The sequence below is a fragment of the Osmerus eperlanus genome, chromosome 15, assembly GCF_963692335.1.
Source record: "Osmerus eperlanus chromosome 15, fOsmEpe2.1, whole genome shotgun sequence".
In the NCBI taxonomy this organism is placed as follows: Eukaryota; Metazoa; Chordata; class Actinopteri; order Osmeriformes; family Osmeridae; genus Osmerus; species Osmerus eperlanus.
The window spans coordinates 11,945,433-12,007,448 of NC_085032.1; the positions used below are offsets into that span (position 1 = coordinate 11,945,433).

At 47.4% G+C, this 62,016-nt stretch overlaps 4 protein-coding genes across 6 annotated transcripts; 3 read left to right on the plus strand and 1 right to left on the minus strand.

Moving 5' to 3' along the window:
* Positions 1–1,184: 1,184 nt before the first annotated feature.
* gli3 (GLI family zinc finger 3) lies at positions 1,185–6,422 on the plus strand. Its single transcript, XM_062479812.1, has 3 exons — positions 1,185–1,615; positions 2,332–2,694; positions 2,761–6,422. The coding sequence occupies exons 1-3, from the start codon at positions 1,411–1,413 to the stop codon at positions 4,836–4,838; spliced, it is 2,646 nt and encodes an 881-aa protein (XP_062335796.1). The 5' UTR covers positions 1,185–1,410; the 3' UTR covers positions 4,839–6,422.
* A 1,989-nt stretch (positions 6,423–8,411) lies between these two features.
* Positions 8,412–17,568, minus strand: prpf4bb (pre-mRNA processing factor 4Bb). Its single transcript, XM_062479285.1, has 15 exons — positions 17,414–17,568; positions 15,376–16,650; positions 14,832–15,008; positions 14,457–14,615; positions 14,142–14,223; positions 13,756–13,957; positions 12,850–12,923; positions 12,505–12,595; positions 12,215–12,362; positions 11,838–11,975; positions 11,438–11,591; positions 11,237–11,351; positions 10,852–11,003; positions 10,573–10,659; positions 8,412–10,092 (listed from the first exon to the last, which is right to left on the minus strand). The coding sequence occupies exons 1-15, from the start codon at positions 17,470–17,472 to the stop codon at positions 9,889–9,891; spliced, it is 3,117 nt and encodes a 1,038-aa protein (XP_062335269.1). The 5' UTR covers positions 17,473–17,568; the 3' UTR covers positions 8,412–9,888.
* Positions 17,569–22,556: 4,988 nt separating this feature from the next.
* On the plus strand, positions 22,557–30,788 carry pxdc1b (PX domain containing 1b). 3 transcript variants are annotated; one of them, XM_062479737.1, is made up of 6 exons: positions 22,557–22,767; positions 23,142–23,433; positions 27,082–27,173; positions 27,361–27,478; positions 27,655–27,766; positions 28,337–30,788. In XM_062479737.1, exons 2-6 carry the CDS (start codon positions 23,178–23,180, stop codon positions 28,461–28,463), a joined length of 705 nt encoding a protein of 234 aa, XP_062335721.1. In that variant the 5' UTR covers positions 22,557–22,767; positions 23,142–23,177; the 3' UTR covers positions 28,464–30,788. The 3 variants fall into 3 exon arrangements, with proteins under 3 accessions (XP_062335721.1, XP_062335722.1, XP_062335719.1); XM_062479738.1 differs by having other exon boundaries at positions 22,557–22,757; XM_062479735.1 differs by lacking the exon at positions 22,557–22,767 and having other exon boundaries at positions 22,921–23,433.
* Positions 30,789–33,666: 2,878 nt separating this feature from the next.
* Positions 33,667–54,725, plus strand: LOC134034726 (protein disulfide-isomerase TMX3-like). Its single transcript, XM_062479289.1, has 16 exons — positions 33,667–33,796; positions 34,048–34,108; positions 34,359–34,398; positions 34,959–35,082; positions 35,920–35,965; positions 37,726–37,806; positions 38,600–38,699; positions 38,977–39,054; positions 39,432–39,498; positions 44,461–44,559; positions 45,127–45,184; positions 45,436–45,489; positions 47,332–47,388; positions 50,357–50,486; positions 51,074–51,142; positions 52,167–54,725. The coding sequence occupies exons 1-16, from the start codon at positions 33,763–33,765 to the stop codon at positions 52,443–52,445; spliced, it is 1,377 nt and encodes a 458-aa protein (XP_062335273.1). The 5' UTR covers positions 33,667–33,762; the 3' UTR covers positions 52,446–54,725.
* Positions 54,726–62,016: the final 7,291 nt, after the last annotated feature.

The window sequence follows — 62,016 nt, forward strand, 5'->3', positions numbered from 1 at the left end:
TCTCTCTCTGTCTCTGTCTCTCTGTCTCTCTCTGTCTGTCCAGCCCGCCGTGTCTCACCCATCCACAGCCTGTCCATGCAGGAGCCTGTCCACATCTCATCTGCTCCACTCACACGAGACGACCGTTTTGCTCATCGGCCATTCGTTCGCCAATGCTTCACTTTGTTTTCCCGCCCTCTCTTTAGTTTCTTAACTGTTATTGCGGAGGCGCCAAAAGAGGGTTCCATGCCTGTGGGCAGAGAGCCGTGCCTCTTACCGCAGCAGGGCATCAGTGTGTTTTGATAACGCGCCCAGCCCTGCCCAGGGCTCCAGAGCCCAGCCCTGCCCAGGGCTCCATGAGACAGAGGAGCCAAGCTCATTCTTGTGGAGCTGAGAGACAGTGGGCCCTTTCACAACACGATGAACTCCCCTCGCATTTCACCTCCATGCCAAGAAACAGATTCCTTCACTGATCTTCCCTTCATTAGAACTGAATAAACAACCCAATTAGGCCCTAAACAGTCTGAAGAGAAGCCCTTGTCAACCCTCATTCCTCCTTTTTTAAATGACTTTTAGTGTCGATTCCTCCTCTGTGGTGTTTGTGATGACGTCTGGACTGGACCATTGTGATGGCGTCTGGACTGAACCATTTGAGAGAAAGGGGGAGATGTTACTCAAAATTATGTAAAACCTTCAACAGTTTACACTCATTTCATGTTTTTGCTATGCATTTGTTTCACAACTTTCCTAAGAGAACAGTTGAGTCCCCTGCCCTTGGTTCTAGAGGTTCAATGTTCCTGTTGTCTCCTTTATGGAAGCATGCCTCACCTGGAGTCCTTGTGTCGTTACCCTGAAAACCATGCACACCTTAAGACTGATGTCACCTGGTAACGCGTTACATTTACATTTAGTCATTTAGCAGACGCTCTTATCCAGAGCGACTTACAGTAAGTACAGGGACATTCCCCCGAGGCAAGTAGGGTGAAGTGCCTTGCCCAAGGACACAACGTCAGTTTGCATGACCGGGAATCGAACTGGCAACCTTCGGATTACTAGCCCGCTTCCCTCACCGCTCAGCCACAGAGTCAGGTGGCTCCCTAAGAATCATATTCATGACTTCTCCTTTTTCCCCATCCTCTTCCTACCATTACTCATCTCTTTTCCTCTCATATTCTCCTCTCCCCCCCTTGCCACCCCTCCACTCTTCTCTCCCTCTCCCCCCTCTTCCACCACCCTCCCTCCATCCTCCAGACGTCTCAGCCAAGCCCTGGCGGTCAGTCTTCATGCAGCAGTGACCAGTCCCCCCTCAGCGCCTATCTCAGCCGTGGAGTCCAGCTTGCGGTGAGCGCGGGACGCTCACCGGGGGAGGGGCTGGACGAGGACGAGGAGGCGGAAGAGGAGGGGGAGGAGGAGGAGTGCGACGGAGGGGGCATGAGCGCCCCCATAATGGACTCCACGGTGTCCACGGCGACGGCAGCCCTGCAGGCTCGGCGTGGCGTGGGGCGACCTCTGAGATGGATGGAGCACCTGAAGATGGAGAGGTTGAAGCAGGTTAATGGAGCTCTGCCCAGGCTAGGGACCCTGTCCCCCACACTGCCCCCTAGAGGCTCCACGCTGCCTGCCATCCTCACCAAGGGTAACTACAGCTTCCTTTAAACCCTCAGAGCAAACACAACAGACACAAATGTTCAAGACCAAACGATAACAACCTATCACAGCGATACACACATTAGAGTCCAAGCTTCTTAAGCAGCTGGTCTAATGTCTGCGATGTAACGAGGGGTTGATAGGCATTCTCTGCAACAGTATAGGGAGGATCAGGTTGTGTGAAAGTGACTGTAAATATCTCCGCACGGACTGATCACTGGGAATGTGTGCTTGTTGGCCGCCCTGAATCGTTAGAGCGTAACTAATGCTCCAGATTGTCTGTTCCGCAGGGATATGTGTATCAACTCCGTATCGTATCACTGCGTACATCACATCAGTGATTAGAGCATGTAATGACGTTACATGGCCCGACTGAGCCAGTTGTGTTTGCGAGGAGGTAGCATCTGTCGGAGGCCTCTCTCCTCACATCCACTGGTCTCATAATCTGGCTCTTCCTCTCCTCTTTCTCTCTCCCTCCCCTCTCTTCGTTCTCCCACCCTCCCCTCTCTATTTCGCCCCGCGACTCTGCCCTCCTTTATTTCCTTCCCTCTCACTCTTTATCTCTCTCCATCTCTTTCTCTCTCTCCCTCCCTCTCTTCTCTCCATCCCTCCCTCAATCTCTCTCTCTCCCTCCCTTCCTCTCTTCTCTCCATCCATCCCTCCCTCAATCTCTCTCCCTCTGTCTGTCTCTTTCTCTGTCTCCAGGCTCTTGTCTAGGCCGACCAGGTGTTGGGGGACTACCCGCTCCTCCTCCTCCTCCTCCTCTCCTTCGCCCGGAGCTGAGCAACACAGAGCTGACGGTGCTGAGCATGCTGGGAAGGGACCGGCGCGACAGCAGCGGCAGCGCCACCAGCTCCGCCTACCTGAGCAGCAGCCGGCGCTCGTCGGGCATCTCGCCGTGCTTCTCTAGCCGGCGCTCCAGCCAGGCATCCCAGAGCGAGACAGCCGCCGGCCACCACCGCCGCCTCCACAACCTCAGCTCCACCGACTCCTACGACCCCATCTCCACCGACGCCTCGCGGCGCTCCAGCGAGGCCAGCCAGTGTGGCGGGGGAGGAGGAGGAAGCGGCGGGGGAGGGGGAGGCGGCGTCTACCTGGGCGCGGGGTGGGCAGGGTTCGGCGGGGTCGGAGGAGGCGGGTCCAGGGGGTGTCTCAACCTCACCCCTGCCCAGCACTACCACCTGAAGGCCAGGTACGCAGCCGCCACGGGGGGGCCCCCGCCCACGCCGCTGCCCAACATGGAGAGGATGAACCCCAAGGCCCGCATGGCCACGATGGGGGAGGGGCCGGATGGGGGCAGCCAGACGCTGCCCCCGCTGGTCAGACCGCGCCGCTGCAGCGACAACAGCACCAACGGGTACGGGGGTGGACACGCCGCTTATCGGCGAAGGGCGGTCTTCTACCCGGGCGAGGGCCCGGGAAACGGCGAGCGCAGGGCCAGCGACCCGGTGAGGACGCACGCCCCGGACATGTCAGGCGTGCCCCAGGTGCAGCGCTTCAACAGCCTCAACAGCATCCACCCTCTGCCCCCCCCGCCGGCGTCTCTGGCCCCCGCCGAGCTCCGCAGCTTCAGCCTCCAGAACTACACGCGCTCCGAGGGGAACCTGCAGAGGGGCCTGCAGCACTCTCCCTGCCCCCCCAGCATCATGGAGCACTCCGCCCTGGAAGCCCTGGCCATGGAGGGGGACGGGCTGCTGGGGGATGAGGACATGCTGCCTGACGACCTGGTGCAGTACCTCCACTCCCAGGGCCAGGGGGGCCCCTACGGCCAGCCCGAGGACCTCTCCTCTGGGCACTTCTATGGGGACGTGGTCCTCCTGCCTGGGGGGGAGATGGAGCAGCTCCAGGGGATGAACCTGAGCTTCCCCAGCCTCCAGCAGCACCAGCAGGTCGGGGAGAGAGAGAGAGCCAACAAGGAGGGCATGCCCATCCAGTGGAATGAGGTGAGCTCTGGGAGTGCAGAGAGGTCCCCTCACAAGCAGGTCCAGACCCAGGCTCAGACCCAGGCCCAGAGCCAGAGGTGTGCTAGGTGGGTCAGCTCAGAGCAGCAAGGCCCGGCAAGCTCTCCATTCGGGAGGTTTGGGAACATGATGGTTCAGCAGACGAATCAGTTCCCCAGGGACTTCCAGAACCACTGCACCCAGGGAAGCCAGCTCCAGCTCCAGCCTCAACTCCAGCCCCAGGCCCAAACCCAGGCCCAAACCCAAACCCAGGCTTCATGTCGAGTCAATGGAGGAGTTAAGATTGAGTCCTCACTCAGCTCCTGCATGGAGCTGAGAGGAAGCGTCTCCAACTCCACTCACACCTTCGGCCGGCCCGACTTCTCCCACATCATGGAGGGGCCCCTCCCCCAGGGCTACGGACAGCAGGCCGTCTCCGCCCCCGCCCAGAACCACTCGCACTTCCAGCAGAACCACAGCACCTCCAGGCAGATCGGAGACAACCTTCTCCTGAGCAGGGCCTCCATGGAGAGCTTGCCCCAGGCCCCCGTCCTCCACCACCTCCCCCAGGCTCCAGCACCCCCACGCCAGCCAGCCAGCAGCAGCTACAGGCACCCTACCAGGCCCCAGCACTACCTGGCTCCCCACAGCCAGGTCCACAACCAGGCCAGCCCAGGCCTCGGCCAGCCAGGGCAGAGGAATGGGGGGCCTTCCTGCTCCCTGGCCCACCAGGTGTCTGGCTTGAAGCTGGAGGCCCCAGACCAGGGGTACCTGGACCAGCCGGGCTATAGTGACCCAGCTCTCTGCTTTGACCCTGTGGAGAATAAGAACTCCTCTTCCTCCTCGTCCTTAAACTCCTCCTCCTCCTCCTCCTCCGCTCTGGAGGAGCAGTGTCTGCTGGAGACCATGGCGGAATCTGTGGGGTGTCTGGGTTCTGAGGGCCCTGCTGCCCTCCTGTCCCCTGGGGCAGACCAGGTGACCAGTACAGTGGACAGCTCCGTTCCCGAGGCCCTGGAGGAGGTGGTGGGCCTGGACTTTGGCTCCATGCTGGAGGAGGCCTACGACCAGGGCAGTCTGGTGTCTGGGCCGATGAGCCCCTCCATATTCCAGGGCTTGTCCAGGACCTCATCCCGACTCACCACCCCCAGAGCCTCCACCTCCTACCACAGCAACATGCCCACACCCAGCCTCAGCAACATGGCCCTTGGAGACATGAGCTCCCTCCTCACCTCCCTTGCAGAAGAAAGCAAGTTTCTGGCTATTATGCAGTAACTGGTCTCTCTCCCTCTCTATCTCTCCCTCTGTCTCTCTTTCGCTTTCTCTCTCTCAGAAGATAAAACCTTACAGAAAAAGAAAGGATAAAAAAAGAGGAATGAGATGGTCAAACTTTTGAGAAAGCAACAAATTATGAAGAAGTTTATGATGTTTGTTCCCAATACAGATTTGTTGCCAAACAGATTTATTTTGTAAAAGTGTAATCCCTTTCCACGGACCTGGGATGTGTCAAAAATATGTATAGATAAATATATATATATTCCTTTTCTGGAATGAAGGCTATTTTTGGAAGCCCTTCAGTTTGTACGACTAGAAGTACATGGGGCCAGAGATCCCCACTCACCTGTCCCAAAAAGTATTCTGAGTATCGTAGCTGTTTTCTCACTGTACACTGTCGGTATAAATGCATGTTGTATTCAAGGTGGAGCATACACACTGTCTTTATAAACACTAGCAAGGGGCTAAGTACCTAGCCTATCAGGCAATAAGGTTAGCCCCTAACTCCTCCATCACTCCACTGTTACTAGGTCAGAATGGGCTCCTCTATTGACTTTAAAAGACCCTGATGGTATCTTTATATAAACATTGTTTTTTAAAAACGAAATTTACACCTTTACTATTGTTGTTTTGTTCGTATGTTACTTTTGCGAATACGTAAATCTTAATGTTTCAGTGCTTCTACCAAGTCTTACAAAGTGGTGTGTTTTCTGTCAGAGTATTCCAATATGGTATTGAGTCCAACATTACGAGGACCACGCTTCAGTCTTCACAAACGCCATGATATGTAGTAATTTAGTCGATATGACTTACAGTGCATCATCTGTTAAGGTACTGTACTCACAAATGTATATAACAATGTGTTTTTTTAATATTTCCTTTGTGAAAATCGGATTGTTGGTGTTGGGTTGCAAAGTGTTGTCTCTGTGAAAATTGACTTTTGTGAAAGTGTTGGGAAGTGATTATCATACAGTTAATGTGTTTTTTGTGTTTTTATGATATAGCAGATAATCCAGCACATGATTCATCAAGAGAAAAAGGGTCCTACTTTGGTGCTTTACGTTATGCTAAAGATTTCCAATTCATGTTTTTTTGTCTTATGAAGCCCTTTAAAATGACTAGGATGAAATATTCACCTCATCAAGGTGTTCGTGTTAATTTTTGTTTGTTTGTATCGGGACTTTATAGGAAATAATCCATATCTTATTCTCTACATGAGTTTAATACAGTTTGTGTGTCCTGCCACCAAGTATTGCAGTGAAGTCCACAGTGTTAGTATTGCCTTGCAATCCCAAATGAGAGCGCACAGTATACAATATTCAGTATGTATTGAATAGTTTACCTAGTCTGCAGTGGCTAAGCAATGAGGTACAGATTGTATTTTGTTTTGGTACTTTTGTCATTTTGTAGCTGTGCATCCATGTTTTCTTTGAGAGAGGTGAGACTCATTCCCTCGTGAAAGACCCGAGGGGATAGCCATGAGGTATGTGCCTTATATTTGCCTGTCAAAAAAAAAAAAAAAAAAAAGATCACTGCCAATCTTCCATTCTTAATTATGAACAAAATAAACATGTTAAAATGTATTGTGAGAACTGTATAATTCACATTTATATAAGAAATGTCTGAATATCTCAAAAGTTGATGTGTGAAATGCATAAGCTTTTATCTTTTTTTTTTCTTTTTTTTTACCTTCCTCGTCATTTTTCTTTTTTAAACATGTAAATACTGTACTCAGTCTGTAGGTTTAGCTGAGATATGAGGGGAGACCTCGGGCCAATTAAGAAGACTTTGAGTGCAGGGATTGCCAGGGCCTGGTTGAGGGTCCAGACAAACCACACTCTCTGTGTGTGGGGGAGCAGTGCCCAGCACTGCTACTCTGGCAGAACAATCTCTCTGCTCTTTTATAACTGACCACAAATGTTTGTATGGTTTTAATAAAAAAAAAAGGAAATTATATATTTTCGTCTCCTGTCTTTCTGCTATTTTTGATAAGAAATAATGCGAAAATGGCATTGGTCTGGATTTTTGTTATAGAAGTCACACAAAATCTCACATCTAAGGATAAAGAGAAAGAATAGAGTCATTGACTGGTAACGTGATTACTGTTTCTGCATGAGACTTAAATGTCAGCATAGTTTGCAACCATTCACTTTGAGTTGATCTGACCCAGGGAAGTCCTGGCCAGGTTCTCTTAAATCAAGTTTGTTTCTGAATAGTAAAGAAGTTTACCAGACATTTGATTAATGTGGTATGAACCGTGGGGTTATTTCTTCCTACACGCAGTTATCGTGCACCACACCACCGGGCAAACTCCAAGTAACCTGGCTTGATGATAATGGAATTATAGAGAATCAAATAATGGGCTTGTGCTGCCCCCTACAGGCAATTAATAAAAACTGCATGTCAATTTGCCTCAGGAGCTGGATAATGGCAATAGGATACATATGTATAGACACTGCCCAAATCCTCAAGGATGCATCCTCCATTTCCCTTTATTTAGGCTATCTGTAATATCTCTCTGCATAGCTGAAAATGCTGATCCTGGCATTTGAAATCTTTAGCATTCTCTAAAGACGGGAGGATGTGGACAGACGTATTTGTGGAATAAATAAGAGCCCATCTTCCTCTCATATGTTTGCCTTTTAATGGCTTACATCTGTACATGTCTGTGCCTGCTGGCAGGATAGCTTCATTCTGGTTCTGAAGAGTCTATGGCATACATACAAGATCAAAGCTGAGAGACCATCATTAGTTTTTCTCAGGGGCCCTCTCAGTGACTTCACCATCCCCATGTCACGATGGCCCAAGTATTCACACATTCTTTAAACTGACAACCAATACACTCTTCATTTAACTCCTCAGACGGCCTTTTACATCCTTAGGCCTTTTCCCCTCCGGACATTGTAGAAGGCAAGACATTTTCTAAGCGCTGACATTTTCTAAGTGCCAACAGCGAACATAACTGCAATCATACACAGGGAATGGAGCTCTGGAGGATTTCACAGAGGAGTTTTAAATCGCTACGAGTGGATGCAGTAGATGAGCCTTTTACCTTTGAAGCTCTGAGGCAGTGGTAGATAGTCTCACATGGTTTCTTTTCAAAGAAGCTCTCTCCTTCACCCTGAAGAACACTCCTCACCTCACCCCCACCTCTCCCTACCTTCTACCATCAGGCTTGGGGTGGAGCGGGCTTGTCTGGGTCTCTCCAGGCTGAGGTTCAGAGGTGGAGGAGGCCTGTTAGGCTGTCACTCAGCTGCCTCACATGTCTTCCTCTGACTACTGGCAGGGCCAGGGAGCCTCTAACACCAACTTCTCTAAGAGGGGAAAGCACCTTAAAGATGTCTGGAATCAAGATGAATAAATATGAAATTTTCCTCTGTACATAAATATAAAACCTATTTTGGATATATCACTGGATTTTAATCCAACTAGAAAGGCCCTCAGTTGACAGGCCCTCTTTGACCTTAGGACATGGAAAGCTATTGTCTCTTAAGGTGAATGCAAATATGGTCAGGACACATCTGTTAAAACAAATCTAAAGTGACAAAAGAGAACAACATTCACAGCCTGGTATAGAATATGAAATATTTTATTACTAAAAGTGGTGATACACGGTAGGTGCTTATTCATAAGCTTTGTTTCACAATTCTATTCTTTAATGAAATCACAAGATTTTTTTTTCTGTCACTGAATGAAAAAAAAACTAACAATCAAACACAAGAACCGATGATAACAATGAGATATATACAACATGAGCGGAGAGGAGGAGGACAGAGAGGGCTCAACTGGGGGCGTGGCTTCAAGAGGCTAACGTCATTCTGTGTTTAACAGACAGGGCTCATGCAGGAGGCACTTATATCTGAGAGCCTATTGAGCCAGGGGCCAAGCCAGGGGGCCAAGCCAGGGGGCCAAGCCAGGGGGCCAGGCCAGGGAAGGAAGGAGGGAGGGAGAGAAGCTGTGTGAAACCACGGAGCTGTTTAGTCAAAGAAAACAAACCACCTTTGTCATGACAGTCCTGTGGTTTGGGGAGAGTCCAGTACAAGAGGTGATGCTATTCCTTCAGTACTAGCCAGGAGAGGAAGAGGATGAGGGGGGGGGGTCCTGTGAGATGGTAGTGGCACCATCACATGTGGGACGACATCTAATCACACAGAGTTTTTACACTGGGCTGCACCGGAGAGCACTAAGGTCCAGCACATTCAGAAGCATGCATCGCCCCACAGCGAGCTAGGTGATCTTTAAAAAGTCAAAATAAAGAAGATTAACATGTGCCATCATCATTGGATTTTTATCATCTATTTGAAAGCAAGTACAACACAAAACTAAACTGACTGACAAGAGATTCTTTAACAATTCAATAGACATATTTACAGGAATTATATGCTTTTTTTTTTTTCAGTCAGTCACTTCAATGCCAGTTAAATATAAAAAAAAGTTGATAACTGCATCGCCGGGCGAAGAAGGGAAGTTTACAATGATGATCCACAAGATGTATTTTTTGTTTGTTATTTTATCACTCATGAATGCCTAGTTATTCAATGACCTATTTACAATAAAAACAATATATTGTATCCATCAAAATCAGGGTGGAGGAAACAAAAATAAATCCTAAACATTCTCACAGGGAATCTGGGCCTGTCTCAATGCAGTGTTCCTGGCTGGTGTAGTCTAGTACAGTGCTGTACAGCCTGGGCCCTGTCAGGATTGTCCACATATGCAACCTTCACTCCTCCACATCTTCCTTTCCTTCCTTCCTCCTTTACTTTCTCAAAATCCTTCAAATATCTAAATCAGACATGACAGGATGGATTACAGCTGTAAGGACCAATCATGTTCTCACTGATATCTTCAAGGAGCGGAGGAAGGAGGGAAGGAAGGCCTGTAGGAAGGATGCACGTTAGATAATCGAAACTCGGCCTCGGGTCTGAGTGATGTTGGTCAGGCGTTCTCCTTGGTAAAGGGTGGGGGGGGGGGTGGAGTCTGGTCTGGCGAGACCCAGCCGGGGGCTGCCTGCCCCAGGCTGGTGTGACCCTCAGCCAAGCATGGGCCCTCAGATCTTCTCCTGGATGAAGGGGTGCTGCAGGGCCTGGTTGATGCTGATGCGCTTGGCTGGGTCCAGCATCAGGGTGCTGTCCAGCAGGTCCTTCAGCTGCATCACCTTCTTCCTCTGCTCCTCCGGCAGGCGCTGACCCCCCACCATGTCTGACAGCAGGTCCTTGGTGGGGTTGATGGTGCTCATCACGGTCACCTTCTCCTGGAGGGGGGGACACCAGAGAGGACAGGTGGAGAGAGTAGGGAGGGAGACCGATGGCAATAGAAAGGATAGAAGAGGTGAAAGAGGTGGCTCAGGGAGTCAGGTGGCTGAGCGGTGAGGGAATCGGGCTGGTAATCCGAAGGTTGCCAGTTCGATTCCCGGTCATGCCAACTGACGTTGTGTCCTTGGGCAAGGCACTTCACCCTACTTGCCTCGGGGGGAATGTCCCTGTACTTACTGTAAGTCGCTCTGGATAAGAGCGTCTGCTAAATGACTAAATGTAAATGTGAAGAGAGTTTCAGTGTGACTTCTTGCTTCTTCACAAGCAAGATATTAATTCAGTAATGTTACCCATCAGACCTAACAATTAAAAACACAAACACTGTTCACTCAGTTCTAAATAATAGAAGACTGGGGTCAAAGCGAGAGTGACTCAGAGAGGGATTCAGAGAGTGAGTGAGTGAAGAAGGAGCTACTGACCCTTTCAGTCACTTTGTCGACTTCGATGTACAGGAAGTTGAGGTTCTGATCAAAGTGCTGGTCTTTGAACAGACCTTTCCGGATCATCTGAGGACACACAGAGAAACGGTTGCATCATCTACATGAGTCCGGACAGCCCTCCTCCAGCCACGAGACAGGACACACACACACCCCCCCACAGGATCACATGGCCAGACAGACTGCCTGTTCAGCCTCAGGCTGAAGAGCCCCAGCCTGAGGCTGGACGGGGGGGCAGAGGAGTTGGGAGGCTGTCTGTACCTTGTTGGGCATCTTGCCCTTGAGGTCCATGGCCAGCTTGATCATGTGGTTGTTGGAGGAGCCGGGGAAGAGGATCTTGCCGGTGTAGAGCTCGTACAGTGTGCAGCCCACGGACCACATGTCGATGCCGTAGTCGTACGGCTTCCCTATGACTGAGACACACACACACAAAGTGTCAGACCATGATACCAGTGGACAAGGTCATTTCTTAGCTCCCCCTCACCACCTGGTGGCAGGAGTCAGAACTGTCTTCAAACCGTTAAGCAATCCTAGCACAGTTTTCAACAGTGCATGGAAAGAGAGAGAGAGAGGAACTTGTCCCAATGACAGACATGGTCACATGTTCCATCAACACAGGAAGTGGACGTTGTCCAGGGCTGCTTACTGATTTCCGGCGCCCTGTAGAACCTGCTGACCAGGTAGGGCGTGATGTCGTTGTCCGCCACGTGGGAGGCGGAGCCAAAGTCACACAGCTTCAGGATGGTCTTGGACTCGTTCACCTGGGAGGAACAGAGGAGGAGCAGTTAGAACACAGTGGGGTGGCCCCTGAGAGGGGGGTGGGGGGTGGTGCGTGGGTGCTGCGTACCAGGATGTTGTCAGGCTTGATGTCGGCGTGGAGGATATTGCAGCGTTTGAGCAGCTTCAGAGCCAGGAAGAGCTGTTGGATGTAGGAACGCACCGCCTTGATGTGGATACCCACATCTTTACCATACTTCTTCAAGACCTCCCTCAGGTTCATACTGGGGAAGGACAGAAGGAAGGAAGGTATATTATAGCATTGTGTTATTAAGAGTGTTAGCATTGTGTTATTGAGAGTTAGTTGTAGAAACGGAAACTGTATCTATGTCTGTATAAAAGTTTCAGGTTCAGACTGTAAGGAGCACCCTGATAGGCCAGTACCTGAGGGGTTCAGACAGTAAGGAGCACCCTGATAGGCCAGTACCTGAGGGGTTCAGACAGTAAGGAGCAGCCTGATAGGACAATACCTGAGGGGTTCAAACACCAAGCAGAGATGCTGCTTGTGGTAGAAGTGTCTGAAGAGACGCAGGCAGTGGAACTTGTCATCTGGATCTGCATCATTCAGCTTCTTGAGGAACTCCAGCTCCTTCAGTCCGGTCTTTTGCCTGGAGGAGTCAAACACAACCACCACCACCTGTCAAACCAGCCCTGAACATTATAGAATAACACACACAGAGATGCCCCTATGGCCTATTTAAGTCAATTCCACACTCCTAGAGTCCAGAGAATGGTGAACGAGAATGGTGAACGAGAGGGAATTGTTGAAGGACAAAAAGACTCAACAGGTGTTTCTCTAGTTTAAATAGCTAAAAATAAAATAAAAAGATGGCATTTCCAAACTGACATGAGCTCGTTGTTGCGGATGATCTTGACCGCCACCTCCTGGCCAGCGCGGGCGGTGTCTCGGGCCCGGATCACGTTGCTGAACACTCCCTGGCCCGTGTAGCCGTACACGTCGTAGCGCTTGTCCAGGGTCTCCCCGATGTTCACCCCTGGGGGAGGAATGCCAGGCTCAAGGTCAGTCTGCTGCGTGTGTGCTCGTGATGGGAGCTCGGCTGACAGAACAGTTGCTTCTTTACTTTGGTGTGTGCGTGTGCGTGTGCGTGTGTGTGCATGAGCGTCAGGGTGACATACGGTAGTAGCCCTCCGCGTCGGTCCAGTTGTCCCTGAGGTTGGGGTTCTCCTTGAAGTCCTTCCCAACGCCTGCAGCCCTCATTCTGGCACTCTGGAGGTACACAGCAACAAGGTCAGATAGATACTAGGCCGGTACAGAAAGGTTTTAAACAGGTTTACGCATGCAGCTTTCTAATAAATGTTTTTATTTTATCTTGTTACTTATTTTTGTTTAAGTACGCTAAATTTTCGAAAAACAATTGTTAAGCTTCTTTTTTTCTTTTTTTTTTACTATTATCCAACTATGATGGATTTGGCATTTGAATATGGAATAGTTATTAACATGTAGGTTCCTCCATGACTTACATCAAAGTCTGCAGCGAACATGTCGTCTGACTCGGTGAACATGTCCGGGGCCGAGGGCTTCTTTGGGTTAGCTCCTGGTGAACACACGAGGGACAGGAAGGTTAGCAAGAGCAGGAACCATTTTGTTGTCTCTTGCAGAAACAGGAAATTTGGAGCGTTTTGTTGAGTCACATACTGTGCAGAGATCAAAACATGCTTCAGCTGGCTGATACCAGGTTCTTGGCATAGAACCAGCGACTGAATAGACACACGACAAGAGAGAGACACAATCAACAACGCCACCCTGGGGGATTCAAACACCCTGCATTTCCTGTTTGTGTCAAGTCACTTTAGGACTGTCAGCTAGCTCCCAGGCCCAGAAAAGTGACAATGGTGAGAAGGGGAGGTGGAGAGAGAGAGAGAGAGAGAGAGAGAGAGAGAGAGAGAGAGAGAGAGAGAGAGAGAGAGATGGAGTAGTAGAGAGAGAGAGGCGAGAGACAGAGAGATGCGGAGATGGAAAAGTAGAGAGAGAGAGAGAGAGAGAGAGGCGAGAGAGAGAGAGATGCGGAGATGGAAAAGTAGAGAGAGAGAGAGAGAGAGAGAGAGAGAGAGAGAGAGAGAGATGGAGAAGTAGAGAGAGAGAGATGGAGAAGTAGAGAGAGAGAGATGGAGAAGTAGAGAGAGAGAGGCGGAGAAGTAGAGAGAGAGAGGCGAGAGAGAGAGAGGCGAGAGAGAGAGAGAGGCGAGAGAGAGAGAGAGAGAGGCGAGAGAGAGAGAGAAGGCCAAGTTGATGTGGGTGAAATTCTTAGCTAAACCTTATGCTGCTGCTCTCCAGGGCTTTAATACTGAAAATGAACAGCTTGGAAAGCAAAGTATCGTATCTCCCTCAAGAACATGTAGAAGGTGTGTAAGAGAGGGGCCCCTCACCGTCCTTCTCTTGGGCGATGAGGTTGTGCTTGGCTTTGATGTTGTCCTCGAACGTGTCGAGGTTCTCGCGCTCGTACTCCTTGACGTCGGCCGCCACGCGCTCCAAGATGTCGTCGGGCGAGGGCGAGCGGCTGCGCGTGCTGCTCTGCGGGCTGCTGGGCTCCGACGCCATGTTGCTGTCCTCGTTACCCGCCCGGTATTTCTGAACGGGGGAGAGAGAAAGGACGAGAGGCAGGTGGGAGGAGGGGAGAGAGAGAGGAGGAAGGATTAGGAGACAAGACGGTGGGATGGTGCATGACAGCATGCATGTGAGAGGAGCGTGTGCACGAGCGTGTGCACGAGCGTGTGCACGAGCGTGTGCACGAGCGTGGACCAGGAGAACCAACCTGGACGATGGCCAGCCTCTGCTGACGCCGCTGTTCAATTAGGGCCTCCTCATCCACCTCCTCACCATCAAAGTCCTCCAGTCTGCATACACACACACACACACACACTCAACTCAGACAAATGGCGTCTCCAGGAGAGATCTTTGATCGAACATGACAGGAAGTCTACAGTTAACAACCTCTCTATCCACACCGCAGTCACCCACCCAGTCCTCTCAGATCAGTGATATCTGCACCGACTGCTCTAAGGGAGCACAAGGACATGTATTTAATGCATCATTTCCTGTCACATGAAGTAGTTCCCTTTCCACTCACACTTCCTCCCCAGAGGACTCCTTGTCGGCCTTCATGCCCTCTGACAGGCTTCCCTTGAACTTGTCCTCGTCCCGGCTACGCCTCCTCCTCCGGCCCCGGTCCCGGGACATGGAGCGCCGGTACTGCCGGATCCGCCCGTAGCGGTCCCTCTCCCCAGACCTGCCGAGCACACAAGCCACAGGTAAGACCGTGTCCACACCAGTCTGAGCTACCAGGTGGATCACGGCTAGCACCACAGACACATTGCAAGGTTCAATCCAGTCCATGTTAGTTTGTTGCCACCCACAGTGTGATCACATGAGTTCACAAGAGTGAGCAGAGAATGCTGAGTGTTCTGGAACGGAGCGCTGAGGCACCATGGGAAGTTCCTCTCACCTGTGTCTCAGTGGGGACCGGCTGAAACGTCGACGTGGTGAGAGGCGAGCGGGTCGCCGTGGAGACTGAGACCGTCGCCTCAGGGGGGAGCGGCTGACTCTGCGGCGAGGGGCGGCCCTGGGGCTGGTCTCCCTTGAGCGGTCTCTACCTGGTCCTAGGTCTGGCCTGGGGCGCTTCCTGGAGAGGGAGGCAGAGGGTGGGGGAGAGCAGAGAAAAGAGTGAGGTGAGAGAGAAGTAGAGATACAAACAGGCTGAGCAAGACATTCTGCAACAGTGTTCTAAAATGTCCAATATGCAGACTGTGCTTCAGAGTAATCAATCTTAATTACTGTTAGTTAGGATGGGCATTGATATGAACCAAGTAGACTCACTCAAGTAGGCCCGAATGATTCCAAAAAACATAACTCAGTTGCCAAAACAACATATACAACACAAAGTTGTGAACCTTCTATTGGTTTACAAAGGGATGTTATGTGGCAAGGCCAAAATGTATTTCTTGTGGAGCCAGGAACATTTTTCCACTCCAGTTTCCCCCCAGTCTTACCTCAGTGGTGAGTCCTGTCTGTCAACCTCCCTGCGACGGCCTTCTGGCGAGCGGCTACGCCCTCTCCTCGCCGGAGACCTTGCCCTGGAGGGAGGGGAGTGGCTCGGCTTGGATGCCTTTTCAGAGACCGAGGTCGAGGCCTGGTGGGAGGAGTCTCGGGTGCGAGGGGAGGGGCTGCGCCTCCTTGGGGGACTTTGTCCTACAGCTCGCCGGTGTGGGGAGCGGTTCTCCTTCCCTGAGGACGCGTCCTTGGACGGGGACTTGGTGGGCCTCTTGTCCCTCTCCGCCTCCGCCCGGGCCGGACGCTCCCTCCATCCGGGGGATCTGGACCTGCGGCCGCCACTGCGCTCCACGTTTGGTCTCTCGTCCGGCTGCGGCGAGGAGCGTTTGTCTGGGCGACTGCCTCTCTGCTCAGCTCTCCTGCTGGGGGGTGAAGGTGACTTCCTGGACCTCTCCTTGGACCTGTCCGTGCTCCGCGAACGCTTCCTGTCTCTGGAACCTCCACGCCCACCACCACGCTCCTTTGGATCTTTGCCGCTTTTGGCCGTCTTGTCAGTTTTGGCCTCCTTGCCTGCCCTGTCCCTGGACCTGCTCCTCTTGGAGGTGGATTTGCTGGCCTCAGTGGAGTCCCGCCGGCCTTTGCCGCTCTTCACACCCCTGGGGGAGATGGGCTTCCCTGCGGCGGCTCTCTGGCGCTGCTCCCCGTTCCTGACCCGGCCGTCCCCGTCCTCCTCCGACCCGGAGTTGTAGCCCTGCAGGATCAGGCCCATGCCCGACTGCACCTTGCCCTCCATCAGCTGGCTGTCCAGCTCAGCTTTGATCATGGCCCTCTGCTTCTCCAGGTCCTCCAGCAGAGCCCTGTCGTCCAGGCTGGGATTGCCCGAGGAAGGAGAGGACTCAGTCTTTCTGTGGCTGGAGGCGCCCGGGACCCCGGTGCCGGAAGGAGAGGAGCCCTCCTTACGCCTGTGTTTCTTGTGTTTGTGTCGGTGCTTCCGCTTGCGCTCCTTGTCCTCCTCGGACGCGTGCTTGTGTTTTTTGTGCTTGCTTCGATGCTTATGTTTCTTCCTCTTGTGTTTGCCGCCACCGCCGCTGCTGTGATGCTTGGACCCTTCTTCAGCCTTCTCCCCGTTAGTCTCTGCTTTCTCCTCTCCAGCCTCTCCAGCCACTCCAGCCTCTGTAGCCTCTACAGCCTCTTCATCCTCCTCCTCCTCCTCGGACATGTCACCGCTGTCCTCCTCGTTGCCACTCTTTTCATATCCCTCCAGTTCCTGTTTCCTGGAAGAAGAAAAAAAAAGTCCTTGATATGTTACTCTCGAGTCTTGGTCAAGAACTAAGCAAATGATGTATCATCGTCAAAAGTCATATTCCTTTCTGTCCAGATTTGTTCATTTGGCTGCACGGTCAACCGGAATAAGGCGGCAGACGAGACAAGTTGGGGTTCAATGCGACATGTATGTTCCTAGCGAAAAGGCAAAATCTACAAAACTTGGGGAACTTGGTAGTGCAACTGACGTTGTTAGCCTACATCTATCGCTTTCCGAACTTGATCGCGAACTCGTGAATGTAACAATTATGTAGTGCTATAGCTTCTAACTAGCTAGCATTGTATCAGGCCGGCTAACGTTAGCAGCTAGCTAACAAACACAAAGCTAGCTAGCTATCTAGCATCGCAAGTTAAGTCAAGGCTATTTAGCCAGAAAGCTAAAAACACTTGACCTGTGGTGAGTGTAGGGTAATTATATGCTTTACCTTATGGTATGGCAAAACACTACTCACTAGGCACACAAATAGCTGGTGGGATAGAAACCTAGCTAGCTGGAACACGCTGTTCTTGAGATGGAAACCAAGCAAAGCATACGTAACTAAGCTGGCTAATACGGTGAGATGTTAGCTAGCTAGCTAGCCAGTTAGCTAATGTCCTATTAGCCAAAGTTAAATACTACGGTGACTTAATTGCGACGATTACACGTCTTATTGGGAATGGAAAACCATGTAACTAATACTTTGCTTAAGTGTATAATCTTCCAAAATGCCTTACACGTGTTCGTTTCCATTATTCATTCTTCTAGACGCGATTTCCATCTCTACGTCGGCCATTTTCCTCAACTGGAGGCCACTTCCTCGATATTTTTCTTTGTACGCTTGCAACACTAAATCTGTGGCTAATCTGCCGCCTACCGTACTGGCGTGGGAATATGCTCTCTCTCTGGCAAAATAATGTTCGTTTTCTTTCATTTTGAGCACCAGGGGGTGGTAGGCTATTGCATTGTTAAAAAAAAAAATGACAGCACGGACTGCAGTTAAGGAAGTCTCAATGAGCTACCTGGAGTTGCACATAATGCTGTATAAACTTCTGGATATTCTCAGAGAGTTAGTCAGAGAAGAAACCCAAGAGCAGGGAATTATCAAGCGCCCTTGTTACCTGTCACAGTCACTTTGGGAAGTCCCTCTCAGTCCTGGTCTGTAAAATCTAATAATAGGCCCATCTGTGGGTTTGGAGTGATAAGAACAGAGTGATGATGAGGCAGCAATCCATTCCTTTACTTGCACAAACTGTGTGGCACAGCCTTGTGTGTGGCACAGCCTGTATTGCCTTGTGTGTGGCACAGCCTGTATTGCCTTGTGTGTGGCACAGCCTGTATTGCCTTGTGTGTGGCACAGCCTGTATTGCCTTGTGTGTGGCACAGCCTGTATTGCCTTGTGTGTGGCACAGCCTGTATTGCCTTGTGTGTGGCACAGCCTGTATTGCCTTGTGTGTGGCACAGCCTGTATTGCCTTGTGTGTGGCACAGCCTGTATTGCCTTGTGTGTGGCACAGCCTGTATTGCCTTGTGTGTGGCACAGCCTGTATTGCCTTGTGTGTGGCACAGCCTGTATTGCCTTGTGTGTGGCACAGCCTGTATTGCCTTGTGTGTGGCACAGCCTGTATTGCCTTGTGTGTAGCACAGCCTGTATTGCCTTGTGTGTGGCACAGCCTGTATTGCCTTGCACTTCTGCCTCCTTGCAAGAAGATCTTGGGTTTGATTCCCACTTGGGGCCCCCTCTGGCTTTCTGTGTGGAGTTTGTGCATGTTTTCCATGTGCTCTCACAGGTTTCCTCTGCAAAGAACCCAGTATAAAAACATTCAGAACAAAAACGCTCTCCTTCCCATGTTCCTGGCCAGGATTTGGGCGACAGGGATCGACATTAAGGCTTGTCCAATTGTACAGGAGAAGTGAATTCATAAAAAAAATGTTTTCAAACCTTTTTTAAACCCTTAGAAACTTTTTTTTCAAAACATTTTGAAATGTACTCCCTTGGACTTGGCCCATGGGCCTTGCTGATGTGGCTGCCCACTGTTCCTACAGCTGCCCTGGGAGGAGGGACAGTGGGATGGGAGAAATGCAGAGGTCAGGTTCTCCAGTCGACACCTGGCACATGTGTGTGATCTACTAATTGTGTGAAATTATTAAAAGGATTCTTCTTCTTCAAACGAGTTTGACTCATTTTTGAGTCAAATGTTTTTAACTTCGTTTTTTACTGAAGGCCTAAAGTATCATCCAAGAAGCTAGCTCAGAACTGGCCCAGTTTCCCTGGTGTCTCCTTAAAGCCTTGTCAGAGGGTTTCTCTTTTCTGCAGTGAGGAGGTCGTAACTTACCCGCCCGTACGTGGCTGTAGCATTCCTCTGAGCGTCATGTCTCTGATTTACACAGCATATTGGTGTGTTTGTGAGTGTGTGTGGGGAAGGGTCTCGACGGAGAGGGAAGCGTCAGCCATGCAGACATTAGATATTCTATTAGTAGAGGTCCTATCCCACAGCATCCAGTAAATCACAGACCGTGGCTATGTACCTGCCTGTGTATGCTGTGAGCTGCATGCTGGACCCTGACTCAGCTCTCTCTCTTTTGCTTCTTTATCTTTCTTTCTCTGACTGAATTTTTCCTGAAGCACAAAAGCGTGTTAAAAAGATGGTACCTTAAAACTCCATCTATTCCCTTTTTTAAACTTTCAACCTTTCAAGAGACAATTGCTGACTTTGAACGACTAAGTGCCACTTTGAAAGATTGTCAATGTTGTTTGGGCCTTTAGAGGTGGTGTGTCATTATAGATGAGATAGATGCGGCTGCTGTCAGACCTCCCCCAATAAGACGGGCCCTCACTCTCTGAGCTTCAGCCGAGACACAATAAGGACAAGGCCATAAAACATGGACTCCAGCAGATGCTTCTTGATAGCCACCGCAGTCCATTATGAAGTCTGTTAAAAACACTCAGGCCCTGGCTGGGGGTGGCGTCTCCCAGACCCCTCTGCTCCTCCTGGCCATTGTTTGTGTTGGTGGACGCATCCAGAGTTATGGCTGCAGATGACTTGTTCCTGGAGCGGAGTCTGGGAAGGAGATGGCCCCAGGCCTCTACGCCTGTCTCCATCCACACAGAAGGTCTTTGACCCCTGACAGATGCTGCGCGCCTTCACCCTCCATCCTTTTGTTTTTGCCCTCCTTGCGCTTCGTTTTTTTTGTTGTTGTTGCCTATTCTCTCCTTTCTAGTCGAGTTTTATGAGCCTCTGCTGTTTGGTTTTCTGCGAGAGGATTTGCAAGGGTAAGGGGACGTGGTTTTGGTAGCACGCCCCCCAGGCATATGGCCTTGTCAGGTGCTGGGATTTATGTTTGTGCTGGCTCCGGGAAGCAAGATCAGATTCATGTGCCATCTCAATGTGCTGTGGAGCGTGTGAGGGCACACTGAAGGGGAAGAGGATGTATCTGGACCACGAGCTTGTTCTTGTGTCGTGTAGTGCAAATACTGTAATGCAGAATTTCCATGTGTAGGAGACCAGTATATCCAATCCCTCTGCACAGTTTCACCATGCAGACACACACACACACAACTGTTTGAATTACAACATGCTCACAGGAACTGTCGGGCCTGATACAAAGTGAAATACAGTTTTATTAAAGGGAGGAAGAGCAGCAAATCCCTGTCACATTTAACATTTTACCCTTTTCACTAACACATCCTTATCCTCAACGATTCATATCCACCGGTCTGACTCAGAGCTCACTCGAAAAGGACTGTAAAACTTAAATCACATGAAAAATAAGGGAAAATCAATAGAGCCTCAGACTGACCAACAGACTAACCGACAGACAGACGGACGGATGGAGGAACAGACAGGTTTCTCTGCTCCTGGGTGTGGGATTAGAGAACAGGAGCTGCAGACGTCTTTAATTCCCTCTCATTTTAACAGCATGATGGATGCTTCTGGAGTTTATAGGTGTCGTAAACAAGACCTAAACCGTGCTGAAGCCCCATCCTGCTGACTGCAGATGACAGCTGACAGACCCACAGACTTATCCACAGCAGTCTGGTCACAATGCCAGTCCATGGGAAATGCCACAACAGATCTGACTCACATTACACTTGCAAAATGGAAGTCCAGTGTTCTGTGTTGCAGTATACGGTAGATACTGCCTTATGTTTTGCTCAGACTACGCCTATAGTGTGACCTCAGAGAACAGGCATGTGACTAGCAGAACTCTGCGGTCCTGCCGGAGGCTCAGATGTTGTTATCCAGGGCTTTGACTCCTGATCAGAAAAGCAGGAACCCCCCCCCCCCCTTCTCAGTGGCAAAGAACCCAACCTCCAAGTCTCTCACACCAAGACTCAACTGACACAGGTCCACTCGCTCACATACTTTACCCAGTAGGGGTTTGGCATTGCCTCTGTTGTAATGAGAATCAAATGTGCTCAAACATTTGATGCGGTCGATGATTGGCGGAGCGTGCTTTTTTCCATGCAATGTTCTCTATTTCCTTATCAAAAGAATAAGCCCAAAATGAGGTAGTGAGAGACAGAATTTGCTGACACAGTCTGTGTGTCTCAACCACAGAGCCAAGCTCCAAACTGAGTGATCCTAATTACAGGGTTGGAGGTGTGTGTATGTGTGTTTGTCGGTGGGTGTCTGAGGACAGGACTGCAGTTTGTGAATATCTAATACAGTGTATGGTTCACTGAACCATATTTTTTTATGGAAGGGATAATTCATCCATGAAGCACTACAAGATCTCAGTTCCTAAACAAAACAATTCAAATGAAGCATAGAACAAAGTTTGACATTCAGAAGAACAGAGAACCCCTCTGGTTATTGAGGCTTCTGTTTTACAGTAACTCAATCAGTTTTGAATTCCAGTAAAACCAATGAATATCTCTCCAGACTAGGAGAAAAGAGAAAGGAGAGCGGCCAATGAAGAACAGCCAGAATAAAGACACCATATGCTTGAGAGGCCTCTTTAGTTAGTTTGAAAGATAAAGAATTTTGCATGGCAGATTTTATGTCACATTTCGTTCACCTGAGTGGACACATTTCCTGGTTCCTGGATACTTCTGTGATGTTGGAAAGACCCTCAGAGGTGCAGTTGAGCAAAATCAGATGGAAGATGTGAGTTGGTGAAAGCAGACATATTTTACATCCCACATCTGTGCTGTTCATGAAATTCAAGGGGTGCAAATTACAGGGGGATTGCTTTCTTCAATCTCATTGGTCTCATCTCTTTTCCTGTGAAATTGCGTCTGGGCTGCTTCTACATTCTAAGTCATACATTTTCACTCACACTGACATATTCTGTTCTCTACCCCCCTCCCCTCCTCCTTTCTCGCTCTTATTCTCTACATCCATAACTGTAAAACATGTTTTTTTATTATTTTATTTTTTACAACTTGTGCATACACAATTATCCAGCAATTTCCTGCGTAGCCGGCTGTAAAGAGGAGCCTTCCCATTCCTGGGGATCTCAGTGGTCATTAATTACAGCTGAGTCCTCATGATGCCAGCTGGTTATATGTTTCCTGTAAAGCTCCTTGACTGGGCGTCCTATAGACCTTAAAGCACTCAGTGGAACATTAACGTGCAGTAATGGCTAATGAAGCAGTGGAGGCGAAAACTCCAGTGCTCTCTCTTTCTCCCATCACAGAAACAGTATAACTATGAAAAACCGACAAGAGCCTTAAAATACGCAACCGAATTAAGTGTTGGGACAAGGCCAGAGAAAGTGTAATCCCAGCTTCAAGATGGACAGTCTAGTCTCTCTAGAGGCAGTTGCATTCTTTGCATAGCATCCACTGTGTTGACAAGAAGTGAGGAAAAGGAAGAGGAAGAAGGGAGGGGAGGAGGGGGAGGAGGACTTCAACTTCTGCGAGACGGAGAAGCAACGGGATATTTCTCTCCAGAGCAACCAACTCTGGATTATGTTTCCTGAGAGCTGGAAAGCACAGAGCATCTGACCAGACTGTGCATTCCACTGGCTTCACCACGTCGGATCGTTAGCCTGCTGATGGCATCGTAAGACACTCAAGAAGAGTCCAGCTCGTCTATAGCAGAGCAATCCAAAATGTCTGTGGGCTCTTCTTAAGGTATGAGAAGGTAATACACTTTTTCTTAAAGGTCTTAGGGAGTAAGTTGTTATGTCATTGTACTGACCAGTTAACTGGTATTAATCAGAACGAATTATAGGGAATGCTGACAGATTCCAGCACCGTTATTTTCTTCTTCGGGGTTGACAGTGCCACGTTAGAGATTGCGTCTGCGATGGGCTGTACAAACACTGACGTCCTCATACCGATACATTATTGCCAAATAGGCAATTCGGAGTTAGGTGCCAAAGTTTCAGAAGTGCGTAGGGTCACATTATGTGGACACAAGTATTTTAGCGCTCAACAGTTAATCGTAGCCTTTTTGTCATCTTGAATTGGCATGTCCTGCTTAACTGTCTCATATCATCCCCGCGCCTTTCCCAGAGCTCTGTCCCAGAATGTTGGACTGACGGCGGCAGAATGGCATCAGCTGTATTCGAAGGAACTTCTCTGGTCAACATGTTTGTAAAAGATTGCTGGGTTAACGGTATCCGGAGGCTAATCATAAGTCAAAGAGGAGAAGAGGAGGAATTCTTCGAGATCAGAACCGAATGGTCGGACAGAAACATTTTATACTTGCACAGGAGTTATTCGGATTTTGGGAGGTTATTTAAAAGATTGGTCGAATCATTTCCTGAGGACAGAAGAGATCTCTCCAAGTCTCCACTTATAGAAGGTTGGTTCAGTGTTTATAGTAATTATGTAGAATGGGTACGATAAAACACATAATACATGGAAGTGCATTAACGTAGTGCGACTTCCAATTGCTCTGATTTAGGAACATTCCACAGCATTCAACAATTGCATTTGTTATGTTCTTTTGATCTTAATATGAACATATTTTCAAATGTGTTCATATATATATTTTATATATATATATAACACATAGATGGTAAGTCAAGTTTTGATCTATACAACATCTTATCAGACTTTCTGAAATCCAGATATATGCATACAGGTGTCTTAATCATTCACTGAGGTCCACTGGCATATTCTCCTGGTACTTTCACACAGTTATCTACACTTTTATCTTCATGTTTTACCCTGCCTTGTTTAAAGTTATTCAGGGTCCTAACAAACACCTCTTTACTATAATTTGTTCTATGATGTTTAGGCTGCTGTCAGAAAACCCCTGCAACATATAAGCAGTTGTTTGCTTTTTGGTCTTACATATCAATCTTACATTTCTAAGTTCACAGGTCAAAGTACATTGAACTTGCATTGAACTCACTATCCTGCTGGATACTGGAAAACAAACTGCGTCTCTTAAGACTCAGTCGATGTCTGAATCAGTCCAGTAAGTTCGCATTCTGTGCCACGTAGCAGCAGCTGGTCCTTCACTGTTGGACAGGGTCATGCCATGTAGACATATTTCACTGGCCCCTGGGGTCTGGGCCCTGGCCTCAGTCGCAGTGGTGCCCTGCTGTTGGCAGTGCCCAGCTTCTGGCAGGACTCCCAGAGACTGTAACATCTACGATCACCCTGGACAGTGTCTCTGGCACCTCTCTGTGTCTGCCCACTGAGCCTAGGACTGTTTTGGAAGCTTTTTTTTTGCCAACAGGGAGGCCGTGCTTCCTTCCCATTCTCTGAAATAGCCGTCATGTACCATGTTTACGAGAGATAGTAATAGTCACACAGCCTCCACCATGTGCAGTTCATGATGCGAAAGTATGCCAGACTTAATGACTCGTTTTGGACTTCTTTCTCTCTGTGGTGTGTTCCTCAGAATACATAGACTTGTAGGGCACTGTAATACTGAAAAACCAATCTTCATCTTAGTATTGGTGTTGGATGGATTCGATGGCTAGCAGATTAATCAATTTTCCACTTAAATGGCCCCTTCTTCCAATTGTCACTCAGATGAGAAGTCACACCGAAGCAGAGGTAGCTAGCTCTGGTGTGTTCTAACCCTTCTGGTTTTCTAGGGCCCTGCTGGTGTTGTGCTGTTGCTGGGATGTACCTAGGCAACCGGAGCGGTGTTCGGATGTTCCAGGCTGATGTCATAGTGTGAGAGAGGGTGATAGAGGGTGGTACACTAGGCTAGGAAGGAGAAGAGAGTGGCCTCCTATATTTACTCCTGTGGTTTGTCTGTGTTCATAACAGCTGACCTCACATATGACTCTCAGCTGGTCACCAACAAGGAACATATAAAGGAAGGGAGTGTGGCAAATGTCTTTGTTTCTACCAGTAACTTGCTTGACTGGAAGTCAGAGAGGAACCATCGTTTTTTCGAAGTAAAAACCACAGGTCCAAATAGTCAGCTCTGAGGGTTCCACTTAGGCTTCAAGACCGGAATTACACCATGAGAGAGCAGTAACCAGAGCTGTGTTTAAACTCTCAATAAGAACAAGGCTTTTTCTAACTGTAAAGCAAACTTCAGGTACAATAATTGAAACGAAAAATAAGGGGAAACAAAATAGTTTTAGGCCTTCCATAATGTTTTCATTGAATGTTGAACAAATTCAAGAACTATCCTTCCACATTAAACTTGCTTTCCCACAGTTACCTCCAAGCACATTCTTCACAGTACACACAACACCTGGGGTCAGGTTTGAGGAGAGGACAAATTGACCAATTAGGGGCCCTCCAAATAATGACCTCATACAGAGACATAGCACATAGCTTTCTGGGCATCATGGCAACTCACTCAGACCCCCCAGCCTCCAGGAAGTACAGACAGGATATGTACTCTTCCACAGGAAGAGTACGGAAATTCTAGGAGGGAAAACACAGCTGATGTGAGTCTCTCTTCTTACATGTTCAGCTTTAAATCCTAAATATAGACAGTATGGTTAGAAAAGAAGTCACAGCATGGTATTAGATTGTGTTTTGGTGTGTTTGAAAATCTTGTTTTGGCATTCCAGAATTAGCGTTAGTCTTCAGTGATGTGTATACAGGTCAAACAACAGGTGGTCTTAGGACAGTTCATCGTTTTCCTTTTCATTTGTTATGTTTCACCCCCTTCTGTAGAATTATTCAAAATGTATTTTCTCATAGACATTTTTCTTATTACTTCTAAAACTGAGGCATCTCGCATCCTCCAGTTCATGATAAAACACCATAATAACACTCTCTGTGCTATGTGACAAAACTGTTGAATCATGAATCATGATGAATTTGGAGAATGGAAGTCTTTTTCTCCCAGGAGGAATGGGATTCTGGGGCAGCATGATCAGAAGGCTTGGTGGGGGAAGTGGGAGAGTGGGGTTAGTCCTCGGGGGTCTGACTGGTGATAATATGGCCCAGTGTCTCATCACCCACCACTGGGGGCATGATGTCATCACTGTGGGACATTATTAATGAATGAGGTCATTACATCAGCTGTGCCGAGTGCCACCTGTTGCAAAGTGCCTCTGACCCCTTACGCGGCTCTGCGGTCGCTGTGTGCGTAGTAGGAGCTGATCAGGCACTAAGAGCTAGTTACTATGACGCACAAAACTTGTCATCAACATGACACAGACATTACAGAAGCTTCTGTCAACACTCCATTTTCCACTGTGGTTCCAATGTTTGTTGACCGGTCATTCTCACCCTCCTGATGTCCTAGTCATCATGACCCACAGCATATTTTGGGGTGGATTAGTTTGGGAGATTTCTGATTGGTGACAATCCCTGTGTTTGTCATTTGGGCCTCTGTCTTGTGTTGATGATTGGTTGCAGTGACTGACTCCCATTATGAGGCTATAGGTCACACAAACTGTATCTGCTAATATTCGTTTCAGAAAAAATGTTTGCTGTACTGAAACTGTATTTTATGTATTGCAACCAAATATTTACTTCTAAGTTAGTTTTTTGTTTTTTTAATCATTGTGTAAAACAACTGTTGTTATAATTTATGCCAACATTCTTATTGGTTGCTGAATACCTAATAGTAAAACAATTGAATCTATTTTTACATCTTGTGACTGCAGGGTTAAGATCACAGGCAGTATTGTGAGTAAAAAGGTTATTTCATGAAATCACCAGACACCTTTTCACTAGCATTTGTAGCAACCTTTTACCAGGGTCTGGCTCTAGTTCATGGCTGTCCAGCCTTTGTGCACTTATGCCCTAGGAATAGATCTGTCGTGTGTAGAGACAAAGGTCAGAGTGACTGCTCTTTGTCATGGTCGATGCACAAATAGGGTTTACCTGGGGCTCGCCCAGTAGGGAGGTCGTTTTGTTTTTTGAAAACAAGACTCTTGACAAGAAGCTTACGCTTCGTCAATCAGGACCTATCGAGTTTTCTATTTCAATAACCTCAATCAATTTTGTGAAGCTATATATAAGAATTCCCCCAGTTTAACAAGGTGTTGTGGTGTTTGTGTTGTTTCATTAATTTCAGGGTTGCTGAAGATTAAAGAGGCGAACGACATCGAGGTGAAACTCAATGAGGTGGAGAGGCTGTTGAAGAATGCCATTAACCTGCCCTGGAAGGTACAGTCATGGCTCACTGAGCTCTCCGCTCACCTACTGAACACTTATGAAAGCTATATATGCCAATACATCCAAATATGCCCATGCTTTAAGCCATGACAACTGCTCTATAGCATGTTTGTATGCTTTAACAAGGGTTCATAGTGACACATTATAAAACCGGCATTCATTAATGTCAATGTTCCAGTATGCCAGGTCAGAGGTCATGTTGACATTCTTTGAGAGGTCACCGCTGGACCAGGTCCTGAGGAATGACAACGTTCACAGGATCCAGCCATGCTTTCAGAGCCCCATCAAGATATCAGGTAGAGAGCCACCCTGGTACATTGCTTAGTGGGATTGAATGGGCTGATATCTTTTACAAATTGCAAGAGATGCTCCTAATCTCCACCATGAACTTCATGCATGCCTTGGTAGTTTGAAGTGCCATACTGTAGGTCGCAATGCATTTCAAAGCCACATTCTGTGTTCTGTCTTGCAGAGATCATGCGGTCTAATGGCTTCTGCCTGGCCAACACAGAGACCATCGTGTTTGATGACGGTCTCCCTCAGGACAAAGAGAGACCCTCCTCTACCGACTCTGCAGAACAACAGTAAGAGAACAACCTTTTTAGTTTGAATGTCTTAACTCCTTCCTGTTCAACATCATGTTTTAAGAGGGACAGGAAGTTCCACCTCATCCTCAATAAGTCATCCTTACTTGTAAATTGTAAGTGGTTGTGTGTGCCCTTTAGCATAGATGTCTGTGTATGTGTGTGTAAATTCCTTGAATGCGAGGAGGACCCCCTCCTCAGGAAGTGTACTCTGTACCTCTCCCTTCCTTGGGTGTGTGTAGGAAGTTAAGGGGGGAGGACATGTAAGGCACATAATTCTCCACCTAAACACAAAACAAAAGATCTCAAACTTATTTTCCATTACACGGGATTACACATAGTAACTTGGTAGTACACAATGCAACATCAAAAGGCCAGACCCATGAAGTACAATTTTACAAGCTGATTTGAGAAAATAGAAGCGTTAGCACATGTGTCTGTGCATTACAGACTCCTAATCCCATGAACTGGAAGACACAACAGACAATACAGTATGCAGTTCGATCATATGTAGTCTATTGTAGTTGTCTTCAGTTCAGTGAGTATTTTGGTCTGACTTTGCTGTCCCAGGTATGAGGACGGCACAGACTTCCTCCCCTTGGAGCCAGACATCGATGCAGACGAAGACACAGAGGCCTATGTCACCAACCTATCTTACTACCATCTGGTGCCCTTTGAGACAGACATCCTGGAGTGAGGCCTCCCTGCGGGAGCCCGGGTGGTCTGGGGAGGGGTGCTGGCTCCTGGCTGCGTGGAGGTCAGAGAGGAGCTCACGCTACCACCGTGTGTCACCCAGCTTGACGAACACCTGTCCAGGTGCTTGAGGACCTTGCTCACTGCTTAACGGCAGTTATGTACTCTGCCATCTGCAGTTGGCACGATGCATGTATTAAACATGGCTGCTTGGTCTGAGGTCAGGCAGCAGGCCTGGTGAAGCTCAGCAGCTGTGAGGCCAGGCGTGGTGGAATTACTGGAGACTGTTAAAGGGATATTATGTACGTTTGTAAGTTTTGGTCAAATGTTCTAAACGTGAACTTTTGTGATGACACCAGAGTGCCTCGTCGTGACAGTAGATGAATGAGACGGTTTGTTTACTTCTCTGTGAAATGCTGGGTTATGTCCTTTCCCCCTATCACCTTGATTAAGTGTATTTGAAAAGCAAAGGTCACAAGATCATGAGATGCATATTTTCTACAGGATGAGAACTTTGGTCTACCCTTATTTGTGATTTAATGGGAAATTCAGACCTCCTTTTTCTTTGATTGGATGAAACTTCATACTCCCTAATTGTAATTGGATGGGAAATGTATTTGATATCTCAAATGGAAAATTTGATTTTGATGCATTGTCAGGACAACGGATCAGGCTATGGAAACATTTTATATTCAAAAAGTAAAATTTACAAAAATGTGTAACTGGTTGAATCATCTCAGCATTGAACATCTCTGAGGACCTCTACAGGAAGGTGGAGTAATGGAGGTCAAGCCTGGCCCTCTCTGACCCCTGGTGATGTAACAGCTCATGTGAGCTGACCAGGCCACTCCAGACAGCTGACTACAGTGTGGGAGTCGTCAGCCCTGCCTCTCCACAGTAGCAAACAAGTACTCTCTTTATCGAAAGAAAACAAATGGAGAAGGCAGGATGAACACAGGGAAATTGTTAAAACCTGAAAGTAACATTCAAGTGTTTTGTCTTGGTGCAGTAACATAGAAACATTCAGTCATGCAACTTCAGCTAAGAACAGCCCCCAGGCCTTATCTATGGCATCATCAAGAATCCATCTTTTGAATCAGTGGGACATGGCATGTGTTCTCTCTCTCTCTCTCTCTCTCTCTCTCTCTCTCTCTCTCTCTCTCTCTCTCTCTCTCTCTCTCTCTCTCTCTCTCTCTCTCTCTCTCTCTCTCTCTCTCTCTCTCTCTCTCTGTCTGTGTCTCTCTGTCTCTCTCTTTTGTCTCTCTCTCCCTTGCTCTCCATATTCACAAGTCTAACAAAAGTAAATAAGCAATGAATTGAACATGTGTGTAGTCAGAAGGATGTCCAGCTGACTGCACTGTTCTCTGGGCAGTGTTGGCTGCCGTGTTGTGTTTGCAGGAGTGACTAGTGAATCTATTATGTGAATCACTGTAGCAGTAGCCTTTAGTCCTCAGGCTGGAACAGAGCAGTCTTCCTCTTCACTGTTCTGCAGCCACAGGAGTCAACCCCCTCCTGAATAGCCGAACCCTGAAACACCCCAAGACTTGGCACAAGGGAATCCACCAAGACTTGCCTTTCGTTCAAGTCTATTTAGCAACACAGTCATGCCCCCTCTTCAACCCGTGAGAAAGTACAGCTCTTTCTCAGCATTTGAAACTATTCCTCTCCTTTGTGTCTGACATGTTCCCTGTTCTCTGTTCTAAGGCCGTAGGCCAGCAGTAGGCACATGCTATAGAGGAGATGCTTTTGGAGACATTATGGTAATATTGAAAAAATGGCATGATCAGTCACTGCTGCCTCTATGAAACCCAACATAAATAACTGTACTCGTCTTAGTTAGCCTCATTCTAAAAATGGACTGGATAGACATTCCGGAACTTATGGACTCATGAAGGACCCTGTGCTTGTCAACATGGTACTCAGCCAAATCTGTGGCCTACCCAATCAAATACCAATCACAGGAACGTAGTAGTTTGTGTGACCACAATGTCAAACATGGGTGTGATAATTTGAAAGAGGGTGTGTTTTTTACAATGTGAGTATAATTTAATATGAAGTTAAAGAGGTTATTTATTTTTCTAGTCACACTGCTTGACACTCTGGCTGTTGTGTACTAAGCTAATTGCTGCTCTGCTTAGAAACTACTTGTTGATATGCTTACGGCCAGATGGGAACTGAATCCTGGTCAGAAAACATAATATGTATTATTTCTGGACCTGAAAAATATACGCTCAGTGTTATCAAATGTCATGCCTATTTAGAATCTTCTACATTTTGCTGGTCATTGGCTGTATGTAACAACTCTATTAAATGTGTTATTTCTTATGAAACATAATGTTTGTGACAGTGTGATGAATGTGACTTTCACAATTCATAAACATGGGATCACACGTTGTCCTACCTACTTGAAGTGCGCAAACTAAACCTAAGCTGTGGTCAAGAACGCCATCTTGTGGGTAAGGGAGTGAAACACCCTAGTGTTAGCGGTTATGGTTTGAATCGGTCATTTAATTTTTACGCAAGCGTAAACAAATAAAAAAAACACCCCTCACACACACACATACACACACACAGTGTGTGTATGTGTGTGTGTGTGTGAGGGGTGTCACATACACACACACAGTGTGTGTATGTGACCCGAATATAAGCTCTCACATCCTCACGGATATCTACAACTTTATACCCCGTAAACAGTGATTTCTCTTCCTTAAGACATGATATGGCGCTGGTACAGACGAGGTAAACAGACCTAATGGGGCTACCCTCGCTGTTTCTATAAGTCAAAACAATCCTAATACCTAGAGGTTTCTGTGGAGAGTCCCCTAATGTTTTGTATTCTGTTGCGCTGCGCTCCTTCTACAAGCTGCCCCGACTCACAGCGGGTTGCATCACATTAGAGAGGGAGATAGTGATGTAACTTCCTCTGTTGGGCCTGTCGCAGACATCCTGGAAGATAAAGAGAGAGACAGATTGAGAGGCTCGCCCCCAACCGAGTTCATTAGAATAGATCTCTGTAGCCTCGTTGGGGAGTACTGTTGCCTTAGCAAACATGCCTGTATGGGTCCTGGTGGCATAGGGGTCTAATGTTGGCTGAGTCTGTTGCAGGTGAGTCAGACTCATAGAGGAGACAAATGTGGGTGTTTGTCAGCTGCAATGTTGTCGTGACAATGCACGTCCAACTTGGGTTGAATGATCGGATGTCATTTTAGATAACGTGTGCTGTACTTGATTGCTCTGGCCTAGCAAAACAGAACAAATATGGTGTGCCCATGAATTTAACCCTGACCACTCATCAGTCAAGGCAGGCTCAAGCAAGTATTTAAATAGTTTAAAAAAGGATTTGAAGTAGTTTGACCTAGTGTGTGAAGGCAATCTTTTCCAATGACCAGCAATGAGTCTCCACTTGGCTTTGACCTCAGACTGCCTGCCTTGATGTTGATGATATTGACTGGCTTAGCTTCAGTTTATCTCTCCAGTGGAAAGAGCTGCACCCCTTAACTTTGACATTTTATATGTGCCCTGTTTGCAGCTTTGACATTTCTATCTCTTTTTTTTTTTCTTTTTTCAGAGCTATAACCGAGAGCATGCTTTTTGTGACTAGCCAATTCAAGACAATTTACTGTGATTGCCAGCTTGTGTACTTGAGAAGAAGCAATTGAGTATAATTAAAGGGCACCTTATTGCTGCTCCTATCTTTTATGTTAATGTGCTTGTCTACCCGTCAGCGCATTGGAGAAGAGGTATGATGTATGGACATTTTTTGGTGAAACTGAATACTCTCTCCCTCTGTCTTTTTCTCTCTGTCTCCCCCGTCTTTCTGTCTCTCCTCTCTCCCCCTCTTTCTGTCTCCTTGTCTCTCTCTCATTGTTCCCCCCCTGCTTTCTTTCTCTGTCTCACCTCTCTCTCTCTCTCTCTCTCTCTCTCTCTCTCTCTCTCTCTCTCTTTCTCTCTCTTTCTCTCTGTCTCACCTATCTCTCTCTCTTTCTCTCATGTTTCTCTCTCTCTTTCTCTCTGTCTCACCTATCTCTCTTTCTCTCATGTTTCTCTCTCTCCCAGGCTAAAGGCTGATCTTGCCTATAATTACAAAGGGCCAAGGACAAAGGATGACATCATTGAGTTTGCCAACAGGGTTGCAGGGTTAGTGCGGCTCAGGCCTCCTACTTAATAAGACATTCATTACGCATCTCTCTTAGACAGGATTTCAAGCAGCATAATGAGCTGTCATTCTCTGATCTCATTTCACACGGATGGACTAAAATAACTGCATTATGCCCGTCAACTCTGTCGCTCGTGCTGGTGTTGTATTCAAGGGGAGACCTATAAGGCATCCACCTTAATAGACACGTAGTATCCTGTCACTGCACCACCCCTGCTGGTGTGGCACTCCTTCTCAGGAGTGTCCTTAGCACACCCACAAACCACGGCTGTGTGTTCTGCCTTAGAGCGTTAAATTCCTAGCTGTGGCCTATTATCAGCAGAGTTTGCCACGTAGCCCCTCTCTCTCTTTCTCTCTGTCTCTCTGTCTGTCTGTCTCTCTCCTGTTTGTTTCTGTCTCTCTCTCTGTCTCTCCTGGGGATGTCCAGGCAGATGGGTGACTTAAGGATGACCAGACACCTGGCTGAGGTTTCAGTCAGCAAGTCAGCAGTTCTGACAGTGTCCATCAGGTGGTGCTAGATGCATACAAACCAGATTTATCCAGACTTGAGAATGCGTGGGGCTGCATCACTAAGCGGTCTTGTGTGGCGTGCTCATGCACCATTCAGACTAATCCTTGATATTGTTTTTTCATAAACATGGGATCACACGTTGTCCTACCTACTTGAAGTGCGCAAACTAAACCTAAGCTGTGGTCAAGAACGCCATCTTGTGGGTAAGGGAGTGAAACACCCTAGTGTTAGCGGTTATGGTTTGAATCGGTCATTTAATTTTTACGCAAGCGTAAACAAATAAAAAAAACACCCCTCACACACACACATACACACACACAGCATGACAAATGTGCACTAGAGGAAACACATTTGTACGAACATCTAAGTAAGTAACATATTTATAGAAAATAAAGCCAAAATAAAGAGGTTGCATTGTAGCTAGTTGAAGTAGATTTGTCAGTCGAACACATTACTGTACATTGTTCTAATTTAAATACTAAACAACGTTTACTTTGTTTTACGTAAACGTTGTACAACGTTTACGTTCTACTTTGTAAAGAGATGCTTCCGATTCAGTGCGCCCTGAACTCTGCGCATGCCTAGACAGACAAGATTTACTGTTGTATTTCCTGCTTGGGTTTTCCTTTCGGAGCAATGGCAGAAGTGAAAGCCTTCCTAATTTGTGCAGGTAAATACATTTTTCATTATTTTGCTTTGTATCTTTAGATGTATTTCGTTGCTACAGCATACTTGAATCTCTCTTATTATAGGACTTCGTGGGCAATGTTGGCGGACGTTACAGAGTTTAAGCTACACATTGCTAGCTGATGCCTCATGATTTTGGAGGGTCTTAGGCAGCATCTTTTTTCAAATGCAGATACATTTAAAAGAAAATCCGTGTAACGATGTACATATTAACTGTTGCTCGTTTCTCTTTAGTTCCTGTTGTGGTCTTTCTAAGTTCATCGGTGCTTGCAGTTGTCGAAGATCTAGATGACACGTAAGTGATGCTCTCCTTTTTGAGAGTGTCATTTTCCTTCACTCATCAGTCATCACTATCCGGTTGTCAATGGAGACATTAAGCTAGCGAACAACAAAGTGTAATGTTATTGTGTAGGCTGTGAACATCTTTTCACGATGGCATATAATGGATTGTTTTGATAACTGCATTATTACTAGGCAATTTTTGTAAAGCATGCTGCTACTTAAGTGATGTCTCGTTCAACCTGTATTTTGTTCTCCTTCCATAGATTTAAGGACACGAGAGTGGACGATGTCTGGCTGGTGGATGTGAGTCTTGTGTGCTGTGTCTAAGACACACTTTCTGTCTCTCACACTCATAGGCACACACACACACAGACACACACACACACATACTGAATGACAGGGCTTTCTGGTTTTAATCAGAGTTGCTGTACTCCCTGTTCACAACACTGCCAGTGTCATCCAATGCGAAAGTGGTTTGTGATAAAGGAGTGAGGGGGCCCTTCTCTCTGTGTGTGTGTGTGTGTGTGTGAGTAATTCTGTCCACTCACTGTGAGTTTTAGTGAATGAGAAGTCATGCATGCGTGGCGGGCGAGGCCAGGGGGCTTATACCAGTGAGGATGTCTGGCCTGAGCAAATCCAGCTGGCATCCACTGCTGCTTCCGCCCCAGGTCTGGGAGGGGGACGGGGGCAGGTCTGGGGCTGAAAAAGAGGCTGAATATTGGGTCTACATGGGGGACAGTCTGCCAGATATAACTCTTGCATTTCGACAACTGGCCATGCACTCCCAAAACGACAACGTGTTTCTGTCCATGTCCATAGACAGTAATTTAATCTGCAAACTGACATGTGGTTTTCTCACGCAGTTCTATGCACCATGGTGTGGATACTGTAAAAAGCTGGAGCCTGTTTGGTATGAGATTGGCGCGGAGCTGAAGAGCTCAGGGTCTCCAGTCCGAGTGGGGAAGATGGATGCCACTGCATACTCAGGTGTGTAGCAGATGTTCAAATGTTCTGGCCCTTTACATGTTTCCCACGGTCATGGAAAACCTAGAAAAGTTGGGGAATTAAACAATTTCAACATGTGAATGCGTGAATTGGTCAGGCGTGTGTGCACCCTGACTTTAAAGATGGCTTGTCCCAAGATCATCTCTACTTCTGTGAAAACCCAACTAAAACCAACTAGTATGGGAGCCAAATGAAGTTATTTTATGTATTAGTGATAAAATAACTTCATTTGGCTCAAAAACCTTCCATCGACTAATAATTAGTCGATGGAAGGTTTTTGTTGTCAGTTTACAACATCCATCTTAATAGCAAAAGCCATTCTGTGCAGTTGCGAGGTTTCCCTCTTGACCTATCCCTGTTAGAAGCCTTGTCTTGTTTCACCTGGCTTTACAGAAGTCTGTCTCCCCTGGAACCAACCTTGCCAACACATGAGTTAGTATTACACATGCTCAGTGGGTCCTCTGTTCTGCTAACCCCAAGCCTCTTACTTGGCCTAATCATGTGAAGGCAGATTAAAGTTAGAGAGCCATATTAGCTGACTGTCACTGACTTCACACTCAGATTAAGATTATAAGAGGCTGTTTAAAACCGATAAGCATGTGACAACAGGTTTCAGAGAAGAGGGATTACTGGTTGCATCCAGGATAAGTAACCCAGGATTATGGAGACCTGTGCCCTCTTACAACAGGGAAGTGTTAAATACAAGTTGCACCTTGTTTTAATTCAATGTAGTTTTTGTCATGGGTGCAGAAGTTGTGGTCTGTATTTTTTAAACCTTTTAATTGTTTAATTGTTTTTTTTGTGTGTTTTTAAATACAGGTATCGCATCTGAGTTTGGAGTACGAGGATACCCCACAATTAAACTGTAAGAGCTCTGGTTGTGCTTCATATATCCCAACAAATTTCCAAAACAATCGTACTATTATTTTCTATTGACATTCATTTCTGTGCAAAATGAAATGCACTTCTTACATATTGTAAAATGTTGTCTTAGTGACTTAGTGTTTTACACAATATTGAACTTAACTAATGATTCCAGTAATGAACAGAGAGCCTCCTTATCCCCAGGAGCCAGCCATCCAGGGAGCTGGCTTTAGACGAGCTTCCTGTGGGAGCAGGTCCTTAGGGAACCAGGTGTTGTTGTCACTGTCCCGGTGTGAAACACATCAGCTTATTACAAACTAATTATATTCACAGCATTGAGAGACCCGAATATAAGCTCTCACATCCTCACGGATATCTACAACTTTATACCCCGTAAACAGTGATTTCTCTTCCTTAAGACATGATATGGCGCTGGTACAGACGAGGTAAACAGACCTAATGGGGCTACCCTCGCTGTTTCTATAAGTCAAAACAATCCTAATACCTAGAGGTTTCTGTGGAGAGTCCCCTAATGTTTTGTATTCTGTTGCGCTGCGCTCCTTCTACAAGCTGCCCCGACTCACAGCGGGTTGCATCACATTAGAGAGGGAGATAGTGATGTAACTTCCTCTGTTGGGCCTGTCGCAGACATCCTGGAAGATAAAGAGAGAGACAGATTGAGAGGCTCGCCCCCAACCGAGTTCATTAGAATAGATCTCTGTAGCCTCGTTGGGGAGTACTGTTGCCTTAGCAAACATGCCTGTATGGGTCCTGGTGGCATAGGGGTCTAATGTTGGCTGAGTCTGTTGCAGGTGAGTCAGACTCATAGAGGAGACAAATGTGGGTGTTTGTCAGCTGCAATGTTGTCGTGACAATGCACGTCCAACTTGGGTTGAATGATCGGATGTCATTTTAGATAACGTGTGCTGTACTTGATTGCTCTGGCCTAGCAAAACAGAACAAATATGGTGTGCCCATGAATTTAACCCTGACCACTCGTCAGTCAAGGCAGGCTCAAGCAAGTATTTAAATAGTTTAAAAAAGGATTTGAAGTAGTTTGACCTAGTGTGTGAAGGCAATCTTTTCCAATGACCAGCAATGAGTCTCCACTTGGCTTTGACCTCAGACTGCCTGCCTTGATGTTGATGATATTGACTGGCTTAGCTTCAGTTTATCTCTCCAGTGGAAAGAGCTGCACCCCTTAACTTTGACATTTTATATGTGCCCTGTTTGCAGCTTTGACATTTCTATCTCTTTTTTTTTTTCTTTTTTCAGAGCTATAACCGAGAGCATGCTTTTTGTGACTAGCCAATTCAAGACAATTTACTGTGATTGCCAGCTTGTGTACTTGAGAAGAAGCAATTGAGTATAATTAAAGGGCACCTTATTGCTGCTCCTATCTTTTATGTTAATGTGCTTGTCTACCCATCAGCGCATTGGAGAAGAGGTATGATGTATGGACATTTTTTGGTGAAACTGAATACTCTCTCCCTCTGTCTTTTTCTCTCTGTCTCCCCCGTCTTTCTGTCTCTCCTCTCTCCCCCTCTTTCTGTCTCCTTGTCTCTCTCTCATTGTTCCCCCCCTGCTTTCTTTCTCTGTCTCACCTCTCTCTCTCTCTCTCTCTCTCTCTCTCTCTCTCTCTCTCTCTTTCTCTCTCTTTCTCTCTGTCTCACCTATCTCTCTCTCTTTCTCTCATGTTTCTCTCTCTCTTTCTCTCTGTCTCACCTATCTCTCTTTCTCTCATGTTTCTCTCTCTCCCAGGCTAAAGGCTGATCTTGCCTATAATTACAAAGGGCCAAGGACAAAGGATGACATCATTGAGTTTGCCAACAGGGTTGCAGGGTTAGTGCGGCTCAGGCCTCCTACTTAATAAGACATTCATTACGCATCTCTCTTAGACAGGATTTCAAGCAGCATAATGAGCTGTCATTCTCTGATCTCATTTCACACGGATGGACTAAAATAACTGCATTATGCCCGTCAACTCTGTCGCTCGTGCTGGTGTTGTATTCAAGGGGAGACCTATAAGGCATCCACCTTAATAGACACGTAGTATCCTGTCACTGCACCACCCCTGCTGGTGTGGCACTCCTTCTCAGGAGTGTCCTTAGCACACCCACAAACCACGGCTGTGTGTTCTGCCTTAGAGCGTTAAATTCCTAGCTGTGGCCTATTATCAGCAGAGTTTGCCACGTAGCCCCTCTCTCTCTTTCTCTCTGTCTCTCTGTCTCTCTGTCTGTCTGTCTCTCTCCTGTTTGTTTCTGTCTCTCTCTCTGTCTCTCCTGGGGATGTCCAGGCAGATGGGTGACTTAAGGATGACCAGACACCTGGCTGAGGTTTCAGTCAGCAAGTCAGCAGTTCTGACAGTGTCCATCAGGTGGTGCTAGATGCATACAAACCAGATTTATCCAGACTTGAGAATGCGTGGGGCTGCATCACTAAGCGGTCTTGTGTGGCGTGCTCATGCACCATTCAGACTAATCCTTGATATTGTTTTTTTTTAAGTGTGTAAAGTCATTCCTTTCACTAATGGAATTAATAGAAATGAGTGAATTGTGAGTAAAAAATCCCTTTACTGAGAACACCAAGGTTTTAGATGAATTAAATTCCCTTTCACCGTGGTTTCCCTCCCCAGACCAGCAGTGAGAGCACTGCCCAGTAAGCAGATGTTTGATCACATGTTGAAGCGACACGCCGTGCTGTTTGTCTACGTGGGCGGAGAGTCACCTCTCAAGGTGGGTATGAGAATCTCACCCTCGTAGACGTTGTGGTCTTATCGTCCAATCACTGCTTCTGGAGCCGTCACAGCTCTTTAGCTAGTGTTTATTGATTGGTCCATAAAGCAGCTGCTCCTGCTGCTGTCTCTGCCGCTGCCAAGCTGTATGACTGAAGAGTTCCTAATGTGCAAACGACACAACCTTGGCAAGTGTGTTTCGCATGAACTTTAGCAGCCGCAGAGCTGTTTTCCCAGACAGAGCCTAATGATGTGTTTGTTTGTTTTCCCGGTCGCAGGAGAAGTATATCGACGTGGCCTCCGAGCTCATTGTTTACACATACTTCTTCTCAGCCTCGGAAGAGGTCTTACCTGAGGTAACTGCTCGCAAACTTCATTCTCATCCTGTTGCTGGAGGGGGTAGAGTTTCTTTGGAACAATAACAGGATTGTCCTCAACTTGCGTTTCTGTCAGGTTTATCATTTAGACATAGCAGGCAGTTACTAGAAGCTTCAACGTCAAGGCCTACAGCGATGTGGTTCCACACGCTGGTTAAATGTGTTAAATGCCAGAGACAGAAAGGCTTACTGGCATGCAGCTCCAGCACTAGTACTTGGCATGAAGTCCACAGTATGTTTCACTGGCAGGCTGCCAGCACTGCCGTCCCGCATGGCACAGGTGCAAATGAATTAAGAAAGTAAGGGATGATTTATGGCAGTCCGTTTGAATTATGTATTTTATCCATTTTCTCCAGTCAGTGACTTTGCTAGAGTTACCCTCGGTTGTGGTCTTCAAGGACGGAGCCTACTTCACCTATGATGGTGAGTAACCACATTCCCTCGTTTTAGTCAAACCACTAATTTGACATATCTACAGCATACACCCTACTGCGTTTCCTGCGAGTGACTTTTTCTTGGATGGGCTTGGCTTCCAACTTAACTGCTGTTTTCATAGAATCAAGGTCAATCTAATTCAAGCCAGCACAGGCTGCCATTTTGTCTACCGGTGCCCTCTCCCACCCGTCCTCCTCCTCTCCCCTCAGTGAAGTTTTTTTGTCTCAGTGTTGTTCACGCAGTCAGAGCTCCAGAGTCTCTGTTCCGTCATCAGGCTCACAACTCTGAGGCCCAAAACCGCTCCTCCATCACCAGGCTGTCCTCCATGGTCTCTGTGCGGATGACTGGTGGCTTCTGGTGTCTCAGGCCGGACACAGAGCTGGCTGGAAAGCTTGAATGGGCTGGACTGTGTGGGTGTGGGAGAGCAGGGCTGGAACCCTGTTTTAAGCTCATATCTGAGTCAGAACAGAACAAGCGTGCAGGAAATATCCCGGAGGACCAAGACAAAGAATAGGAGCAGCAATTATTCATTTTATGTTTACTTTGCTGCTGAAAAGTTACCCCCTGATAAACAATGAATGGATAGGTAAAAACGTGAAAGGGGAAAAAATTAATCAGTACAGTTCAATTAAATCCTGTCCGATGAGGTCAGGGATTTTAAAAGGATAGTCTAAATGTTTTGAGATTTTGAGGCCAGTTCTCAAGCTCCTTAGCGTAGCAGCAGAAGTTCACCGTACTCTCGCATCACTTCCTGTATGCTCTCCCCGCTGAGAGCCTCGGGTGGCAGGTGGAAGCGGTAAGGCCGGGCATCCAGGCACAGCCCCACCACAAAGGGGCCCCAGAAGTGGATGTTTGGGAGGTTTGGTGCTCTGTGCCTGGCCCTCAGCACAAAATCTAGTCCCCGTGGAATGTCGGGCTGCCAGATAACATCTGTTTGTTCCACCTGGTCGTTCCAAAAGGGGGCCTTCTGCCACCAGAAGCCCAGCAGGAGGGGGTCTCCACAACAGACGCTCACCACAAACACCCCGCACTCCTCCGAGTCTTCCAACACCTGGATACTAAGTGTGTTCTGGAAGGCGAACGTCGCCATGGTGACTGCAGTTGAGCTTTCAGGAAGGTCCCAGACAGGCAGAGAAAGGTATAGGAGCGATGATCCTTCTCTTGACTCAGACAGATCTGCCCTGAAACACACAGTTTTGACAGAGATCTGGTAACACATTCCAGGGGTGTTTCCAAAGCTGCCACCTCAAAGATGGGAGGAATACATTTCCGTTTACTTAAGTGTAAAAACAACAACATAAAGTGCTAGACTTTTTGCTTGTTGAAAAGCTCTAGTTAGAAACAGTTTGAAAGAGTGTATTGAATGTCTCAATATTGAGTGTTTTACCTGAGTCTGTAGCACAGTTCCTTGTTTTGAGTGTTGGGATTTACGTCCTGCTTGAAGGATAAATATGGATGGAAAACTGCCGGTGATGCTGGTTAGTAGACAGGGTACAGCTGCCTGATATATGTACAATATATACATGGTGAGAATGCTTCGTTTGCATGTGATATCTTCCCAGAACACACAAGGCTTTTACGAGGCAATTTTTTTAAATGTTTGCATGTGCACCCGTAATAAAATGCTGACCGTTTATGACACAAATCAAGGAAGTCTAATTAAGGACCTCACTGACAGTTTCTTGGTAGTGGTGTTTGCACACAAGGAGCTGCCTGTGTAGAGTTCTCGCTGGTGCTGTTTGGATATGGGGATGAGTTTCACCACCCCGTGTGTGTGTGTTCTGTACGGCCACAGTCTGAACGTTTACCCCAGTTCTACATTATTTCGGTTCTCTGCATATGTAGCTTCTGTTTAGAGAAGGGAGCATGAAACCCCTGAAATACTGTACAGCAGCCCGCTTTGCAGACGACACACAGCACCGGCATTATCCTGTCGAGCTTGATCGCTTTGCTTCACAGAGTAAACAACAGGTCAAAAGTCACTTTTGGGGAAGTGCCCACCAGACTAAGCACAGTGATTCATACATCTTTAACTACCCAAGTGCCTGGATGTTCGAAGCGCTCTAACAGATTGGAGCGCTGTCACAGACTGTGTTACACGTGTATCTGCGGGATTCTTTTTTCCATCTTGCATAAGGTCCCTGTGCAGTGTGAACTAATAAACTGCATGCAGGATCTGAACATGGCTGTTATAAACACTGAAACGGACAGCAGCCTAGACTCTTAGGTCATTAGTTTGCTCATTATTTGAACTTACAGTCTCTGAAACAGTCCTCCCTAAGTGGATTGGAGCTATGTTTATGCCTTTACTCCCTTATTAGAGCACTAACTGTGCAGACCGCAGCCAATGAGATCATACTGGGCCTGGTCGGGGGCCGTGTGAAGCTAAATAACTCACTAGTTGTTAGGCTAGTTGTCGCCTGTTGCCGGGCAAAGTGGATGCCACAGTAACCTACTGCAACACCGAATGACTTTGTTTACATGGTCCCACTCTGCTGATAAGCTTACTGTGAATTTGACAGTCTAGTGACCTCAGAAGCTAAGATATGCAAAGTGCTGATATCAGTTCCTATTAATTCTTGGCAGGTAGCCTTAACACACTGGATCGCTCAGAATTGTCATTGGCCTCCGCATGTCGTATTTCTTTCTCAATGTAGTATCCATCCAACGGCTCACCTCCCCTGCTAACAGGTATACATACTGATGATTATTTAAGTAGATACTACTCTTCTCCTATGTAGCAGATAGACAGGTGGTTCTGCCTGTCTCACCCTCCACAAGCCCTCCCTCAGTGGGCTGACATACTATAAACCAACATTTACACGCAGAGACATAGACTTCACCCGATGACGTGTCGGTCTCCTTGTGAGATAGAAAGGGTAGATCAGGTCCATTCATCATTCCAGCTGTGTGTGCTTCCCGTGTTGAGATGGGCCTCTTTGGGTTCAAAATAACACACTACACCTTTGTCTCATCACTATTCCCCTCCCTGTGTCTGTGTGTGTTTTCATCCTCCTCTCATCCTCCTCTCCCCCGTGGCGGCAGCGTCGGCCTGACGGGGAGGGGCCCGTGCAGCACAGAGATTGCAGGGTCCGAGTCGGCCAGAGGGCGGGCCTCAATTGTTTCAAGGGGGAAGAGGGGAGTCCAGGAAGAGGGGAGTCCAGGAAGAGGGGAGTCCAGGAAGAGGGGAGTCCAGGAAGAGGAGAGTCCAGGAAGAGGGGAGTCCAGGAAGAGGGGAGTCCAGGAAGAGGGGAGTCCAGGAAGAGGGGAGTCCAGGAAGAGGGGAGTCCAGGAAGAGGGGAGTCCAGGAAGAGGGGAGTCCAGGAAGAGGGGAGTCCAGGAAGAGGGGAGTCCAGGAAGAGGGGAGGTTGGCCAGGCCGTGAGCTCCCAGCGTGGGGCCTGGCTGTTTGCTTCCCTCTCTCTCCTGTCTCCTCTCCCAACCGTAGCCAAGAAGCACCGGCCTGCTGCTGGAGGAACATCTGTGGAGAGAGAGAGAGGGAGGGAGAGGGAGAGAGAGGGAGAGTGGGGGGGGGGGAGAACTTTCTTGAATGTACAAGAATGGACAAGCAGGACTTCAATTTTTCCAGCTTTGGATGAAGGCAGAGATAGAAGCTTGTGTGGAGTCATTGCACTTAAGTTGATGGGCTTAAGCGCAGCACCTTTCTGCGGCATTTTTTGACCTTGACTGACATCTAAGCTTAGAACACGTCGAGCTGCCAACCCATCCTCCCTCGGGGGTCTAGGTAGTGCTAGCTCGGAGGTGTTAGAGGTTGTAATTCTTAAAAGCAGCCAGCGTAACTGAAAAGGTGTCTTTAACTTATTAACATGTCATAATGGGGTCCTGTGCTACATTTGGCATCAATTATGCAGGCCTTACCTTGGGAAAACGGCTTAGCCAGTCAGTCTCACTAGCTCCCTTTCTCGCTCTCGCCCTTTCGCTCTCGCCCTTTCGCTCTCTCTCTCTCTCTCTCTCTCTCTCTCTCTCTCTCTCTCTCTCTCTCTCTCTCTCTCTCTCTCTCTCGCTCTCTCTCGCTCTCTCTCTCTCGCTCTCTCTCACTTGCTCACTCTCTCTCTCTCTCTCTCTCTCTCTCGCTCACTCTCTGTGTGTTTGTGTTCCATGTTCCATCACGCGTCTCCTCCAGATGTCAGGCTAGGTAAATAACTTTTGGTCAGCGTCAGAACTAACAACAACGTATCATGCTGATTTAATGCATTGCAATATCACCACACACATCTTCTGTTGCACTGTTGGAAGGATTTTTTTTCCCATGGTTTTGTTTTAGTGTGAAATAAATCTCATTGCACCTTATTTTTTCCGCACGCAAGCATAGGAGAGAATTTTCTGGTAAAGAGGGCATGTGATCATTAGGGGATTCCTCTAGATCTCTCCCTCAAAAATAGCACACACAGAATCACAGCCGCTGCATGATTTGTAAAGGAATGTGGAATGCAGAGATACATTTTACACAGCCCTATTTTTATCTCATCAATCCGTGGGGAACCAAAATGGGCTGTTGTGTGCGTTTGAATAGCCATTAATGCCCCATGTTTTGTATCCAAATATCTGTGCCCGTCTGCGGTTTGTTGGCGGGTGTGGCTGCTATGCCACTGGAGCAACGCCCCGTCCCGCTCCAAACATCTCTGTCAGCGCTGTCATATCCTCTCCTCCCACTGACAAAGCTCTCCAAACACCAGCCTGTGGTTCTGGCTGGGAACCCTTGAATGACCTGTGTGAGTGTGTGTTTCCAGTGAGTTCTGTCATCCTCGTTGTCATGTTTCCTTACAGAGCCAATATCAACAGGTAGCAAATATCTTGACCTTATCCTAACTCGGCAGCCATCAATACTCAATTGATTCACTTATCTGAAGGGTGGCTTGCCATTGATCTAGGCTTGGCTATCTTCCCTGTCTAAGCTGTTTTCATCCTATAACCTGTTTGTGTGATTGCAGAGTATGAGGATGGCAGCTTGTCTTCCTGGGTCAACAAAGAGCGTTTCCAAGGATACCTTCAGATTGATGGCTTCACCCTGTACGAGCTGGGAGAGACCGGTACGTTATACTTCCTGGAATCTTTCTGCTTCATGAGATTGCACTGTTTACCTGTAAATAGTTATCAAATGAATTCCAGGCTATAGCTCTCACTCACTTACAGATAGTGTAAAAATCTACTCGCCACTATCCTGAGGGATCATCTGCTAAAACCATTTTGCTGTGTAGGCGTCCACTAGAGGGCAGGCTAATCCTCTCCCTCCCCTCTACGATGAAGATATCCTCCAGTCCCTTCCCCGCACATTACAACAGCATACTCTGCCTAGGTTGTTTCACTGTTGTTTTATCGTCGTCCCATTTGTCATATAACTGAGTGTTCCACTACAAAGCATCCTTCTACCTGTGGGCTGCGTACGGGCTCTGAGATGGGACCACAGCTAGCACACAAAGCTGGGAGGACCAATGAATAAAGCTGTTGTTCCTTTTCTCTTAGTTTTTCTTTTTCGAGAGAGGGGGTCATCAGTCTCTTCCTCCACCGTAGCCTTTTATCTCTGTGCCGTTGTCTTTCTCATCTTCCGCCTCCTCTGTCTCCAGTGCTGGTTTCTAACGCCCTCTCTTCCACCACAGGAAAATTGGTGGCGATTGCAGTCATCGATGAGAAGGACCCGACCGAGGCGAGCAGCAGGTAAACACAACATGCTGAAATGAAACCTGAGGCCCTGACAACAATTACAAACGCACGCTTCCATGGAAACCACACCGCAGTGGCATTTCAAAAGGAAAGGGCTTTCAACTGGAGAAAAGATAAGCAGGCTTTTCTTGTCGGAATCTCTCGCTCTCTCCGCAAATTGCCACGCCGTGCTGTCATATGGGGAGAGAGGGGCCAGGGCTTGAACTCCTGTGGCATTTCTTTCTCTTCTCATTTGTGCGTTGCAGATTAAAGAGTATGATTCAGCAAGTGGCAAAGGAGTACCGGGAGCATTTTAACAGGTAAGTCCAACAGGGAAGGGGGTGGGTGGGGGGAGCGGGGGAGTGGTCCCCACGATACACTCCTGTTGGGAGGCGACGCGCTCCTGAAGAGATGCTACGTGCCCGTGCGGCTCCCTGAGAGGGTTCGTCTGGGTTAACGCTGTGCCGCGAGACGGCTAATTATGCAAAAATGTCAAACCTTCCGGAAATAGGTGCAGCTGTCAATCAGGGCTCGTCTGGCTGTCAGCCGCTGGTTCCCCAGCCCCTCACACCCTCCCTCACGTCCAGGCACCCCCGCCAACTCCACTTAGGCACCATTTTGGAGTACTTTCACGAGCGTATGTGCGTGAGTGATTTCATAAGCATCTCGAGGCCGACCAAACACGAAAATGCCTGCGAGCCAGATAGACATACAGATGCAGCGATCCCACTTCACATGTGCTTTTCCAAGCTGCCGGGTTTACTAGTTGATTCATCAGACTCTAACCACGGCTTGTAATAAAGAGCTGCGTTATCATAAAAAAAACCTCCATGATCAAAGTGTGTTTTCTCTCCCCCCCAGGCAGGCCCATTAGATGGGATTGAATGACACAGATCCCCCCCTCCTCAGTTAGGCTGGCCGCCGTGCATCTCCGCTCGTCTTCCTTTCCGAGCCCGACTCGGCAGGTTCCTGCTGAGATCAGAGATGCCCGCTGTGTTTGGACGCACCTCAATGGCTAGTTGTATTTGCGTTACGCCCCCCGTGTTTGAGTCAACAGACTTTTGCCCGACTAATGGATCAATAGAGTATTTGTCTAAATTCTTTAATGGGTGTTTTGCTGCAGTACGAGGGGGTGAAATGGGTTTGCGGGCTGGATTTTCGGATTTCAATTTGCTTTCAATTTCAATGGGCCATACAAGATCAATTGAACCCAGATCCCTGTTTGAGGTGATTACTCGTGTGGACAGGCCTGTGTTCAGATGGATGGCAGGGGAGATGGCAGGAGGAGGTGGTAATGAGCACTGGGGTGTTTGGCCTGCCATCCATCTGCAACAGAGTGACAGAGCGAGAAACGCCATGTCTCATCAGAGGGATGGGGATGGAGGGGGGATATGTAGGTGATTCAGGACTGTGGAAAGCCAAAGTGCTGTCATTGGCAAATGGATATGTATGGTTAGATGGGATCCATCTATCTGTGCATACAATCACGCACAAGCTAACTGTTGTTCTTGCGTGGGAGTAACACACTATACCCAGTGTCAGGTCTGAGATCATCAGACAAAACGCCTGAACGTTCTGATCACATCTGTCGAGTCACCTCATTGATATTAGCATTAGCACCCACAGGGAACAGACTCCCTACGCATGTAATATATACTACATTTCATAAGTGTATATAGAGTCACCTATATACAGTAGTTATTGAGATAAGGACTGTGTTTCGCCAAATTTCTTCCCTCACAATGCATTCTGTTCAAACAACAAACCACACAATGAGAAGCTGATGTAATTCCTTCTCCAGTCTTATCGTTTTGATGAATCACTGCAAGACCTTTTTTTGGAGGATAGAGAGAGTGGGGAGGGGGGTGGAGGGGGTGGCCCGGGAGCTTAGAGATTTAAAACCCACACAAAAGCCACCCTGCAATATTTCCCTCAGAAAGCCGGGCTTTGAGGGCACCGCTGGGTTTCTGCCGCGTGGAGGAGGGGAGGACATCTGAAGGGGGGGCCTGTGAGAGGCTGGCTCTGGTGTCATGTTAGATTACACTTCGTAATGAGATGGCCATTTTCTTCAGCTTCAGTTGCTAAAGTTGGGTTTTCGGTTATATCCTATCTTATCTTATATCGTAGATTTTGTTGTTGATGTCGTTTCTCCTTTCCCACAGGGACTTCCAGTTTGGTCACATGGATGGAAACGACTACATCAGCAGCCTCATCATGGGGTGAGTAGCTACCAGCACTCCAGATCCTCATTTCACCATTCTCTCTCTCTCTCTCTCTCTCTCTCTCTCTCTCTCTCTCTCTCTCTCTCTCTCTCTCTCTCTCTCTCTCTCTCTCTCTCTCTCTCTTCACCTCCTCCCCTTCTTCCTCTCTCAAACCTTCTCTCATTTGGTTTAACCTCCTTTGACCATTTCCTCCTTCCACTGCCCTCCTATCTCCTTTACCTGTCCCTTTCCTTCACCTCCTCGCCTCCTCTCCTCCAGGTTGCCTTGGCTACGGCCTGCACTTCTCTAAGCTAGGATTTAAAGTCGTCTCCAGACATTAACGATGCACTCTCATGGACCTGTCAATTATCTAGACCGCCTGTCATTTCACTTTAGTGCTCCCGTCAGTCCCAACACGGCTCTCTGCCTGCTCCACCTCCTGTGAGCGGGGGCGGGGTTCGGATGAATGAAACTTTCTGACCGGCTGTTTGTGTGTGTGTGCGTGTCTGTGTGCATGGATTAAAGCCTTATTGGGTGTTGGAGAGCAGGGCTAATGATACTAGGAGCTTCCTCCAGCCCCCTGACCAGGCCTCTGCCTGGGTGTGACGCACAGAGAGCTCCACTCTGACTCCCAGCACTTTTAATTGGACAGACCCCCCTAGCCTCTCTGGACAGCAGGACCACAGCAGGGGCTGTGACTCTCTCGCAAACACACACACACACACAGTACACGTGCATGCATGTGTCTGCCTGTTCCCATGTTAGAGAGTGTTTGTGTCTCTGTGACAAGCATACACGCTGTGTGTGTGTGTGCGCCGGGCTTGAGGAACAATGTGCTTTTTTCAGATATTTTGTTCAATATGTTGTTGTTTGTGTGGATGGGATTACAGCAGACATGGTCTCCTAAGCCCTGCCTTTGATTTACAATGTATCACTGATCACAGTCAATCTGTAATTGTGAATGTCTAATACAATGTGTGTGTGTGTGTGTGTGAGAGCATAAGGGATTAGGAAGGCATCTCATGCCGTGTGTATGAGTGATTTTAGGTTTCGATTTTTTGAAGTATGTGTGTGTCTGCGTACAGTGTACATCTGTGTGTGTGTGTGTGAGAGCGCTTGGATCTTGAATTTCTTGCTCTGCTTTTTTGGACTGAGACCGGGCTAGTCTGCCCAGGATTAATTGCCATCCTTTGAGGAATGAAATCCTGTACTGTCAATGTGCCATAATCCGCTCCCTTAGGAAGGCCATGGACATAAATCTGATGGCTTTTTATCCACGGCTCCTTCATCACACAGATTACTGGGTCCGGGCAGCACTCGTATGCGGCTGGACTGCCAGCTCTCTGATGACACACACACACACGTGCACACAAACACACACAACCTTATTGTTTTTACTTTAAAGGCCTTTACTCTAAGGTCTTTCCTGCTTCTGTTTGAACATGGTATTATCGCTGTAGCAACGCTGAGGCTTCACATGTGGAATGTGGGTAAGGAACATGGAGCAGCAGCCCTGGGACTGGACTGGGAAAGCCCAATGGTAGAGGCTGTCCTGGACACTAGACTAGAGGCTGTCCTGGACACTAGACTAGAGGCTGTCCTGGACACTAGACTAGAGGCCGTCCTGGACACTAGACTAGAGGCCGTCCTGGACACTAGACTAGAGGCTGTCCTGGACACCAGACTAGAGGCTGTCCTGGACACCAGACTAGAGGCTGTTCTGGACACTAGACTAGAGGCTGTCCTGGACACTAGACTAGAGGCTGTCCTGGACACTAGACTACAGGCTGTCATGGACACTAGACTACAGGCTGTCCTGGACACTAGACTAGAGGCTGTCCTGGACACTAGACTAGAGGCCGTCCTGGACACTAGACTAGAGGCTGTCCTGGACACTAGACTACAGGCTGTTCTGGACACTAGACTACAGGCTGTTCTGGACACTAGACTACAGGCTGTCCTGGACACTAGACTAGAGGCTGTCATGGACACTAGACTACAGGCTGTCCTGGACACTAGACTACAGGCTGTCATGGACACTAGACTACAGGCTGGAACGCAGACAACCCCTCAGGGGGGCCCTGCAGTCTGTGATGCTGCCTGCGCTGGAGGTGAAGGGCTAATCTGTCTTTCTACAGAATGCCTGCCATCTGCTGGAAGAGGCTTTATGTCAGATGGGGTATACACTACAGCGAGTGTGAGAATGTGTGTGTGTTCAGGTCTAGATCACAGCTGTGCTGGGTAGTGGTGCAGCAATAAACTAAACTACTCAGGAGTATGTGGGATACACCTGATCTCAGCTGGGGTGTGTTGGGACAGTGATGGATGGGTGTGTGTGTGTGAGTGTGTGTGTTTGCATGTGAGTGAGTGCACCTGAATGCAGCTATGGTGCTGGACACTGCTGGGAAGTGGCAAAGTGTATATGTATTTGGGTGCGTGTGTGTTTGTGTGTTTGTGCTCAGCTGGGATGTGGTGGTAAACAGCCCTGGCCCTCCTGTGGTTTCTGTCATTTTTTATTTGTAAAGGTCTCTCTGTCAGAGACCTGGAAGGCCCCTCCCTGCCCCCTCTACTCACAGACCAGCACACAGTTTGCATAAAGATAGAGGTTATCCTCCAGAGTCACTGTTGCTATTCCTTTAGTGCCTGGCAAAACAATCCTCCATTTGAAAGTGTGCATCAGGTTGCCTTTGCCTAGAAAACAAACATATTTCGAAATGAACCATTTAATGATTTGTCACTGATCTTTTTTTATACGTTTTCATCTTGACATCCATGTTGGGTTTAACTGTCATCTTCTTCACCTTCTTCCTCCTCCTTTTGACTCTCTCAGCTTGCTCTCCTTATATCAGCTCTCCTCTTCCTCCCTGGGTTACATCAGTGTGTTTGCGTTATAACTGTTCCTCCTCCTGTTCCTTCGTGAGGTGGTAGGTTTCTTTAGTTTCGTAGTTTAAGCAACATGCTGTGATGTGATGGTCCTCTTCCTCAGCGACGTGTCGGTGCCTTCCTTCATCATACTCAACACGTCTAATGAGCAGTATTTCCTGCCCCGCGAGCCTGTGGACTCTCTGGAGCAGCTGGTCAACTTCATCAACAGTGTTGTGGACGGATCGGCTCAGGTACCTCCCCTCCACCCTCCTCTACCCTTCTCGTCCTCCTTCTGTATGTTTTAACATTCAGATTCATAGGTTTATTTGAGTGTGGTACCTCAGTCTTTTTTCCTCAGCAGGAACCAGTACCCTTACCTCATCACATGTATTAGGATCCACAGCTCAGTCTTCACTGAATGTCCTCAACGCTCCCCTGGGCGCTTTGTTCTGGAATAACCTTGCTAGCATCTGGAGAGCCAGGCCCCGATGTGCTCAATTTCAATGTCATGAAGGCTTTTTATTTTTTTCAACTAACCTTTCGTTTTTTAAGCGAGCTGTCCCCTCTCCACACACAGATGAGTTAAACTGTAACCCAAACAGTCCCACTCTTTTCCCTGAAACCTCTGGGTTATTTTCCACCTATCGAAACAAAGCCAAGCCGTCCAAATAAACAACAGTGGTGGGGCCAGCGCTTGTCCGTGCCAGCTTGGCCACCTCATGGTTGGCACGGGCACACCCGTGAGCCAGTGTTGGCGCGGCTTTGTCCTCTCTCTTCCTCAGACCTGTAATGCAAGTTCCTCTGTCTCCTTCATCACACCCCCACCACACACACACAGGCCCATGGAGGAGATGGCTTCATCCAGAGGATAAAGCGCGTGGCCTTTGACGCCAGATCCACCATCATGGTGAGTGGGATGACAGTTTGATTGCTTTGTTTGTTTGTTTGTTTGTTTGATGTGTGACTGACCGAATACAACTTACATGAGGAGAAAACTAATGTTGTTTTGTGAAAGACAGAGGCAGGGACCAAGTGTGTGAGAGAGAGAGAGAGAGAGAGAGAGAGGGACGGGGTGAGAGAAAGGGAGAGACCGAATGAGGGAGAGATAGCAGCGAGCTGCCCTGTCGGGTCCAGTGACTCATGACGCTGAGTTAGCATAGCTTAGCTGTCTTTACCTCATCTGACATCACAGGCTGGGGCAATTACCATCGCTCTTCGACTGTAGCTGTCTGGAGAAGAGGGGGAACTTCTCGCTCCTCCTCTCGGCTGGCTGCATGGCTGGCTGGCTGACAGAAGCTCGGACCCACTGGCCCCTCCAGGTGCCTCTTAAGCTACCCTGCTATAATAAGGCTGCTGATTCACTGCCACTCACATGTTTTTTTCGAGCCAGGCAGGCAGGCAGAGATGTGTGGAAATGGAGTGACAGAGACCTGTAGTTTGGTGTTGGTGGTCGGCCTGTTAAGTAGAGAAGCCTGAGGAGATCACGAGCCTGGTGTGAGGGAGAGGAGGGCAGCGAGGAGGTTGTTAGGCAGGAATCATGGGCGCGCAGTGTCAGCAGTAGGCTGCCTGCTGTTGTGTGGAAGAATATGTTTATGTATTGTTGTCATAGCAAGCATAAATCAGTGTTGGCCTTTCCTGGTTACACCCTTTCCGCCCACAACTTTTTCCTCTCTTTTCTCCGTCTCTCTCTCTCTCTCTCTCTCTCTCTCTCTCTCTCTCTCTCTCTCTCTCTCTCTCTCTCTCTCTCTCTCTCTCTCTCTCTCTCTCTGTCTCTCTGTCTCTGTCTCTGTCTCTCTGTCTCTGTCTCTCTCTCTTCCTCTCCTTCACTCCCTCCCTCCTACTACCTCCTCCATCTCTCTGCCCATCCCTCTACCTCCCTCCTCCTTTCCACCAATTTCTCTGCCATCTCCCTCTCCCCTCCTCTCCTCCAGTCGGTGTTCCGTAGTTCCCCGGTGCTGGGCTGCTTCCTGTTCGGCCTGCCGCTGGGCGTGATCAGCCTCATGTGTTACGGCATCTGCACCGCCGAGGGCGACGACGACACGGAGCGCATGAAGAGGGAGGGTCTCACCGACGAGGAGGAGGAGGAGGAGGAAGAGGAGCGCCGGCAGGCCGCCGAGCTGGAGGGCCCCGAGGAAGGAGCGGACGAGGAGGAGGAGGAGGAGGAGCAGGATGTGGAGGAGAAGAAACCGGAGGAGAAGAAAACCGATTAACCCATGGGAGGGGCCACGGCAGGGTTGAGAGAGGCCCAGGGGAATGACACGGTGACATAAGAAGTCAAAGACATATCATGTTATTGTTTTGTTGTTGATGTTCCATTTCCCCTCCCTTCCCGGCTCTGCAGTCTATTGTAATGTTTATTTTTTATTTTTTTATCCCTACTGTACTGTCAATATGTGAGGTCAGCAGTTTGCTTTACAGGGCAAATTACATCCAAGACAAGCCTTCTAGATATATATAGAGAACAATGAAGAGAGGGAGGGAAGAACCAAAACCAAATATTTAATTAAATTATGGGATTTAGTTTATTTCTATTCTTCAATTCTAACATCCTCCATTGTACAGGGAGTATATTTGTGTTCCGTTGAATAGCTGTGTTGAAACTATTTCTTATCAAGACCTGTCACTTTGGATAATTATCAGAACTCCCTTTGGTTTTTCCATGACGCAATCAAAACAAATTGAAGAAAAAAAAGAATTATAATATTAAGTTGCCCCGCTATACCCATGCTGAATTCTGGACTCTGAGGCCCCTTGCACAGGGAGATCCCATAAAAGGAAGCTCTGAGCTGTCTTGTCTAAACACTTTTTATTATGCTGTTTTTGTTGTGTGTGTGTGTGTGTGTCCCCTGCAGAGACAGTGCCGAGTCAGTCTAGTTTTCTTCTGTTATCTGGGATGTGTACACCTTCCTTCATAGGCCAGCTCTGGTTCACATCACATACTGTCTGGAAGCTTAGCCAGAGAGGTAGGACTGTTTCACGTCACTCCCATGCTACTCATAGACGATAGCACTGTCAGTAGCTTTTATATTTCAGGTAACTTGTGGTTGATGGTGGAGATAAAAAAAACGTAGTAGTAGTTATAGTGTCTTTGCTCTAACACATCCTTTCTCTCTGCTGATCATTATATAAGTAGAAATTCTAAATAGAAGTAGGCCTTTGCGTTGGCGCAAACAAGGTTTGCTTATCTTTCTGAAGCAAAATGAGTGTGTGGCCATAACCGTGTGGTGACAGACGGATACCTTGGGAAGCTCATCTGGGATAGGAGCAGAACCTTGTGGAGTGGTGGTGTTGGAATGTTCGAGAACCTTCTGGAGTGGTGGTGTTGGAATGTTCCAGAACCTTCTGGAGTGGTGGTGTTGGAATGTTCCAGAACCTTCTGGAGTGGTGGTGTTGGAATGTTCCAGAACCTTCTGGAGTGATGGTGTTGGAGTGTTCCAGAACCTTCTGGAGTGGTGGTGTTAGAATGTTCCAGAACCTTCTGGAGTGGTGGTGTTGGAATGTTCCAGAATTGATGGCTCTCTTCCTTCCCCGTCTGTAGGTAAAGTGTAACTGAATATGACGCACTAGGGCAAAGAGAAGTGCTTCCACAGAAAACGGTTGCCTCTTTAAATCCCGTCAGATTAGGGCTTTCTCCAAGGAAGGAAGAGGCTGCTTTTAAGAGCCCTGAGAGGTCCTCTTTGTTGGAGCGGTCTGAGACTGCTCCAAAAACAAAACAAGATGGATGACGTCTTAGATGTCCTTCACAGTCGAGTCTGTGCTTTCTTCCTCCTGGCTCTGTGTTTCCAGTCTTTGGAAGGGTTGGGTTGGTGGTATCCAAATGCACTGAGTCAGTAAGATCTTTATTTGTGTTTACTTCAGTCACTGTTAGAACTCTGTTGATCAGGAAACATGTTATCTGTTGCTGTTAAAGGAGAGAGGGGTATAGAGTTTTTGTTATTTGGCCTACATGACCTTGTGTGACTTCACAAAAACATTCATGTGTTTGATATGTTATACGGTTCGAGAGAATGTGATGACGAGCATGAAAACAACCCCCACAATGAATGAATGTTTTTGCTTTGTTATGCCATAGTCATATATATGCTATGAAGGTACAATATATTCACCCATAGCTTATCAGTCATAGACACATAGAAAATATTCTACCTAACGATTGTTACATTTTCTTCTTCTTCTTAACCCCCCACCCCCTTTTTTTCTCTTCAATAGGTAATTTCATTGTGCTTCAATAGGTAGGCTAGTCTTTCAATTTTGTCACCGGGTTCGTCCCATTGTCCTAAGCACATCTCATGGTTTTCCACAGACTAAAGATCTGTCATACTGTGAATCTGCACTATGAAAACCTGGGAACATGCCCCCTCGCTTTGCCTTCTGGTCATTGTAGTTGCCTAGCATTCTCTGCCAAACTTCCTCTTTAGGCTTGTTTGAATTGTGATTGTCACACTTTATTACTGGTTTGAAATTAAAAAAATCCTCTTTTATTCCTCTTGTTTTGTTGACTGCCGCATTGTTTGCTTTCAACAAGAAACTTTCATTCAGAACCTAGTTTTTAATGATTACTCTGGGGTGTCAGATGGCTGAGCGGTTAAGGAATCGGGCTATTAATCAGAAGGTTGTCTCGGGGGAATGTCCCTGTACTTACTGTAAGTCGCTCTGGATAAGAGCGTCTGCTAAATGACTAAATGTAAATGTACTCTTTATGTCTGAATAACAAGATCATTGTTGCCGATTCAGTTCCTAATGATGCATCTACTATGTTCTACACAACCATCACATGCATCACATGATCACAAACGGAATGCTCCTTGGTCACGTGAGATCCCTACCACCAGAACAAACCCCCCACAGTGAACACATTAACACGACACGCAGGTGGCAGGCCTGCCTTTTTCCCTTTCATTTACTCGCTCTATTTTCGTCATATCCACTTTTTACATGTGATCCCCAACACTTCTCTCAAGTAATTCAAGGCAGAGAGGCATCTACTCAATTACTGCTGATATAATCACGTTTTTGAAATCTAGGTTTAACTGAGGCTGATTAAATTATTTGAATGTAAAACAAATTTATTTCTTCTCTTGGGGGAAACCAAGGGACATGACTTCACATAATGAAGCACCTTGCACCAAAGTCATGCAGTACTCAAATGGTAAGGAGGTGAGCTAGGCCTACCAAAGACCCATCTGTTTCCTTACAGTTGAGGAGGACAGTTCGATTTGCTGTTGTCTCTCAGATCGGACACAGTTGATGAATGTGTTAGTTTTTCAATTTTTGAGTCGTTAAAGGGATAAATGGTTGTCGAAAGTGAGATAATATTACCGCTTCAGAACAAGTGTCATTGAGTTGTGCTCATGCAAGAAGTAATTCATCGGTCAATTAACTCCCTCTCCTACTGAGAGGAGTTTCATTGAGTGGTAAATGAAATATCTTGGCTACCCCTGCAACGTCTTTCAGCAAAGTATCACAATGACAGGATGAGGGTATAATTTGGTTTTAAAGCCCCCCCACCACCACCACAATTCACTAATCACACACATACTGCATGCCCAAACCACACACACATACTGCATGCCCAAACCACACACACATCCACACGTTAGTCAGAGTTGGGCTACCGGTACGTATGTGTCTGATGAGTCTGAATGAATGTGATTCATTTAATGTCATAGAAGTGATGCTCAGGAACAGATCCATGCACAGATCAGACTCTCTGTAAACACCAGACACCCGGGTGATTGAGGAAGACCTCAATTACTTCCAGAGGGATTCAAGCAGAACCCAGACAAACATACCAGTTAATGGATGGAGGTATGGAGAGATTGATACTCTGTCACAGAGAAGGTATTATGCATCCATACAGAAAACATACCACAACAAATGCAACCAATTTTTTTACATGCTCTACATTTACTGAATGAGGAAAAATGGTCTGTTCCCAATTACTGTACATACATATTGATGACTTCTAGCTGTCAAAAACACTACTCACTCCATCATAAAGCATGCCTGTGCTTCTCAATCACTCACTCAAATTGAGCTTCCCTTGGATCATTTCAGTTGACCTTTTTCCCAACTATTTACCTCGCTGAATTTTTATGTCAAATTGTCAAAAGTTCAATGGGATTTAATAGCAGCTTGTCAAGTTTAGAGCTTGTTGCTTTTGTTTGGCTCAATTTGACATTTTGGGAAACTTTCTTGTAGGAGGAGGGAAAGACTGTGTACAGGACTGTGACGCAGCAAGCTGCTGCCCATCAAACATGTCAATCCCTCACGCATCAGCAAACATCACACACACACACACACTCACACACACACTGAAGCTCTCAGTACTCTCAGAGTCGGCACTAGAATCAGGTCCCAGCGGGACGCTCTCATACCCAAACCGCCATGGGACTTGAGTCGTTTTAAATGCTCAACAAAAAACGAATGAAACTAACACAACTTTTAAATACCTCACACTTACATTGGAAGGGTGCACCAAGAGTTTAGATAGCAACTGTCATTAGAATGCTTTCAACTAAAGTACACCCACTACCATCAACAAGTATCCTGAGTCCTCTAGCAAATATGTGCACAATAGCATTTTCATTGAACTTTACACACAACACCCTCATGTTGCATTTGTCAAATTGGATATGAACGTAAGGCATATGAATACTAATTAGTGTTTATATCCTGTGTTTTACAGAGCTGGCATTCTGTGAACTCTCCATTAGCTTTACCCTGTCATTATACATCATTAGACTCTACTTCAAACACCGCTTTCACTGTACTGTGACAATACACATTAGTATTTTTAGTATTGTTTTGTCGCAAACCTGTACACTTTACTGATAGTGTCGGCCATGAAGTAGCATTAATGTTGCATCCTACATCTGTTGATGTTCAACCTCTTAGGGATTTGCCACAGAAAGATGAAATCAATCTTTTCTCACATCAGTTGTCTATAAGAATAGTAGAATAGTAGAATGATAGAATGGTAGAAAGGTAGAATAGCAGAATAGTAGCTCATAGGTGCTGTGCAGAGTAATAGTGTACCAGTCATGTGTGTGCCCCCCCCAACCCTTCCACACGTCCTTCTCTAACAATGTGTCGTGATTATCGTCTGGGGTGGGGGCTGTTCCCTCCGGGGGTCCTCAGGGTGACATACCTTGTGCGGATCTCCCAGGGGAAAGGCGGGCTTGCATATAAGCCCTTGCAGGCTCCGCTGCTCCCCCCCCCCCCCCCACACCTCCAGCTCCACCATCAATGCTGCTGCAGCCGGCGGCTATTTTCAGCTCCCTCAACCTGATTATTCAAAGAGCTAGAAAATCAGCTTTCACAGCTCAAGAGCGAGGTCTGGCTCATCAACACGTGGTGCGGTCAGTGTGGGACCTGGGCTGTGTGTGCCGTGGTGTTGTGTGTGTGTGTGTGTGTTAATGTGGGTGTTTTCCAGCCAGCGTGGCCTGGGTTTTAGTCCCAGCCTCTGTCCTCTTACACACAGATTCAGGGACGTGACTCTTGCCGGGACGGGGGCTTAGTTCCAAACCCTGTCTCACCAGGGCCAGACCCAGCAGGGGTTTAATGATGGTGCTGACAGGCACAGACACACACATGCACCAACACACACATTAACTTGCAAACATACACATACTGTAAGAACTCCCCCCCCCCTCCACACACACACACACACACACACATACACACATACACACACACACACACACATACACACACACACACACTACAGCTTTAACTTTGATTCCAAAAATGTCAGTTAGCTACTACCAGGAGCAAGAGCAAGTTTGAAATGACCCTTTAGGATTTCCAGCACATTGCCAGATCTTATGCAGTCATCAATATATGGCCTGGCCCCTGGCTGGCTGTGTACACGCCATGTGCACTAACAACTCTGGCCTGCCCACAGTAATGACGCCTACACACATAACTTACAAAGTCCTTCTCTCCTCTAGCTCTTGGCGAAGCAGCCATCTAATTGGAAATATTTTGTTTTCAACACCTTCAGATAGCTTTTTTAATTGCTTTCCTTTACTTTGTCACTTTTGTCCCTGCATGGCCTTAGGAGGCATGTTCGTCTTGGTGAGGTAGCTCCAAAATAATCAGAAAGTCATCGTTTTCACACAAACATAATTGTGGACATTTATTAGGTTTAATGACCTGGAGCTGTGTATTCAACTTTGAGAATGCAGTTATGTACCCGTGTTGAGCTGAGATTGCTTTGGAGATGTCTTTATAGACCAACAAAAGGAAGGCTCAAGGCCTATATAAACCGATTGCAGCTCAGTAATTAAACATGCAATGGTTTAACCAAACATCCCTACAATGGACCATTTCAACTCTAATGAAGTCCCTGGGGAGAATCTTTCAGTTGGCACCACTGGCAGAAACTTCTAGCTACAGTGACAGTGGCCTGTTCACACCGTTCAGTCAGTAGACAGAAAACTAGATCAGTATCTAAACTGAGCTACAAACGATGTGATTCCAATAAACAGACTCTGAACATCAAAGAGAACTTCCAGCTACTTCACCGAGAGGGAAACTCGATTTTCAGCGTTCTTGTGTCTTCTATGCCCTGTACACAAACACATCTCTGTGGGACTGTTCCACTTCTCCCACGGGCCACCAAGGAATGGTCCCGAAAAGTTACCACTCCCATCCAGAGAAGCCACAACTTTACGGGTGAACCTCCCCCTCCCTCCACCCTCCCCCACCTTTGACCACCCAGGAGCAGGCCTGTCTGGAGCCTCAGACAAGCAGCCACACTCTCTGCTTCTGCTCCAGGTGGTCTGCATCCGTGGCCACCATTCCGGAAGTGTGTCGGTTTTGTGACAGGAGAGAGAACGAGAGAGAGAGGGGGGGATGGGCTACAGTTTAAGATGGAGGGAAGATAACAGGAGCGGAAAATAGAGGAGAGGGGTTGCAAAAAAGAAGAGAGAGTGTCGATGGGGCAGAAAGTGAAGCCATTGTGTGTGTGTGTGTGTGTGTGTGGGGGGGGTGTTGGTAGTGAACTTCAGACCAGAGACCGAGAGAGGACGAGACGGGCGGCACACCTGTAGTTAATGAAAAAATCTTCCTTCCATATCTAACATGAAGGGTCCTGTAGGATCACAGGCTGTCACCAACACTTAGAGCCTACATTTGTCACCCGGTACGAGTGGAAGGCTGGCGCCGCCGAGCCTGTCTCAGAGGCCGCTGCAGTTTCTATCAATCAGGAACGACTGACAGGAAACCGAGGAGGAAAATAGGGAGGGAGAAATGAAGGAAGGAAGCTGAGCCTATGGAGCTTGTTGTCGTGTTGATATTGTAAGTCACTATGGATAATAGTGTCTGCTAAATTAACAAGATGTTAAAATGTTGAATGGACTTGGTCATTTACATTACATTTAGTCATTTAGCAGACGCTCTTATCCAGAGCGACTTACAGTAAGTACAGGGACATTCCCCCGAGGCAAGTAGGGTGAAGTGCCTTGCCCAAAGACACAATGTCAGTTGGCATGACCGGGAATCGAACTGGCAACCTTCGGATTACTAGCCCGACTCCCTCACCGCTCAGCCAACTGACTCCCTGGTCATGTCAGTATGTTGCTGTGGAAAAAAAACACTTCAGAATATGATTCTGAATTCCACAGAAGTCTACCTAAACTGATAAATGCTTCAACCCTCTCATCAACACTGGAGTCATTCGTCTCAGTGTGATGGAACCCCATTCGTTTTTATATTCTCTCCCTGTCTTTTTCATATACTGCAGAACATAGAGACAGCATGTGTTCTCCTCGTTTGTGTTAGACCGGGTTTCTGTGTTCAGGAGGTTGGACACAACAGACCTTTCTGGTACTGTGTAGTGTGTAGTGAGCAGTAGATTCATGGCCTCTGTCTCTGTGAGATAAATTACATAAGCAGGTAGGGTATTAGTTCCATCCATGTATTTGCATAAATCAACACTGAATGTTTTCCTTTGTGGGTTTCACCCAGACTCTGTTGTAGTTTTGTAACTAAGGTCACAAATTGGATTTCATATTTGCTTAAGATGAACAAATTGCTTTTACTTCCTGCTAATGGATCATGCACCATCCAACAGGGTTCCTTTTTGCTGCTTTTCCGTTCAAGTTTAAGACAGACTGTGGAAGTACAGTTTTGTCCCCCGCTGACTGGAAAGAAACTGTGATGTGTACTGTAGGTGGTGAATGAGGTCGCATGATAGCAAAGTCCATAAGGTGTAAAGTGAATGTTTACTTCATTTTCTTTTACTCCAAAACGTATATCATGTTAGTAATAATTGTGATATATGATCTTGCAAAATTATTGTGACACAAACAAAATGGCTCATTTCTTGGTCTCTGTTGGTGTGACATGTCACCTTTTAGTTGGCTCCACCTGGGTACAAATCAGCTTGAGCAGCTGAAGTGATTCTGTGGTTTGTGTTAGATGACACATCCACTCAATACCTCACCACACAACATATTTAAACATTCTCGTCCTTTCCTCAGAAGTTAATTTCACCCTCAAACCAATTACACACAAACAAACTCACACACACACACTCCCACACACGCAAACAGACAAGTTGACAGGTTTTCAAATGCCAGCTGTACAATGTGCCCAGACAACCTTATCTCCCATGAGTCATCTTCAACTTCAAAAACTGCTTATCAAAATAGTGATAGAAATTGGACGGGCCCACTGCATTTCAGAAAAATAAGACAACTCGACAGAAGAACACACATGGAAACAATTACATGGAAACACACACACATGCAACCCCCCCCCCCCCCACTACCACCCCCTCCACACACATCACACTGACACACACAGAGACTGCACGCCCACACCACACACACATCCCCACTTTAGTCAGAGTTTGGCAACGTATGTGTCTGATGACTCGGAATGAATGTGATTGTTCAATATTATACAATATTTCTTATCGTGGGAGTGATGCCTTGGGACAGATCCCTGCACAGATCAGACTCTCTATAAACACCCGAGTGATAAAAACCTCAAGAGAAAAGCTGAACCCAGATGAACATACCAAGGACAAGTTCCAACTTCATTGTAGTTCCAGCACTTTTTCCTTAATTGAGTCGAGACGGTACTTTTCCTCGGTCAAGGGAGTAATCCAGATGGGTGTCATCTATCTGTACACGAGTTGCTGTACGTATGTCAGAATTGTGCAGAAAAATGTTACAACACAATGTTACACTTCTTCCAGAGTCTGGCTCTCCTCTCAGTGATGAGATGTCTGAAGTCCCCTCCCCTCTCAGTGATGAGATGTCTGAAGCCCCTCCCCTCTCCTCTCAGTGATGAGATGTCTGAAGTCCCCTCCCCTCTCCTCTCAGTGATGAGATGTCTGAAGCCCCTCCCCTCTCCTCTCAGTGATGAGATGTCTGAAGTCCCCTCCCCTCTCCTCTCAGTGATGAGATGTCTGAAGTCCCCTCCCCTCTCCCCAATCAGCAGATGTTCATCAGCTGTGTCTCCCAGCAGCTGACTGGAAAGCAGGAACGTGAAGAATAGTGGGTTTATGACGCCGCGTCCCCTTTGACACAAGCCCTCCAGGGTTGGCCAAACACAGGCACACGGGCAACCGGGTGGCAACACAGCTGCTTCTCTTGGACTGACCAGCTTCTCAGACTTGACAGCCAATCGGAGGGCTGGAGGGTTTACGTGTTCTCAGGGTGACTCATCGGAACATGTGAGTGTCCTGTCTGATCATCATCATCACGCACACACAAGCAGAATGGACACTCACTTCCTGTTTCAATAGTGGTGTTAGGGGCTCATGTG

Coding starts and splice junctions, on each gene's coding strand:
- prpf4bb (XM_062479285.1), bottom strand. CDS start 17,472: ATGGCCGACGTAGAGATGGAAATCGCGTCTAGAAGAATGAATAATGGA. Junction 13,958..14,141: donor AGAGGCTGGCCATCGTCCAG/GTTGGTTCTCCT, acceptor TCCCCCGTTCAG/AAATACCGGGCGGGTAACGA. Junction 11,004..11,236: donor CTACAGGGCGCCGGAAATCA/GTAAGCAGCCCT, acceptor TGTGTGTCTCAG/TCATAGGGAAGCCGTACGAC.
- gli3 (XM_062479812.1), top strand. CDS start 1,411: ATGAGCGCCCCCATAATGGACTCCACGGTGTCCACGGCGACGGCAGCC. Junction 1,616..2,331: donor GCCTGCCATCCTCACCAAGG/GTAACTACAGCT, acceptor CTCTGTCTCCAG/GCTCTTGTCTAGGCCGACCA. Junction 2,695..2,760: donor CGGGGGAGGAGGAGGAAGCG/GCGGGGGAGGGG, acceptor GGGTCGGAGGAG/GCGGGTCCAGGGGGTGTCTC.
- pxdc1b (XM_062479737.1), top strand. CDS start 23,178: ATGGCATCAGCTGTATTCGAAGGAACTTCTCTGGTCAACATGTTTGTA. Junction 27,174..27,360: donor CCATTAACCTGCCCTGGAAG/GTACAGTCATGG, acceptor TCAATGTTCCAG/TATGCCAGGTCAGAGGTCAT. Junction 27,479..27,654: donor GAGCCCCATCAAGATATCAG/GTAGAGAGCCAC, acceptor TCTGTCTTGCAG/AGATCATGCGGTCTAATGGC.
- LOC134034726 (XM_062479289.1), top strand. CDS start 33,763: ATGGCAGAAGTGAAAGCCTTCCTAATTTGTGCAG. Junction 34,109..34,358: donor GTCGAAGATCTAGATGACAC/GTAAGTGATGCT, acceptor CTCCTTCCATAG/ATTTAAGGACACGAGAGTGG. Junction 38,700..38,976: donor GCGGAGAGTCACCTCTCAAG/GTGGGTATGAGA, acceptor TCCCGGTCGCAG/GAGAAGTATATCGACGTGGC.